General features: G+C 44.0%; 1 protein-coding gene across 1 annotated transcript; it reads left to right on the top strand.

Annotated features, from left to right (window-relative positions):
- Positions 1–27990: 27990 nt before the first annotated feature.
- SPMIP7 (sperm microtubule inner protein 7) lies at positions 27991–58401 on the top strand. The gene is made up of 7 exons (XM_075271922.1): positions 27991–28534; positions 44793–44872; positions 45570–45640; positions 47542–47680; positions 52595–52662; positions 58107–58214; positions 58344–58401. Exons 1-7 carry the CDS (start codon positions 28009–28011, stop codon positions 58399–58401), a joined length of 1050 nt encoding a protein of 349 aa, XP_075128023.1. The 5' UTR covers positions 27991–28008.
- Positions 58402–72089: the final 13688 nt, after the last annotated feature.

The raw sequence follows: 72089 nt of genomic DNA, 5'->3' as shown, positions 1-72089 counted from the left end.
GCAATTTTTGTACTTGTAGTCCTATCTACCCCTATCTAAATTATGTATTTATTGTTGTCAGTATGTCTTATGTGTTCTACTTTTTAGTAGTTACTAATAAAGATTGAGTATGTTTTATTAATACTTTTGTGGTAGTTTGTCATGCATGTTTACGGTTCTGTACCCACACATATGTCATTATATAGACCTCTTTGTGGTTTGTTACTAGTACGGTAGATGTGCACAGTGACATTCCTCATTTAAAGATGCACTTCACCGTATTATTTATTCAGATGGGCTTATATTAGCGGGATGAGGACTTTATATAGGTAAGGACAATGTGGGTCAGGTGCCTGGAAAAGAGAGGAGTTAAAGATGTCTGTACTGCAAACTTTACAGAGACAAGACACAGCTGGAAGAACTGATGATGGAAGAGATGGGAAATGTGAACAATTACAGTCAGAGATGCCAACTGTAAGTCACAACATTGTTCCTTTACTATATTTACTTAAAGAGGCCCTTTCATGTCCTCGGGCACATGTGGTTTTTATATACCGCTATAAAGTCAACAGTGCGCTGAATTCAGTATACTGTCAGCATTCCCGTTATGTGCCCCGGGGGAAGATATATCAGTGCAATTACCAATAGCTCTTCACTATCAGAATGGCGTTCCTGACAGTCTAACTGGGAACGCCCCTCCTGACAGTACAGTCCGTAGCGCTATACTTTGAGAGGGGGCGTTCCTTACCACCCAGCCATGACACTAAGCAGTGAGGATCACCCCCTCCTGACAGTACTCGTCCATAGACTATTACTAGACTAGTACTGGGGAGGCATGAGGTGTCAGGACCTTAGTCGTTTGTAAAAGTTTGTGTGCTTTCTTGTGGTGTTTGGTTGGGGATTCTAGCCGATGTCCTGCGGTCCTTTGATCGGTTTCTTGTAGAAACAGAGATACAGTCGTGGTCCTTTCTCTATGAAGTCAGGGTCCCACCCCAAGTTATAGACTGGATAGATAGACTTCACAATAAGTAGTGTTCACAATTCACCATTTATTTAGGTAGCGATGAGTGAAACGTTTTTCGGTCAGAGACCTTCCTCAGACTCTACGGTAAGATGTAAAGCCACAGTGTTAGGCAATTTTTCACACGCAGGTGATATACAAGTGAGCAAGCACAATATTTACAAAATTTACAATATATACACACAAGCCATGTAAAAATACCGGATACAGCAGATCTCCAGTAGTCATATACGTGAGTATTGTTAGGGAGCAATATCATAACGTATGCAGTTGTATGAAATATAGACTAAACAGTAATATAACCATATTGGAAGGCATGTTGAACACCTTGGCTAATACCAGTATGTAAACATAATGACTCAAAATTAAAGGTTAAATCACCTGTAGTCAGCAGTAGTTTAGGTAAGTCACAATAAGATGGCAGCAGCCCATCAGATGGTCCAAGTATAGCCTATAAGTAATGTGACAGATTTAGAATATAAACCAGTAAAGCTAAGATGTTCCCATCTCTGCTCGTTGCCCAGGGGTCCTTACCTCCAGTGTCGCCAACCAGGCCCGCAAAAAGAAGTTCACAAAAGAGTTAACTGGCTCAAAAACAAACAGAGCCGCTGTGCTAGAATGAGAATCGCCTCTGGCGTTAGGAAGTAGCATGCCGACCTCGCTTCCTGTTTGCTTTAAAAAGGCGCCGGGTCGTGCTCCTTAGATAATTATGCGCATAACTCGTTGTACGGAGAGGGTGACACTGCGCATCCGTCAGTCCGCGCATGCGCCGTAGGATCGTACGGAGATCCGTCTGAATCTGCCGTATAGTATTCTGCTACACATATGTAACCGGATATTATTTTAGAATCTAGTGTGGCTGCATATATTATGGGCAAGGAATATGAAAACACCGTTCTTAAATGTATCGAGCACAGGAAATAATAGGAGAATAATTATGGAAGTAAAAAGAAAATAAATATCTGAAAAAATATGTATGAAAAAGTATATAAAAAAAGGAAAAAAATAAAAAATAAAAAATTAATGTAAATAAATAAGGACCAAAAATTAAAAAATAAATAGTAAGATACAAAATGAAAAATAAAAAAAATAAAAAATAAAAATTTAAAATGAAATGAATAAAAATGTATGTAGAATGAAAAAAAATAAAATAAAAAAATAAATAAAAATAAAAAATAAGAAATCAAAAATAAAAAAATCAAGAAACAAACCAAAGTAGAAGGATATGGTTTGGTGCAGGCCCAGCAGGTTCAGCCGGAGGTGGTCCTAGCGAGCCAGTAGGAAAACAAAACAGGTGAGATATTGTAGCAATAATCAATAATCTATACTCTAAAGTGTGACACTATAAACAGATGGAGGGACACCTTAGATGAAAGATTGTATTTCATATTCTCTGTTGAGGCCTCTGGGCTCCAATGTCTGCAACTTATGTATCCAGTAGGCCTCACGTTTCTTCAGTAGCAAAATCCGATTGCCACTCCTTCGCGGCAAGTGTACCTGCTCTAGTACTTGAAATTTTAATTGTGAGACATTGTGTCCCGTTCTATCAAAATGTGCTGGGAATGGTAGTAGGAGGTTACAACATCTGATTTTCGATTTATGTTGTTTTATGCGGTCCCGGATACGCTGGGTGGTTTCCCCAACATATCCGAGACCGCACAGACACTTCCTGTCACACGTCCTGTCAATGGATGGTATACCTTATCGCCCTTTGACACATTCGAACATTCCAAACCGTGGACTACTCAAGAATAGTTGTCGTGGAATCTTGATCTCTGATCCCACATCAGCCCGTACTAATCTGTCCCTCAAATTTTGCGGACGTTTAAAACAAGGACGGAAGTTGTTGTGAAATTCAGGAACTTGTGGATAAGCTCTAGTCAGTAACGGCCAATGTCTCCTAATAATGTTATGGATCTTATATGTCAATGGATGGTAAGTATGTACAAACGTAAGTCTATTGGAATTGGATGGATTGTTACTCCTGTCTAGTGTTTGGTCGGGTGTTGTCTGTCTTGTTTCTTTTAGGGCTTCCCTCAAAACTCTGTCTGGGTAACCCCTTGTCCTGAACTTATCCTCCATTTCCCTAAATCTCAGATCCCTTGTGCTTTCATCCTGTACAATGCGTTTGATCCTGTAAAACTGAGATTTTGGTAGTGATTTCTTGGTTGTAGTTGGATGGCAACTAGAAAAATGTAACAGACTGTTTCTGTCCGTCTCTTTTCTAAAGAGATCAGAATGTAGCTTACCGTCAAGTGTCTTAGTGATGGACGTGTCAAGAAAATTAATTTTCTCTTCACTAAAGTGGAGGGTGAATTTAAGTTCAGGCCAAATCCCATTCATAAATTCTGTGAATTCCATAAGGGTTGAGACTGATCCACACCAGATGCAAAAGATGTCATCTATGTATCTCCTCCAGGTGATGACATTATCCTGGAAGAGTACATGAGTGTAAACAAAGGTCTCCTCAAAAAAACTCATATATGCGTTTGCATAAGGGGGTGCGACTTTGGAGCCCATCGCGGTCCCCCGTTGTTGACCGTAAAACGTATCTTGAAATAAGAAATAATTTTCTCGCAAAATGATGTTGAGGAGATCCATTGATAAATCAATGATACGTTGGTCTGTGTTACTGTTTTCTAGTATGGTCCTGGTGGCCAGTAGGCCCTTGTCATGTTGTATAGACGTGTACAGGCTTACTACATCCAGGGTGACTAATAATGAACCAGGTGGTAGTGTATCAGTTTCTTGTATGATTTGCAGAAAAGCTGAGGTGTCCAATAGGAATGACCGTGTGGTCTTGATGAGTGGAGTTAGTAACTTCTCCACAAAAATGGACAGGGGTGACAGTATGGATTCTGTAGAAGCTACGATTGGTCGACCCGGTGGGTCCACCAACCATTTGTGAATTTTCGGCAACACATAAATGACCGGGGTGATTGGATCTTGTTTGGTCAGAAAGGTTACTGTGTATGTGTCAATAGTACCATTGCTAAGGTGTTTGTCTAGAACTCCGTTAATTTTAGCCGCAATCCTATATACTGGATTATTAGGTAATGGAGTGTACACCTCGGTGTCTGCCAGTTGGCGTTTTATTTCCCTGATGTAAGTGGATTTATCTATTACTACTATCGCCCCACCCTTATCAGCTGGTTTGATAATTAAGTTGTTATTTTTAGTGAATTGTTCCTAATTTGTCATCCTGTGGCGGTAAAACCTTTGCATATCCAAATCTAATTGGAACAAATATCCATATGTGGGGCAAAACGACAGACCTCGTTGTAACAATTCAAGTTGAGCAGGGCTCAATATTTGTGATGAAATATTAACTATTAATGATTTATCAGTAGCAAGGGAATCATTCCCTACCTGAGATGTGACCGACATCGTCGATGTAGTAGACGCCGTATTTTGTCCACCCCGGCGTTTGTTAGTTCCTCTAGGGAACGGGTTGGTGGTGCGAGTTCTAAACGATCTTTCACTCGCCAAACTGGAGTCCGAGGAGTCTGGTCATGTATGCCTTAGGCGAGTATTGGCCTTTGGGTAGCCCGCCTTCCATTTGTATACCCTGTTGTTACGGTAGTCCTCTTGATCTCTCAAGAATTTTCGTCTCTTCTGGGATTGGACTTCCTTCTTATATTGTGCCAGGGTTGTTTCCATTTTTTCTTTGAGGTTGGAAAATTCGCCATTAGAACAGGCATTACGTAATTGGAGTTCCGCCGCTTCCACCTGTTTCTTTAGGATCACAATATTTTTCTGTAAGAAGGTGACGGTGAGAGTCATTATATCAAACGAACATTTGTTCAAAATACATTCAAATTGGTTACAGTATTCTTTATCTTCTTTGAATAGAGTCATTATTACTCCCATCCTAAGCCCCCTAGGGATACTTAGAGACTTTAAGTACTCAGCAAGAGTCACGCAATGAAGTTCCATGCTGATTAATCTCTTGGAATCACATTCCAGATCCCTTGACTTAGTCTTAGTTGGGGCTGATTCCAGGAAATCCCTGCTGTATGTAACTCCGGCAAGGATGTCAGCAGTCTCCTCCTGGTTGAAATAGAAGACTAGTTGTTCCATGGCTGGAGGATCAATCACTGTAAAGGGACTTGATAGTAGAAACAGAGATACAGTCGTGGTCCTTTCTCTATGAAGTCAGGGTCCCACCCCAAGTTATAGACTGGATAGATAGACTTCACAATAAGTAGTGTTCACAATTCACCATTTATTTAGGTAGCGATGAGTGAAACGTTTTTCGGTCAGAGACCTTCCTCAGACTCTACGGTAAGATGTAAAGCCACAGTGTTAGGCAATTTTTCACACGCAGGTGATATACAAGTGAGAAAGCACAATATTTACAAAATTTACAATATATACACACAAGCCATGTAAAAATACCGGATACAGCAGATCTCCAGTAGTCATATACGTGAGTATTGTTAGGGAGCAATATCATAACGTATGCAGTTGTATAAAATATAGACTAAACAGTAATATAACCATATTGATCGGTTTCTTGCTACTGTGCTATTCACTTGGGTGCTGGGTATCTGTCTTTGGTGTTCACTTGAGGTCTCTTGACGAGAACCTCAGGTGTTTGACATTCTCATTAGCCTATCGGATTATTCCGGGGCCTGTATTAGGCAGAGGGCTGGCTTCTGTCTTTGCCGGTTTTTGTTGTTTCTAACCAGAATCCTTGGCCCAGCTAGGAGGAGTAATTTGGAAGTGGTGTGAGATAATAATAATAATAATAATACATTTTATTTATATAGCGCCAACATATTCTGCAGCACTGTACAATTTGTAGGGTTCAAATACAGACAGATACATAACAAAAAACGTCATTTCACACAAGGGGACTGTGGGCCCTGCTCGTAAGAGCTTACAATCTATGAGGTACAGGGGGTGACACAAGAGGTAGCAGGGGCGGCATTGCTTATACAGTATTCAGACAATTTTGTAATAGAGGTTAGTCATTACACAAACAAAACTTTATGAGCCATCACTAGTGGTGTCCTGTAACATGTGGATGGAGCTTGGACAGATAAAGTTAGCCTGAAAAGACATCATATCATGTGGGGTAATGTGGGGGCGGGGACAGAGGAAGGTTAAATTTTGGGGATTCTAATTATAGTACGGAAGGGTTTACGTTAGAAATTGTGATAGGCCTGTCTGAAAAGATGTGTCTTTAGTTTGCATTTGAAACTGTAGAAATTGGGAGTTAATCTGATTGTCCGGGGTAGAGCATTCCAGAGAAGTGGTGCAGCTCGGGAGAAGTCTTGTATACGAGCGTGGGAGATTCTGATAATAGAGGATGTAAGTTTTAGGTCATTGAGTGAGCGGAGAGCACGGGTTGGGCGGTAGACAGAGATGAGGGAGGAAATGTAGGGAGGTGCGGCATTATGGAGAGCCTTGTGGATGAGGGTGATAACTTTATATTTTATTCTGTAATGAATAGGCAGCCAGTGTAGTGACTGGCACAGACCAGAGGCATCACTGTAGCGTCTAGCCTGATAGATGAGCCTGGCCGCTGCATTCAGAATAGATTGTAGAGGGGAGAGTTTAGTGAGGGGCAGACCGATTAGTGAGTTCATCTTGTGAGAGTCTGTTTTCCCTCTACTTTGCTACTCAACCCCTGTCCTACACTTTCTGGTTGCCTGACACGGTCTGGGTTTTAGTGAGGTTTTGTTTTGGGTTTCAGTTTATTTTGTCCCTGTTCTGTGTAACCCTTTTCTCACTACTCCACTATTCCTCTCCTCATACTCCTTTCGTGTGTCGATGTTGTGCTGCGTGTTTGTTTCCCAGCTTGTCCCATCCTGTTTGTTTCAGTTTGCAGCTGCACCTTTGTTTCGTTAGGGGTGCCCACCTTTAGTATCCCAGTCCCTAGCATCTTGCAGCTCTCTCCCTACCTATCCATTAGGTCTTCTTGTTTAGAGAGCCAGAAGTTGTCGGGGCCAGGCTTAGCTTGGGAACAGTCAACCAACACCCTCAGGCAGGGCCTAGTCAGCCGCTGTAGTGCCAGGGAGAGTTTCCTACCCCTATTTCCTTAGAGGTGCATGCTGCATTCCGTCTTCTGTGGTTTGGGCATAGACACTAATGTGACATGAGGACATGAAAGGTCTTCCTTTAAATGATCTTCACAGACATGTGTGCAGCTGCTATATACCACTATATGTTCACTGCATAGTAATGATATCAGTATATCTGAGCTGGAAGCACACTTGTAAGTAATTGCCCCTCCTGTGCTGAACCTCTAGCTATGCCTATGCTGAAGATGAGGCTGCGTGCAGGAGTGTTAAATGAATGCAGCCAGGTTCTCTCCGGTTCTGTCAATCCAGTCTCATGGATTTGTGGAAATCCTGTAACTAATTGGTCTTAGCAGTCGCAAGGTGCAGGACTCCCAGCAAGAAGATGCTGGCATAAGACAGAATGGATACTGGCAGCGGACAACACAGTGCTAGGGACAGGTGAGTATGCTTTATTTATTTATTTTTATCTTACACCTCCCACCCGAAACAGGGGCTGCTTCAATAACTGGACATCCATCTTTCTACACCTTCGGTGGTCCGACAACCAGTACCTCAGCAGATCAGCTTTACTAGGACAATGTGGCTACAAGTAATGGTAATAATTTTAGGAGCCACTCTGCTCGCTTGCCATATATACCTCCCTACAGTGGCTCACAAATCCCACTAGCGGAGGTACTTACTAACCAATGACAAGAACAGATACTATACCTGACCTTAGCCAAAATGCCAAGAAGTGTTTTTTTCACATTTTTGTTTTGAGAGCCTGAGATTGTGCAGTCTTTCACCCATGTGCCAAAAAAGTGGGGACATACCACACTATAAGCGCACAAGGATGTGATCTATCGCAACCGCAACCAACCTTCCAAGCCAAAAGGCCCCATACGGGTCAGTGCACAAATGGCAACTGCATCCCTCAATCCAAGTGATAAGAAAATGGTGAACATACAAAAACGAAATAAGTGGGAAGAGTGCCATGATTTGACCCGTTTTATCTGCAGGATCTATAAAAGTTCTAAATTTCTAAAGTCTTCAAATTACATAAGCTACCAATATAGTATAGATTCTTGAGATGGGACAACCTCTTTAATAAAATTTCATGATAGTTTGGTTTTTGTTGTTATTGTATGACCTACATCTTTGTGTGTGGTCTATTGGCCCACTTTTTTGTTCTATGAACTTATTCAGCTTGAAACAAATCTTTGGACCAGACACAAAAAGAACCATCATCTCTAATGGATAAACTGTTTGTTTTTATTCCTTTTTTGAGGGATTAGCCCCACTTATCCTGCACCCCCCATTTAGTTCCTCTGTGCATCTGTAACTTCTTGGTTACCTTACATTACCAGCCATTTTTTACTAAGGGGATTCACGTTTTATTAGTTATTATTAAAGGTTAAATTTTAGTAGGGGAATTTTTTGTGTTATTTGAATTAATAGTCTTTCCCTAGACCCTGTGTATTATATTTAGCACTTCAGTAGGGCAAACCGCTACAGGCATTTATTGTATTTCATTATGTCAGGCTTTCTCACGGGTGGGGTTAACCCACAGTTATGGCTTAATGAGGCACAAGCTGTTTTTTCAGAACAGGAGTTAGCACAACCCAATCTGAATGCGAATATTAGGGATGTGTTCAAAAATCTTACTAAATCTTATAGGGATTTCGTACGCTGTTGGTGGGAGGTCCAGGGGCTCACACAGTATATGGAAAATAAAATTGTGCACCGTGGTCTCCGCAACCCGATAAAACCTTGTAATCGTGTGAATAATACACAACTGTTAACGGCTTGGGTTAAGGAAATAAATGAATCCTCCCTGCATCTCATGGGCCTAATCTTGGAGGAAGAAAAGAAAAATCTTGAAAAATACTCCTCTACTCTAAACGAACTCATAGTTAAAGCAAAAGAATTCTCATCTGATCCTGAATTTTCTAAAAAAGAAAAAGATCTGCAGACTAACATTGAGAAATTTGTAAACTTTATCAAGGTTAGGAAACATCACCAATTTGCGAGGGACATGAGTGACTACAGAGAGAACAGAGCCTATGTTGACTTACATAAAGAGTCCACCATTGGTGAGATATCGTCATCAGAGTATGATACCCCTGATAGTGAAAGGACCACACGTAGTAGAGAGAGAAACAGGGGGAGAGGCCGTGGCAATACCATGAACAATAGATGTAAATGGAGAAGGGAAACACAATTACAAGGAGTTGATAAGATCCCTGGGCAGCCTGCAAATGGTGGTGGGGGAACCGTGGGGGGGGGTTTTAGGTCAAACCCCGACAATCACGAACTACCTACTCAGAACGAGAGCAGACCCAGTACCTCAATAAACGAATCCCGTGATTTACATTTATCCAAAGACTCGTTACAAATTATCAATTTATCAAATCGCACTTTGAGTAAAAGTGAAGAGAAGGTATTATCCAGGGGTCTGTCATTCGTCCCAAGTGTCAGCTTTAATAATTTCGACTGGGTCAAAGATACAATGTTGTTTACAAGGAAGCTTAGATGGTCAAAATACATGAATATAATGGAACGCGCCCAAGCCCGTGATCTTGGAGTCGAACCATCAGATCTGGCAGGCATTAGAACCCTAGAGAGTCTTCAACTTGAGGGCCAGGGCGAGTCTGAACCATTACAGTTAACCATTTTACGGTTAAAAAACAAAAAAAAATCCCCCTCCCTGCGATACAAAAATAATAGACGCCTTCGAAAAACTAGTATTGGATGGCTTGGAGAAATTGTCACAAAATTTGGGATTTAAACGAGATAATCTACCCAAAGACGAAATCCTAGCATTACAGACTCTGGAGGCAGACAAGTCTGTGATAATTAAAGCAGCAGACAAAGGGGGGAATTTGGTTGTTTTAGACAGAGAACACTATATTGACATCTGTACACATATTCTGGCTGACACCGACGCCTATACTGTACTTCCTGCTGATCCAACTGAGAATTTTTGTACCGAGTTAACTGACATTCTGAATCGGGCAAAGGCGAATGGACTGATTACCCATGGTGAATGGCAATACATGTTGCCCCCAGGTCCCTACTTTTTACATCCTACCCAAAATACATAAAGGGTACCCGTCGCTGAGGGGTCGCCCTATTGTCTCGAGCATAGGAGGGTTAACAGAAGGCGCGAGCGAATATGTTGACGAAGTTCTATGTCCATTCGTTCTAGCGCTTCCCTCCTATGTCCGGGACACGATGGATGTCCTCCGCCATCTGGAGGGCATCCAGGTACCATCTGGGGCGGCCCTGGCGACACTGGATGTGAAGGCGCTCTACAGCTCCATCCCCCATGATTTGGGGTGTGGGGCTGTGGAGCGCTTCCTAGGGACCCGGGGGTCATGATTTAGGGACCATGGAAATTTTATACTGGAATTATTGCGCTTCATTCTCTCCCACAACATCTTTTTGTTTAATGGCAAAGTATACTACCAGCAGCGGGGCACTGTGATGGGGTGCCCCGCCGCACCAACTTATGCGAACCTCTACTTGGGTTACTGGGAGGAGACTGTAGTTTTCAGTGATGACTGTGAGCAATGGGCGGAGCACATTGTATTATGGCTCTGTTATATTGATGACGTCATGATTATATGGTCCGGTACTCATGAACTGTTTTATCAGTTCGTTGAACATCTAAACATCAATAACCTGAATCTTCGCTTTACATCTATGATAAATGACAAACAAATACCATTCTTAGACGTCACTATCACAATTACGGATCAGGGCACGTTAGAGACCAGCCTATTCAGAAAAGACACCGCTACCAATTCGCTACTTGCCTGGAATAGTCATCATCCCATAGCGCTAAAAAGAGGCATTCCCAAAGGGCAATTTTTAAGGGTCCGAAGGAATTGCTCTTCAATGGAGGAATTTGAGAGACATAGCGAATCCCTAATGCAGAGATTTATAGCGAGGGGTTATCCAAAGGACTTATTAAATCAATCCAGAGAAGTGGCTAGATGTACCCCTAGGGAAACTTTATTGACTCCAAAAGCTAGAGTGGATGACAGGAAAGTGACACGCTTGATAGGAACGTATAACAAACATACCCATGAAATAAATCATATCTTTAACACCTACTGGGGAATTCTCCTACAAGATGAAGACACTAGAAAGATAATTACACCTTATCCTTCCATCACGTTCAGGAGAGGTCGCAATGTAGCGGATCTGGTTACTAGTAGTCATCTTCCCCCAAACCCTGTGGAGGGAACATGGTTGACAAGAATCCGTACATTGGGGACTTATAAGTGTGGATCTTGCAGGGCTTGTGCCTATGTAAAAAAGGGCACGAAAGTGTTAGCGCACTCCACAAGAAAAACTTTTAAGATTCGTCAATTTATTAATTGTCGTAGTGAAGGTATCATATATGCAACAACATGTTCATGCAACATCAACTACGTCGGCAAGATGAAGCGGGAATTCCGCCGACGTATATTAGATCATGTTGGAGATATTGTACATCGGCGTGATACCCCAGTGGCGAATCACGCTTGGATGTGCCACGCAGGTGATCCCTTCTCTATTAAGTTCCAGGGAATAGAAAGGGTGCCTAGATCTAACAGACGTGGCGATTGGGAGGGTCTAATTCTGAAAAAGGAGATACAATGGATTTTTTGTTTTAAATCCGTTAGACCCAGCGGCCTTAATGAATGCATTTCTTTTTTGCCCTTTTTGTGAATTGTTACATCACCACTGGGGGTTTCAAGGAGCAGTACGCGTGTGTAGTGATCATTGTTCCACGGTGCCTCTGAGATACCCGAGTGGTGTGGTTTTAAGTCTCCATGTGAGGTAGAATAGACGTATTCTATTTTCAATTGAGTTTTGGATTAATGAACACATTTCTGACTTTCAATTATCCATCACAAACTTTGCATAGTCCTATTTAATAATCAAAACCTACAAAATATAATTAACATTAACACTCTCTGTACCCGTTATATGGCGTCACTTCAAGATGGTGATGAGGAACATATTATCGGTGTTGCTCTAGTACTAGGGGTACGCTTTTCGGATTATATTCAAAATATAGAGGGTTCTGTCTAATATGTTTTCATGTGGTTTCCAGAATGGAAACCTTTCGTGGTTTACTCTTACTATCATCTCCATTGGATTTCCGGATAATGCAGATAGGCGTAGGTGGGGAGTTATTAGGTTCATGTCCATTTGGGCTATTAATGAAATCTAACCTAATCCTTGATATAGAAATAGGGATATTTTCTTGAATGGTTGCCCAATTGGCCTGATGGAACCATATTTAAATCGGCTATTATGGAGTCATATTTTATTAGCGGTCAAAGAACCTTATTCAGTCACTATGGAACTAGATTCATATTTGCCGTTATAGACCCATATTTAGATCAACCTTTATGCCGTTATTTAGATCCTTTTGCTGCATGACCATTGAATACTGGGGAATCCGCTGGATGTAGGGTTGATTTCTGGTTATTTCATTGTTCTTTTAGGACTGTGCATCCAATTACGTGCTATACACACTGCTCGCAACATACTTACCTTTGTACGGGATGAAGGAACAGCGAGTGTTTTATTAAGAACTCGCGCATGCGCGAGATCTGCATCCCGGCCAGCTCCGGACATCAGGCACGCCCCCAGTGTGGGTTCGTCTCCTTGCACTTAGAGATTGGAGAGCGAGGGGAGGGGGCAGAGCCAGGATAGGAGGACGTTCCAGACTCCATCTATTTAGAGCGGAATGGAAGCAGAGACCAGCGTCGATCCTTTAAGTAACGGGGCCAACCCTCATGGTCCCGTGAACTGCGTTTTTTACCGCACATCTACTTTACTCTATACTTACCTCCTGATGAACAATTTAGTGAAACGCGTAGAGGTTGAATGACTAGCTTAGAGGGCTTTATTTGGTGAGGGTATATCTGTCTGGCAGCCCTGTCCTTATGGATTGACGGGACAGGGTAACATTAGCTGAGGCTAGAGGACCTAACTCACCGGCCACGTATCTATGCATCCATATTGCATATATTTAAACATATGGTCTGTAAGGGCAGGAGTCATCATTGGAGCTGTTCTATATTAATACAGGGGTAGTGCGTTTGATATAGGGATAGTGGTGACTATAGAAAAGTTTTGAGGGATTAGCCCCACTTATCCTGCACCCCCCATTTAGCTCCTCTGTGCATCTGTAACTTCTTGGTTACCTTACATTACCAGCCATTTTTTACTAAGGGGATTCACGTTTTATTAGTTATTATTAAAGGTTAAATTTTAGTAGGGGAATTTTTTGTGTTATTTTTATTCCTTGCCGACAAAATAAAGTCAAAAATGTAACACTAGAATCTGCATACCCATAAAAAGGTAAAAATAGAAAGTACAACGTGTCTTGGAAAAAAACAAGGCCCTCAATCAATAATGCTCGCACAAAAATAAAAAAGGTTTACAATCCAGGATGACAGTGCCCCTAAATTGCATAAGCCCTTAGTTTGCCAATTACGAAGCAAAAAGCATTGAGGACGGAAGCAGTTAAGTAATTTAAATCTATAGATAAGTATTCAAAAAAGGAGCAAGCGTTAAACTGAAACCCCTATGTTGCGACAAATGTAACGTTTTCGCCGTGGCAAAAAAAGCTTTTACAGTACCTGCAAAGTGAATGGGATTCTGGCTTATTCCATCTACACAATGAAAAAAAAATCCACAGCAGAAAAGATGTGTTTTAAAAATGCATGAGTTTTTGAAAATCGCAGCATGTCAATTATACCTGTGGAAACAATGGACAGAATATCTGCAGAAGAAAACTCTGAAAACGCCATAAAAAATGCTTTGAAAAAAACGCAATGCGTTTCCACCACATTTTTTTCCACAGCTTTATTTTTTGTTGTTGCATTTCAGTACATGGGGCCTACGAGGGGAGGTACAATATAACACACTTCGCATAGCTTTCGCTAGATAATTTCCAAAACTTAAGAAAAAAAAACAAAAAACTTTTCCATGATGCATCATCTTTCTGTATACGCTTACACATTTAGTCTTGTGTATCAATTCATGAAAAATTATTTTCAAACTATGAAAAAATATTAACAAGATAAATATGCACACAGATGTGAAAGTAATTATACCGCAGTCAAAACTAGAATGATTGTTAATCAGATTGCCAAAAAATGCAAATGAAAACAATGAGTGCCAGATATTAAGGGTGCAGCTTCCAGCAGAAATACAGTGACTGACAGCTATGTCTCCTAGTTATTCCTCACTTGTCATTACTGTGGGCTCAATCATACAATTACATGAGCTATTCTTATTCCTATAGCAAATACCCAAGAAAGCTGTATTACAGCACACCAACCACGTCTTAATAATGCCGCTATTACACTTACAATCATTTAATTAATCAATTGGAGGTATTATATTGCAGTTTTTTGTTAAAGACCCAGAGAGAGAAAACAAGCTGTGCCTCCTCAGTAAATAGAGCAACTTGCTACGCTCAGTGTGATCACACTTCTAGAAAAGTGAGCATAGCAATGAGATATTTTTAATTACAATACAATTCAGCCCTGCAAGGAAAAGAAATTTCATGTGAGCTTGTTTTCCTCAGTCACTGTTTTATCCAGATTATATCTTCTACAACAAAGTGCTGCATTCAAGACAGTGCCATGGCGACACCTAGTGGAACTCTACCTCACTGCTCTTTAATAAGTGCTAACTCTCTTCTAAAACTATTTAGGCTGCATTTACACATTAAAGTTTTCGGATGCAGTTTCTAAAACCAATAGTAGAAATGGATTGAAAAAAGTGTTGTAATACCATCCATCCTTTATACTTGTATTCCCTTCTATGATCTACACCTTGTGTTAGCTTCTAAATATAGCATGCAAAAACATGAACGTGTTACCGCAGCCAGGGGCGTAACTAGCAAAGACTGGGCCCCCCAGCAAACTTTTGACTCCCCCCCCCCCCCTCATCCCAGAATAGCTTCCCTTTCCTGGAATCCACACAGTATAACGCCCAATTTACACGACACGACGCCCACACGCGATTATGTCCCAAAGTGGCCTCCAGACAGTATAATGTCCCATAGCGGCCCCTCCACATAGTAAATTGTCCCTTAGTTGGCCCTCCACACAGTATAATGTCCTACAGTGGTCCCTTCACACAGTAGTATAACTCACAATAGCCCCTGCACACAGTATCATGACCCACAGTGGCCCCTGCATATAGTGTAATGTCCCATAGCGACCCCTCCACATAGTATAATGTCCTATAGCTGGCCCTCCACATAGTATAATGTCCCATAGCAGCCCCTCCACACAGTATAATTGTCTCACAATGGCCCCTTCACATAGTATTATGACCCACAGTAGCCCCTACACACAGTATTATGATCCACGGTTGGCCCCTGCACACAACATTATGTCCCACAGTGGCCCCTGCACAGTATAATGTCCCGTAGCAGCTCCTCCACACAGTACAATGTCCCACAGTGGCCCCTTCGCACAGTATAATGTCCCATAGCGGCTCTTCCACACAGTATTATGTTCCATAATGGACTACTCACTAACTATTATTTTATTCTTTTAATTAAAAAAAAAGTCAGGGTCCCAGGTCTGAGGCAGCTGCTGCGGCTGCCACTGCAGTACTTTCGCCACTGAACACACCCTGAGGGTCCATTCACATGGAAGAAATGGTGAGGAATTTGGTGTGGAATTTCAGCACTAAAATAACCTCCCATTCACTTCAATGGGTTCCTTTTTCTGCTTCCTTTTTTTAAATTAATCTGTTTTGCAAAGAAGTAACAAAAAAAAATAAGAAAAGTGCTTTCTCTTTACTTTACTTTCCATTCCTTTTGAAGCCACTCCTCAGTTTGGCTCAAAAAACCACAGATCAATCTCCAACAAAAAATGCAGCATTTCTGCAATGTTGAGCCTTAGCCTTAAGGGGCAATCACATGAAGGAACGCGGTGCTGATTGCGTAAGAATCAGCGCTGCAAAACGGAATCCCATTGATTTCAATGTGTTACGCGTGTTAAACAGAACCCATTTACTTCAATGTGTTCCTTTTTCTGCTAGCAACTCTACAGGTATGACACTGATGGGGACCGTCCCCGGGGGCTATTGTTACACTTTGGGGGTGGGCTGTCTTTTAAGTATTATTGTCCACGCCCATTATTTGATGTAGGATATATATATATATTTAGACCAAGGTAGCTGATTATAAGATCTCTGCTGTAGTGGTTAAATTTGGATCCACAATGGGATATAGGGACCTCTAGGGTAGGGATATGTTTGGTAAATGGTTCCAACTGTCATTGGCTTGGTAGAATCATTCCGCATGAAATATTTGTGGAGTGGTTTTTTCCATCTTGGTTGTGATAAGTCAATCGATTTAGGAGGGGCAGAGAAATGCAGGGCTGCCCGTTATAGAGGTGGTATTTTAGATATGCATTGGTTTCCAAAGGGAATGGAGATAGGGAATTTTTGAGCAATCTATAATTATACATTATATAGTAGGACAATCTATTAAGAGGTACCCCGCATGAGTGGATCTTAATGTAACCTGTGGGATTGAATATGTATCAACTAGAGATTTCATTTAGGAGATGATATATTTGTGATGGATTCCCCTTAGATATGGAGGGGTGGCAAGCACCAATGTTTTTGCTGTATGTGGAGGTTGTTTGTATCTCTTACCTATAGAATGATTTCATGGATCGCGTTTTCCAACAGCTGAAGACTCCTCATTTGGGGATTTGATTGTGACTAAGGATCCATGTTATCATTTGAAGAAGGGAATGATGTACAGGTGTTGCTGAATATAGCGACTATACTTTATTGTCAATATAAAAAATAGAGGTGATGTGATGTGGGGTGATCCACAATGATTCGTGGTGATCATTGATGAACAGGGGTCATAAACCCTATAACCGATATAGCCATGCTCTGACTAGATGAATCCCATGTACAGTAACCTGTGAGCAAGGGATTAGATTAAGCCCGTGTATATCATTCTTTGACCAAGGGATGAAGGATCGGCAATTGAATCCTATTCTGAGATTTACGTGAACCAGATGATTGACAGCCTTCTGGGGGGGGTGTTTTGAGGTGTGTATGTGATCCATGATGGTCTGGGCGACCTGAACTGACGAGGATACTTTATTGAGTTCTTGAAAGTACGGAGATGTAATATTCCTCCATGTGTCTGCAAAGTACCGCCCACTTTGATCAGACAAACCAGTGGGCCTCCGGCAGTGGGGGGTGATTATTATACACACTCACAACCTGATTGGTGGAGACTTGGTCTGCGTCATATAAGGGGTGGAGTTAATGTTTATAAAAGATGGGTTGGCTGGCGGCGGCCTTGGGGCCACACCATAGCGCCAAGGAGGAGACGCCAGAACTTTGCTGTTGGACGGTAGCGGACTGGGCTCCCCAAAGTTAGGAATTCACTTGCCTATAGATTAGAAATATCCCCTGATGAAACCTCATGGTGGAGACGCCTAGGGAGGGAAAGTGAGAGTTGGACTGTATAGAGAAGTTGGGAGGTTTGAATTAAAGATTGATACAACTCGAAGTGACCTGCCTGAACTATCCGGCTAGATATGTTCTTGAAGAGTACCCCATTTTATTAGAATTGTTGAATGTTTAATAAATTCAATAAAAGTTCAGCTTTAGTCTTTACACACATATATTGTATGGTTACTGGATACATACTCCATAACATTGTCATGAAGCAGAAGAAGGAGGAAAGGCAGATGGAGATGATAATGACAATGACTATGGTCTAGGTCTGGATGTGGCCTGCCTGCCTACAAAGATGATCATTAAGAGAAGGAATAGAATGGTCTTGCTTATTTGGTGCCACTGCCAATTCCATTTTTACCAAATGAGCTGTTGATACCATTTCATGTGCATACGGAGAGACCTAGATCCTACACATGTACCTGCATGTCCGAGCTAATTATCTATTTGAAGATATTACACCTTGCCATCAATTTGTCATTTGGTAATTTACAAATAAATGATACAAGAGATGACCGGACATAGCTACAGCCGCCAAAACCCAGCAGCAGTGGAAATGTGTCTGCTAGTGCCACTACCACCCAAGCTTGGCTCAAATCTTCTCTACACAGGACTTTTGCATATTGGAGCTGCACAATGGGTGGAATTCTTACTATTGCGCCTGTCACCACCCTATTCTAGAATCATCATTGGGTTTAGTAATGCCATCACCTTCCCCACTTTTTTGTGACTCATCATTGAAATGGCATTCCACTTTTCCCTCATCAACAGATTTCTCCCTAGTGACCTTACCGGTATGACTACCGGTAGTGTATGTGAGAATGGAGTGTATGTGTTGTCAGTACAGAAAGACAGCATGGTAAATTACAACAGAGAAGGAACACACAGAACCCTGAATAAACATTTGTTTCATTGCTTTGAAAAGTATCTTTATTCTCAGGAAGTACGACAACATTGCAGCAACTGGCAATGCTGTCAAGACTAGAAGTAGTGTTGCTGTTGTCATCCACATTCTTATTGTTAGCACTTGAATGTGTGTTTCCTCCTCCTGTCCTCTTTTTTTCCAGTCATTTTACTGAACACGGCTCAATCATAAGTGCCCGGTAACAATTCTGTCACTATGGGTGTGTGTATATATATCCAATGAAAGGGTTAAGTGCCCTCTGTCTGTGTATTAGTGCAGGATGCTGCTGTCAGGAGCACAGAAATTCTCCCTTACTATCCCTAAAATTTATGATTTCTATCACTAATCTGCCTGTCATTGATCAAATCTGCCTAAACTGTCCTATTCCCAAGAATTTCTAGCTCTCTTGCTTGCAATTTGTAAGATTTTCAGTACTCAGAGCTCTGAATCATGCAGCAAGATGAGACACAGATCCATCTGTACATCCAACATCATTGCAGTACCTTGTGAGCTCCTTACATAGTGTATATGATGTCAACACTGTAAAGTGTCCATCGTCTCATCATATGACAACAAACAACCGAACAACAATGTGAATATCCCCTTATACTTACAGTATTTTTTTTTATCAGAAAACATTCAGGGGTTGATGTTGAAAGGACTTAGTGTTTTCATTGGTGTATTAGCATTGTTAGGGGGATTAGACAAAGTTGCTTGATGGCCATAAAGTAAAGAGCAAATCTAAGACCATATTTTCTACTGTATTCTCACTCTACACAGCCCCTGGTTGGATACAATGGGCACAAGCACTGAATACCAAACTGGGGACAAAGGAATATTTCAGGATTTTGTCTATTGCACAAGTTTCCAAAAGTAAAATGGATGGGTTCTTATGTTGTCAGACAAAATTAGACCTGATGAGTACCTGTTAGATCTGAGAAAAATGTATTTAAATTTATTAAACTTTTCATGGAAAAAAAGACCCAGGAAAAACTTCCAGAATAAAAAGAAGTATCAGTCTTATTAGCTTGCATCATGGGAGAAGCTCATAGTTAGGTTTCTTTAATTTCTTGCAATTCCACCCTGGCTCATGTCAGGTGACCGATGAGGTCAATCAGCAGAACTCCGGAAGAGACCCGGGAGAAGCCTTTGGAGCAGAAGAAAGTGCCAAGGGGGACACCAGAGCATCGGACACAGGTGAGTATGCATTTTATTTTTTCACGGCACCCGGCTCATTTCAAAGTTAAAGGGGTTGTCCAACTTTGCCTGGACAACTCCTTTAAGACAACACTTGATTTTAACTTATCCTTCAAACCATACATCCAAGCCCTCAACATCTCCTGTTGCTTCCAACTCAAGAACATTCATTGAATCTGTTTCATCCTTACCTCGGAAACTGCAAAAATGCTAGTACACGTCCTCATAATCTCCCACTTAGATTACTAAAACACCCTTCTCCACAGCTTCCCAGCAAATGCTTTCGCCCCCCTCCAGTACACCCTAAACTCAGACATTCACTTAATCTACCTCTCCACAATTTTTATCAGCTGCTCACTTCTGCCAATCCCTTCACTGGCTTCCCATCTCCTAACGAATAAAGATTAAAATGTTGACTCAGACATGCAAGGCCATTAACAACCTGTCCACTCCATACAGCTCTGACCTAATTTCCCATCACCTATACCCACATGTAACTTCCATACTTCTCAAGATTTCCTACTCCGCTCTGCTGTTATCCACTCTTCCCTCAACTGCCTCCAATCCTTCTCCCGTGCAAGCCCCATACACTACTACTGAATCTGAGAAAGTAGTAACAAAAATTGCTGATGTTGTGAAATCCCAGCAGGGAAATACAATGTGCTTAGCTGTAATCTCTGCTGAATGTGACCATATGTTAATAGAAAGTTTAGACACCACTGCAGAAATCTTCAGACACAACTGATTGAACTGTCTAAGTCTTTAATACCTTATTATTGACTGAAACTTGAGTCTCCACCGATTTCCCACTGGAATGAGAAAGTTTCACAAGTTGCACGTTATGAAGAGCTCCTGAGTTGGACCACCGGTACACATGATTCTTTCCTTAACCCCTTAGAGACACAGCCCAAAAGTGACTTAAGGACCAGGCCTCTTTTTTCAAATCTGACATGTGTCACTTTAAATGGCGATAACTTTGAGACACTTTAACTTACACAAGTGATTCTGAGACTGTTTTTTCGTAACACATTGTACTTCATGTCAGTAGTAAATTTTCATCGATATGTTTTGTCTTTAATTATGAAAAAATAGGAAATTTGGTGAAAATTTTGAAAAAAATGCAGTTTTCAAACTTTGAAATTGCAAGCCTTTCAAATAGAAAGTCATACTACCCGAATTTTTTCATAAATATAATTAACCATGTCTCTGATTTATGTAGCAATCAAATTTTAATCACCCTTTCATTTTTTTCAGATATTATAAGGCTTACAAGTCAAGCAGTAATTTTCCAAATTTTCAAGAAAATTTCCAAAACACATTTTTCAAGGGACCAGTTCAGTTCTGAACGGAACTTGAAAGGCCTCTCTAATAAACCCCCCCAAAAGTCACCCCATTCTAAAAACTGCACTCCTGAAAGAATCTAAAACAGCTGTTAGAAAGTTTCTTAACCCTTTCAGCATTTCACAACAATTAAAACAAAATGGAGGTCAAATTTACATTTTTCAATTTCTGTCACTAATATATTCATTTAGCCCTAGAATTTACACATTTACTAAGGGTTAAAGGAGAAACTGCACCCCACATTTTGTTACACAATTTCTCCCGAACACGACAATACCCCATATGTGCTGGTACCCTAATGTACGGGCACACGGTCGCTCTCAGAACAGATGGAGCGCTAATTGGATTTTGTAGGCCAGATTTTGCTAGAATATTTTTCAGGCGCCATGCCCCGATTGCAAAGCCCCCAAGGTGCCAAAACAGTGGAAAACCCCAAAATGTGACCCCATTTTGGAAACTAGACCCCTCAAGGAATTTATCAAGGGGTATAGTGAGCACTTGGACCCTACAGGTGTTTCACTGATTTTTTTACCATTGAGATGTGAAAATGAAAAATTACTTTTTTTATAATAAAATGTCACTGTAGCCCCAAATTTTTCATCTTCACAAAGGGTTAAAGGAGAAACTGCACCCCACATTTTGTTACACAATTTCTCCTGAACACGACAATACCCCATATGTGCTGGTACCCTAATGTACGGGCACACGGTCGCTCTCAGAACGGATAGAGCGCTAATTGGATTTTGTAGGCCAGATTTTGCTAGAATACTTTTCAGGCACCATGTCCCTTTTGCAGAGCCCCCAATGTGCCAAAACAGTGGAAACCCCCAAAATGTGACCCCATTTTGGAAACTATACCCCTCAAGGAATTTACCAAGGGGTTTAGTGAGCCCTTTGACCCTACAGGAGTGTAACAGAATTGGCCCAACAAAAGGAAAAGTGACATTTTTTGCTATAAAATGTAGCTTTAACCCCAAATTATGCATTTCCACAAGGGGTTAAAAGAGAAAATGCACCCCACAAATTGTCAAGCACTTTGCCCCAACTACAGAAATGCCCCACATGTGGATGTAAAGTGATGTATGGGCACACTGTAAAGTCCAGAGCTGAAGGATCGCTATTGGGATTTTGGAGGGCAAATTTAGCTGAAATCTGTTTCAGGCACCATGTTGCATTTGGAGAGCCCCTGAAGTGCTACAATAGTGGAACCCCCCCCCCCCCCCCAAAAAAAAAAAACGACCCCATTTTGAAAACTAGACCCCTCAAGGAATTTATCAAGGGGTTTAGTGAGCACTTGGACCCTACAGGTGTTTCACAGATTTTTTTTACCATTGAGATGTGAAAATGAAAAATTACTTTTTTTCCAATAAATTGTCCATTTGGCGCCATATTTTTAATTTTTGCAAGTAGTTAGAGAATTAAGAGCCCCCCACAGTTTGTTACACAATTTCCCCTGAACACGGCAATACCCCATATGTGATCATAATCTGCTGTATGGGTACATGTTGGGGCTCAGAATGGAAAGAGCGCTATTTGGATTTTGGAGGGCATATATTGCTGGAATAGTTTTGAGGTGCCATGTCGCATTTGCTGAGCCCCTAAAGTATCAATACAATAGAAACCCCTCAAAAGTGACCCCATTTTAGAAACTACACCTGTCAAGGAATGTATCAAGGGGTATTATGATTTTGAGACTAAAAATGCTTCCCAAAAATTGAAATTTTTAAAGAAATATGCCATTTTGGTGTCCAATACAATGCACCCACTTTGTGTTGTCAGAGACCAGCACTTCTAAAACTATTAAGTGGGCCATCCCGAGGGACAAAAAATTATATATGTGAGTATAAACTGCTGCTTGGGCACACAGCAGGGCTCAGAAGGGAAGGAGCACTGCGCTTTTTAGCTTTTGGGGTACAGATTTAGAGGGACTTTCTGGGTGCCATGTTGTTTTTGCAGAGCCCTGGAGGTGCCAGTAAACTGGAATTCCCCAAGAAGTGACCCCATTTTGTAGGGGAAATTTTAGAGTCTCTGCAAAAGTGCCATGGCATCCAAAAACCAAATAACCTTCTTCCCTTCTGTGTCCGGCTGGGCCCTAATATCAGTTTATACCCACATATGACATTACCCTGGTTACACCAGTGTCATACATGTGTCATACATGTGGCATAAACTGCAGTTTGGGCACACAGCAGGGGGCAGAAGGGAAGGAGCGCGATGCGGCTTTTGGAGCACAGATTCTGATGTTTGGTATCTAGACGCCATGTCATGTTTGTAGAGCCTGTAAGGTACAAGAAAAGTGGATTCCCCAAAGGAGTGACCCTATTTTGAAAACTGCACCCCTCAAAGAATTTATCAGGGGGTGTAGTGAGTATTAGTATCTCAGACGTGACTGCACAGCGGATGGCGAAGAGGGAATGTGTAAACTTTGCGGAGTACATTGCAAACTCCAGATTCCCTACTATGTCCCAGTAGCTCCTATGATTGGGGGAGTCACACTGGGGTCACTTTGGGGGTCACTTCTGGTATATTTTCCCTCGTAAGCTCTAAATCTGGGGTGTCCCCTGATATTCGCTCGCACAGCTTATATATTCCCTTCCTGCCGCAGCCAGTTGTGTTCTAATAATTTGGCGATTTGGCGGTATTTTGTCTTCACATTGCTAGATGCTATATTTTCTTTATTTTTCTGCTGACGCGGCCATATAAGGGCTTGTTGTTTGCGGGATACGATGTATTTTGTAATGACACCATCTTGGGTGCCTACAACTTACTGATTACATTTAATTAACTCTTTTTTTGCTGGATTTAAAAGAGAAAAAAATCAATTCTGGTATTGAGTTTTACCTTTTACATTTTTCGCCATGCAGCGTACAGTATAAGTAACATGTTCCCTTTATTCTGTGGGTCGGTATGGTTACGGCGAAACCTCATTTATGTTATTTTTTTATGCGATACTAATTCTGCAGAACAAAAACACATTTGGGGACATAAATCAGTGATTTTTGCATCGCCATCTTCTGAGAGGCGTAACATTTTTATTTTTCGCTTGACAGTGTTGGTTGAGGGCTTATTTTTTTGCGGGACAACCTGTGCATTTTGTTGTTACTATTTTGGGGTGCATATGACTTTTTGATCACTTTTTATAGCACATTTTGTAAGGTGAGATGGCGAAAAATCACTACTTCCGGCTGGTTTTTTCCGTTATTTTTTCCCGCCGTTCACTGTGTACATTAAATATTGTTTCAGTTTTGTTGTACAGGTTGTTACGGACACGACAATACCAAATATGTATTGTTTTTATTAATTTTTTGTGGTTTTTACATAATTCATTTTTTATAGAAAAAAGGGATTTTGGGGACTTTATAACTTTATTAATTGTTTTCAAATACTTTATTTTTTTTTTTACACTTTTTTTTTTACTTGTTCTTGTGTCTCTATGGGACACTTGGATCAGTGATGATTGCATCACTAATCCTCTACTATAGACTGAGACACAGGCTGCAGTGACAGCCTGCACGTGTCTCACTCTAGAAACAGGAAGTGAGCTGTGCGGACGGCACAGACTCACTTCTAGAAGACGCCGGGAGCATCACCAAGTAAGTGGGGGCTCAGGGCTGCCTGGGGTCACTAACCAGACCCCAGACTACATATTACAGATACCGGCACCCCCCGATCTCGCCGCGGGGGGTGCCGGCGGGGGGGGGGGGGAGAGATCGCGGCACCCTTTGTTTGCGGTGGTCATGTTTGACCATCGCAATCAAAGGGTTAAAACCTCCGATCGGTAAAAGTATCGACCGGAGGTTATGGAAAAGGGTGATAGCTGTCAGTAACAGCTATCACCCAGTTCCGATTCCGCCCGCTCAGCTAGTGAGCGGGCGGAATCACCATGACGTACTATTACTTCATGGTGCGCGAAGTACCTTGCGTCCATGACGTAATAGTAAGTCAAAGGTCGCTAAGGGGTTAAGACCTGGAAGCCATGGTTTCAAGACCAACATACGTCCATCAATACTGACTAGATTGCTTAATTATGAGGTCCCACCTAACGTACTTAACTTTTATTTCCACCTGCACACCTGCCCCCCCTTCCCCCCGCCCCCCCCCCCCCCCTTCCTTTTCATTTTTATCTGTTAATTCCCATTATTCGTTTGTGACTACATTATTCAGCAGCTACTTTCCTTCAAAAAGTACTGAGGCTCTAGGGCTACCCAGACGAATGGCTCCTCCACGTCTGATACGTGGATCTAAAATAGCTGTTTTATTATGATATGCTGTATGTAATATTTTCTCATCTTTGAGCATATCTCAACTTGTATTGTGTGTTTGATGACACCTGTTATACCAATAAAATAAGAATTTAAAACAAAACAAAACAAAAAAAAATAGAAAGGTCCTTATAAGAAAAGAATACAAATTAAGGCTAAGGCCCCACATTGAGGAAGCGCAATTTTTTTTGTTGTAGATTTTGCTGTGGTTTTTTAAGCTAAAGTCAGGAGTGGATTGAGCACAAGGGAGAAGTATAAGAACGTCATAGATATTTTACATTCCTTTTATAGCCATTTTTGGCTTTGGCTCAAAAAACGCAACTAAAAAAGCTGTGTTTCTGCAACGTGGGGCCTCAGTCTAAGGCCGGGACCCCACTGGCCAAAAACGCCACAGTAAAAATCGCGGCGTTTTACAGTACTTACAAAGTGGATGGGATTAATGCGAATCCCATGCACACTTTGCGGAAAAAAAATCGCAGCAAGGACACGCTGCAATTTCCAAAACTGTCAGTTTTGAAAATCGCAGCATGTCAATTATATCTACGGAAACGCCGGCGGCTTTCCTATAGATATAATTGTAATAGAAAGTCCGCGGAGGAAAACTCTGTGAACTTTCTGCTGAAAGCGCTGCGTCAAGAACCACAATGCATTCATACCGCGGTTCTTCCTGCAGAGCTTTAGCGCTGCATTTCCACCCAATGGGGCCTTAGCCTAAGGGGGTTTTCTGTGACATTTTAACTGATGAGCTTTCTTCAGCTGAAGATCACCAGGGGTCCAACACCTGGGACTTCCCGCCAGGAGCTGACAGGGAGCTGAAAGTGGCCCCATTTTATAGGTGGACTTGGTGCAAGTAGGTGGAGTCAGCACAAGTAAGCTGGGACAACATAAGTAGGTAGGGTCAGCAAAATGTTAGCTATTAGGCTTGGTTCACAATACGGTTCTTGTCTGCTGCTCATCTTTTTTTTCCCAAGATGGCGCCGCATGAGTGGCTGCCTCGATACAGAGCTCCAAGCTGAAAGCAACCTTCATCTTTCCTTTTCACTTTTTTGTCTGTATCTTCAAGAATCCTCTACTCAAGCAAACTAGCACTATGAATTAGCAATTATAAATCGAATGGAAGACACTGTGGAGTATTTTTTTTTCCTTTTGTTTGTATTGTTAAAGCATTGAGAAGACTCAAGACCTGAAATTTCTTGTGTGCACATGTGCCTGTTACCATCCCCCACGAGCTAAGGACCGCATGGTCACCATGAGGCAGAGAAAGCTGGAGGGGAAACCTGCATGGAAGTGTGGACTTCTTCTTCAAGGAGATGATTTTTGGCGTCTATTGCTGATGTGTGAGGATGCCTACAGCTGACTGGTATTTCTTTCTATTACTGTGTACACGTGGGACTCTGTTACAGACTGGGAACCTACCATCACCCACCTACCCCAGGAGTTATGGAAGCTTGGCAAGAGAGCAGCACCCTGTCTACCTGGATGGCTTCAGACTTCTTTGGGCAGTAGAACATAGTGGTAAGAAAGGAGGAGGGCTTGTGATGAAGGATATTTGGGGCATTTTTTGTGGTGAAGGAACAATAGCGCTGATGCAAGATACCGAACAGCTGTGAGCAGGAGATCTCACTACCTACCAAAGGAACTGTCACATGTTATCGTGATAGCTGCATATGTCCCCCACCTCTGCAGAAAAAAAAAAAAAAGTTTCTGCCTGTTATATTTACATGTGTGACCCCCCCCCCCCCTCCTCATGTCCTCCAACCACGGTCAGGCTGTATTATTAACATCACTTCACACAGAGAACTAAATGATCCTGCAGTGTGTCTGTGTTTCTTTCTTTTTAGTTGCTCTGATTCCTAGGATTTCTCTATCTGCCATGAGCTGTATGTGTTTTCTCTCCAGTTATATACTACTGTACCATCAATGAAACTGTATCACTTAAATTTCCCCATTGTGGGACTATTAAAGGATTATCTTATCTTATCGATCAACAGATATTAAACAACAGCCATGAGCATTGATAGTGTCTGAAAACCCAACGCAATGTGTCTTTGACCACTGTCATACAAGGATATATTTTTTCTTTTACACTGTCATACAGACAGTATCTTACAGTTTTTGTAGCAAGACCCAGAAGTGGAATGTATATGAAGAAAAGCTATTTGTATGAGATTTGTATCTCCTGTATTTTGGAGCCAGTTCTGCCTTATGCTTAGAATTACTGAGAGCAGGGGTCTTTTTGTTTTCATCTTGTCTGCTAAGAGTCTGCCATAAGATCCCTATGGAAGCAGAGGTTTAGTAGGGGGCTCAGGGAACCTCCACAACCCTATAATGAAGTCTTGCTACTTTCTTGGGCCTGGGCCAAGTGAAAGAGACGGGGCCGGGGTTAAGGGGCCGACTTGTGCAGCGCCAGACTGTCTCCGTGACTTTACCAACTACTAGACTATCATTAGAAATTCGGCTCTCCAGATAAAACATATATGTAATGGTGTGTGAACAAGGTCTGACGCCGGACCTAGCACACAAGTAACGTCCAACAGCCTAATGTGACACACACAGAAGTTCTCGCCGGCGATACTACGTCATTTCCGGAACTTTCTCCGCCCTCCCATCCACTGCACCTCATTCTGTGCCATACGGGGGCGTGTCTTGTTCGTCACCGTCTCCTAGCAACCAAGGACGCTTTCGCCTCAGCTGACTACGGAGCGCGCAGTCCTAGAGTGAAGAATCGGTCGGTTCTGCGGCCATAGATATCCGGACACATCGCACACCGATACAATGCACAATAACAGACATGCAGAACACCGCTGCAGATCACAACCTCCTCAAGCAAACGCTATGGCCGACACACGTAGAGCTGCCAGCAGGGGCAGTATCCAGAGCTGTGTGACTTCACCTGCCGGGACATTTGTCAGATTTAATCCCTTGTCATCTTCCCCTGATATGCCAGGGTACAGCTTGCACCCTCTGCGGGATGACATGACAATTGTGGATCCCTGCTCAGGGTTTATCAGTCCGGGGGCAGAAGCCGAGCTGAGACCAGTCAAAGCCCCATCAGCTCTGGTGGATCTTTCTAACCTAAAACCTCAGCAAGTTGGATCCTGGAAGCAAAGCACCAACTCTTACCTAAGATGTAAGACTGCGCCACCTGTTGGAAGAGTAAATTCTCATACAATCCTCAGGTCTTCGCCCCTGAATGCTCTGGCACATGAAGAAAGTCCAGAAAGTGAACTCATCCATAAAGCTGGCACTCGGTGGAATTCTGTGTCAAGGTCAGATGTGGCACTTAGAGCAACACTTGGAGGTACAGCGCACACCAGTGTAACACTCATTGTACAGCGCTCACCAGTGTAACACTCATAAATTCCTGCCCCTACAATGTTTGTCTATACATAGAGAGAGAGAAGGATGAATATTTTCATAAACAGTACAAATAGAGAAAAGTTGTTTTGTACCTAGTCTGATATCACTGCAGTGTGGCTGTAGAAATAATAATGCAATATGGGCAGAATATCTAAGCATGCTGCCTCCGTCATGATCAAGGGATTTTCTAAGGATATGACCAACAATGGCTGTACAGTTCGAGTCCATAAAGAAATCCCACCAATTAGCTCTGAATGTAAAAAGCTGCATTCTCAACAATATGGGGACCCGGCCTTAGGCTAAAGCCCCACATAGTGGGCCACAGCAAAAAAAAGTCATTCTGCGAGAAGCATTGTGGGGAAATACTGTGATGGGTTGCCGCCATGCTACTTTCTGCTTCCATTATACCAGTAGGGATACCACCATGCTGCGATTTCCAAAACCAATCGTTTTGGAAATCATAGCGTGTCCACTGTGCATAATTTTTGGCAATGTGCAGCCAAACCGTGGTGTTTATGCCACGTGGGAACCCAGCCTTAAGAGGACTTTTTACCTCCACCATTTTTTGCATCCTTTGATAGGCTCAGCTCTACTGATTTCCAGTGCAGTTGTAATTTTTTTCTTTAGTGTCACTTATGGACCATCCTAGCACGTGACTTGGGTACAGCTGTCAAGGATCAAATACTCAAATTATTCATTCCTGCACTTACCCTTCACTCAGGGTGCAAACTAAGCATAAATTACACCCTAAGGAGCCTTCACACGGAGTTACGCTGCGCTGATTCTGATCGTAAACACTTTCAGAATGAGCGCGTAAAAACCAGCTCCCATTGATTTGAATGGGTGCCGGCATACGAGCGCCACCCATTTAAATCAATGGGAGGCTTTTTTATCTATTGCTTTCAATGTGATACACGCGTATCACATTGAAAGCAATAGGGAAAAAGCCTCCCATTGATTTCAATGGGTAGCGCTCATATGCCAGCACCCATTAAAGTCAATGGGAGCTGGTTTTTACGTGCTCATTCTGAACGAGTTTTACATTCAGAATGAGCGGAGTGTATACTCTATGTGAAGGCTTCCTAAGGGTGCATTCACACGGAGGAAAATGGTGCTGAATTTGGTGTGGAATCCGCGTCAGACTTCAATGGGTTCCTTTTTCTGTGTAGTGACAGACACATTAAACCTGCAGACACTCTTCAGAGTCACTACAGAATGACAGCATGTCAGCCTCTTCTCTGGTGCATGGCCATATGTGGCCGATGTCCCACTGCCTGTTAAATAGCTCCGGACATGCCCATCTGACCAAGATAGGAATATCAGTCAGCCAATCGGTGTATCCAGCGTGACAATCACGCCCACCATCTATCAGCCTATCAGATAATGTGTTTGGCCAGTGGGGAGTGGCTAGGACATCATAGCATCCATGTTATTAGGGAAATCCTGAAGCCGCAGCTATGATTAAACCTGGCCTGAACTGTATTACTTCAAAGAGCATGATACTGCGATCACAGTAAAAGAAATGTCTCATTCTTGATCAATCCAAGGCATAACACACGTATCAATGTAATTTAATGTTGACACATGCATTAACACTGTATTCAATAATAATAGATAATGTTACATACACAAGTGGGCTTCCTTCATCACATCTAGCTCCAATCTGAGCAATCTGTGGAGTTATTTTCGGTGTCTGTCAAGTGGATTGTCTTTGGGGGTAACAGGCAAGTGGGCATGATATTGTACTTACCTGCGGACACCATCGAACCCTTTGACTATAATGGTGTCTGATTAGAGATGAGCGAACAGTGTTCTATCGAACTCATGTTCGATCGGATATTAGGCTGTTCGGCATGTTCGAATCGAATCGAACACCGCGTGGTAAAGTGCGCCATTACTCGATTCCCCTCCCACCTTCCCTGGCGCCTTTTTTGCTCCAATAACAGCACAGGGTAGGTGGGACAGGAACTACGACACCGGTGACGTTGAAAAAAGTAGGCAAAACCCATTGGCTGCCGAAAACATGTGACCTCTAATTTAAAAGAACAGCGACGCCCAGCTTCGCGTCATTCTGAGCTTGCAATTCACCGGGGACGGAGGTTTCCGTCCAGTTAGCTAGGGGTTAGATTCTGGGTAGGCAGGGACAGGCTAGGATAGGAAGGAGAAGACAACCAACAGCTCTTATAAGAGCTAAATTCCAGGGAGAAGCTTGTCAGTGTAACGTGGCACTGACGGGCTCAATCGCCGCAACCCAGCTTTCCCAGGATCCTGAATGGAATAAACTGTCAGTGTATTCCCGTATACCCGATATATACCCCCGATACCCGTTCCAACGGTGTGCCCCCCCACCTTCACCCCAGAAATACCCTGCAAGTCCCCTAGCAATAGGATTGGGGCTATATACACCCACTATTTTTGCTACTGCCATATAGTGCCATTGTCTCACTGGGAATTCAAAGAATATATTGGGCTTACATATAACTTCAATTCCAGGGAGAAGCTTGTCAGTGTAACGTGGCACTGACGGGCTCAATCGCCGCAACCCAGCTTTCCCAGGATCCTGAATGGAACACACTGACAGTGTATTCCCGTATACCCCATATATACACCCCAAATCCCCGTTCCAACGGTGTGCCCCCCCACCTTCACCTCAGAAATACCCTGCAAGTCCCCTAGCAATAGAATTGGGGCTATATACACCCACAATTTTTGCTACTGGTATATAGTGCCATTGTCTGACTGGGAATTCAAAGAATATATTGGGGTGACGTGCACCCACAATTTTTGCTACTGCTATACAGTGCCATTGTCTCACTGGGAATTCAAAGAATATATGGGGGTTATGTGCACCCACAATTTTTAATACTGGTATACAGTGCCATTGTCTGACTGGGAATTCAAAGAATATATGGGGGTTACGTGCACCCACAATTTTTAATACTGCTATACAGTGCCATTGTCTGACTGGGAATTCAAAGAATATATGGGGGTTACGTGCACCCACAATTTTTAATACTGCTATACAGTTCCTTTGTCTCACTGGGAATTCAAAGAATATATGGGGGTTATGTGCACCCACAATTTTTAATACTGGTATACAGTGCCATTGTCTGACTGGGAATTCAAAGAATATATGGGGGTTACGTGCACCCACAATTTTTACTACTGGTATACAGTGCCATTGTCTCACTGGGAATTCAAAGAATATATGGGGGTTATGTGCACCCACAATTTTTACTACTGGTATACAGTGCCATTGTCTGACTGGGAATTCAAAGAATATATGGGGGTTATGTGCACCCACAATTTTTAATACTGGTATATAGTGCCATTGTCTGACTGGGAATTCAAAGAATATATGGGGGTTACGTGCACCCACAATTTTTACTACTGGTATACAGTGCCATTGTCTGACTGGGAATTCAAAGAATATATGGGGGTTACGTGCACCCACAATTTTTAATACTGCTATACAGTTCCATTGTCTCACTGGGAATTCAAAGAATATATGGGGGTTATGTGCACCCACAATTTTTAATACTGGTATACAGTGCCATTGTCTGACTGGGAATTCAAAGAATATATGGGGGTTACGTGCACCCACAATTTTTAATACTGCTATACAGTTCCATTGTCTCACTGGGAATTCAAAGAATATATGGGGGTTATGTGCACCCACAATTTTTAATACTGGTATATAGTGCCATTGTCTGACTGGGAATTCAAAGAATATATGGGGGTTACGTGCACCCACAATTTTTGCTACTGCTATACAGTTCCATTGTCTCACTGGGAATTCAAAGAATATATGGGGGTTATGTGCACCCACAATTTTTAATACTGGTATACAGTGCCATTGTCTGACTGGGAATTCAAAGAATATATGGGGGTTATGTGCACCCACAATTTTTAATACTGGTATACAGTGCCATTGTCTGACTGGGAATTCAAAGAATATATGGGGGTTATGTGCACCCACAATTTTTAATACTGGTATACAGTGCCATTGTCTGACTGGGAATTCAAAGAATATATTGGGGTTATGTGCACCCACAATTTTTACTACTGGTATATAGTGCCATTGTCTGACTGGGAATTCAAAGAATATATGGGGGTTATGTGCACCCACAATTTTTAATACTGGTATACAGTGCCATTGTCTGACTGGGAATTCAAAGAATATATTGGGGTTATGTGCACCCACAATTTTTACTACTGGTATATAGTGCCATTGTCTGACTGGGAATTCAAAGAATATATGGGGGTTATGTGCACCCACAATTTTTAATACTGGTATACAGTGCCATTGTCTGACTGGGAATTCAAAGAATATATTGGGGTTATGTGCACCCACAATTTTTACTACTGGTATACAGTGCCATTGTCTGACTGGGAATTCAAAGAATATATGGGGGTTACGTGCACCCACAATTTTTAATACTGCTATACAGTTCCTTTGTCTCACTGGGAATTCAAAGAATATATGGGGGTTATGTGCACCCACAATTTTTACTACTGGTATACAGTGCCATTGTCTGACTGGGAATTCAAAGAATATATGGGGGTTACGTGCACCCACAATTTTTAATACTGGTATATAGTGCCATTGTCTGACTGGGAATTCAAAGAATATATGGGGGTTACGTGCACCCACAATTTTTACTACTGGTATACAGTGCCATTGTCTGACTGGGAATTCAAAGAATATATGGGGGTTATGTGCACCCACAATTTTTAATACTGGTATATAGTGCCATTGTCTGACTGGGAATTCAAAGAATATATGGGGGTTACGTGCACCCACAATTTTTACTACTGGTATACAGTGCCATTGTCTGACTGGGAATTCAAAGAATATATGGGGGTTACGTGCACCCACAATTTTTAATACTGCTATACAGTTCCATTGTCTCACTGGGAATTCAAAGAATATATGGGGGTTATGTGCACCCACAATTTTTAATACTGGTATACAGTGCCATTGTCTGACTGGGAATTCAAAGAATATATGGGGGTTACGTGCACCCACAATTTTTAATACTGCTATACAGTTCCATTGTCTCACTGGGAATTCAAAGAATATGTGGGGGTTATGTGCACCCACAATTTTTAATACTGGTATATAGTGCCATTGTCTGACTGGGAATTCAAAGAATATATGGGGGTTACGTGCACCCACAATTTTTGCTACTGCTATACAGTTCCATTGTCTCACTGGGAATTCAAAGAATATATGGGGGTTATGTGCACCCACAATTTTTAATACTGGTATACAGTGCCATTGTCTGACTGGGAATTCAAAGAATATATGGGGGTTACGTGCACCCACAATTTTTAATACTGCTATACAGTTCCTTTGTCTCACTGGGAATTCAAAGAATATATGGGGGTTATGTGCACCCACAATTTTTAATACTGGTATACAGTGCCATTGTCTGACTGGGAATTCAAAGAATATATGGGGGTTATGTGCACCCACAATTTTTAATACTGGTATACAGTGCCATTGTCTGACTGGGAATTCAAAGAATATATGGGGGTTATGTGCACCCACAATTTTTAATACTGGTATACAGTGCCATTGTCTGACTGGGAATTCAAAGAATATATTGGGGTTATGTGCACCCACAATTTTTACTACTGGTATATAGTGCCATTGTCTGACTGGGAATTCAAAGAATATATGGGGGTTATGTGCACCCACAATTTTTACTACTGGTATACAGTGCCATTGTCTGACTGGGAATTCAAAGAATATATGGGGGTTACGTGCACCCACAATTTTTAATACTGCTATACAGTTCCTTTGTCTCACTGGGAATTCAAAGAATATATGGGGGTTATGTGCACCCACAATTTTTAATACTGGTATACAGTGCCATTGTCTGACTGGGAATTCAAAGAATATATGGGGGTTATGTGCACCCACAATTTTTAATACTGGTATACAGTGCCATTGTCTGACTGGGAATTCAAAGAATATATTGGGGTTATGTGCACCCACAATTTTTACTACTGGTATATAGTGCCATTGTCTGACTGGGAATTCAAAGAATATATGGGGGTTATGTGCACCCACAATTTTTAATACTGGTATACAGTGCCATTGTCTGACTGGGAATTCAAAGAATATATGGGGGTTATGTGCACCCACAATTTTTAATACTGGTATACAGTGCCATTGTCTCACTGGGAATTCAAAGAATATATTGGGGTTATGTGCACCCACAATTTTTACTACTGGTATATAGTGCCATTGTCTGACTGGGAATTCAAAGAATATATGGGGGTTATGTGCACCCACAATTTTTAATACTGGTATACAGTGCCATTGTCTGACTGGGAATTCAAAGAATATATTGGGGTTATGTGCACCCACAATTTTTACTACTGGTATATAGTGCCATTGTCTGACTGGGAATTCAAAGAATATATGGGGGTTATGTGCACCCACAATTTTTAATACTGGTATACAGTGCCATTGTCTGACTGGGAATTCAAAGAATATATGGGGGTTATGTGCACCCACAATTTTTAATACTGGTATACAGTGCCATTGTCTCACTGGGAATTCAAAGAATATATTGGGGTTATGTGCACCCACAATTTTTACTACTGGTATATAGTGCCATTGTCTGACTGGGAATTCAAAGAATATATGGGGGTTATGTGCACCCACAATTTTTAATACTGGTATACAGTGCCATTGTCTGACTGGGAATTCAAAGAATATATTGGGGTTATGTGCACCCACAATTTTTACTACTGGTATATAGTGCCATTGTCTGACTGGGAATTCAAAGAATATATGGGGGTTATGTGCACCCACAATTTTTAATACTGGTATACAGTGCCATTGTCTGACTGGGAATTCAAAGAATATATGGGGGTTATGTGCACCCACAATTTTTAATACTGGTATACAGTGCCATTGTCTCACTGGGAATTCAAAGAATATATTGGGGTTATGTGCACCCACAATTTTTACTACTGGTATATAGTGCCATTGTCTGACTGGGAATTCAAAGAATATATGGGGGTTATGTGCACCCACAATTTTTAATACTGGTATACAGTGCCATTGTCTGACTGGGAATTCAAAGAATATATTGGGGTTATGTGCACCCACAATTTTTACTACTGGTATACAGTGCCATTGTCTGACTGGGAATTCAAAGAATATATGGGGGTTACGTGCACCCACAATTTTTAATACTGCTATACAGTTCCTTTGTCTCACTGGGAATTCAAAGAATATATGGGGGTTATGTGCACCCACAATTTTTACTACTGGTATACAGTGCCATTGTCTGACTGGGAATTCAAAGAATATATTGGGGTTATGTGCACCCACAATTTTTACTACTGGTATATAGTGCCATTGTCTGACTGGGAATTCAAAGAATATATGGGGGTTATGTGCACCCACAATTTTTAATACTGGTATACAGTGCCATTGTCTGACTGGGAATTCAAAGAATATATTGGGGTTATGTGCACCCACAATTTTTACTACTGGTATATAGTGCCATTGTCTGACTGGGAATTCAAAGAATATATGGGGGTTATGTGCACCCACAATTTTTAATACTGGTATACAGTGCCATTGTCTGACTGGGAATTCAAAGAATATATGGGGGTTATGTGCACCCACAATTTTTAATACTGGTATACAGTGCCATTGTCTCACTGGGAATTCCACAAATAATTTGGGGATTCATTCACCCTACATCTCAGGCTCTTGCCATATTCACCCAGGTTGTCAGTGCTGCACCAGCTCGTTCCCAGACAGCTCGGCCCGAAAAACACGTTACCTATATAGAGGATTTGGACAATGAAGACAACATGTTCTAAATCTAATGTCTGCACCTTCTCCAGAATTAAAATAAAGGCAGCGTTTAACTTTCAAATAGCACTGCACAAAGGAAGAGCTTATCAGCTTGTCTCATGACATGCTACTGAAAAGTTTCATTTGTGTATCTTAATGTAAATATAGTTGTATAAGCTTTTTGGGTTTTAGGCACTGCCAAGTTATTTATTACCACCCGCTCCCTTATAATGATGATGACGCCAAAGTCACTGTGGGTGTTCAGAGCTCACAGCTTCGGGTGACATTTGTCTTGCTCTCTGTCGGTACCAGCTGTCTTTTTGGATACCGTAAAGTTATGTTGACTTTATTAACAGCTATAGAAGCTTTAGCCAGGTTGTGACGGTGTGTAACCCTAACAACACTAAGTGGGATACACATTAATAGTCAGTCTATGTACGCTAAACGTATCACTGAAGTAATTTTTTTTCCCTCTCCCCTAATATAAGAAAGGAACAGACATTAGACCTAGACCGGGGTTCGAGGCTTGAAAAAATCCAGTATTATTTGTTCTTCATGATGTGAAATATGTGTTGAAAAGCAACCCAAGATGAAGTCAGCCATGTGTGCCAGTGTGTTACTTGGCATGCCTTTGCTGGCCCCAACTGTAAGGGTCACTCTCCATTTCCTCCATTTTCCACTCCCCTTCACACCATTTGTGGTGAAGCAATGGGATGCACTGAAGTGCACCCTCTAGCCTCGTGTGGGATAGGGACATCAGATGCCACTCCAACCCCCTCGTCTTCCTCCGCCAGCCAACGGTGCGAAGATGAGAGGAGTGTGCTCTGAATGTTTTCTGCCTAGCAGAGGCTAGTTCTCACTTACGAAAATGGCCCCACTTTGACCTGTATATCAGGCACAATGGTGTAGGTTTCAAAGAAACATGGCACCAACAAGTTGGAAAACGTGGGCCATGCGTGGACCGTGTTTGAGTCTGGCAAGCTCCAGATCTGCTACCAGGTTCCAGCCATTATCACAGGCGCAAAAATGCCAGGCCCCAGGTGTAGCAGGGAAAAAAAAATGCCATCTCAGCCAGGATGGCATCCCTGACCTCGGAGGCACTGTGCTGTCTGTCCCCCAAGCTGATCAGTTTCAGCACGGCCTACTGACATCTCCCCATGCCAGTGTTACAGTGTTTTCCGCTAGTAGCTGGGGTGGAGGTTGCAGCTTCGTAGGGTTTCAGTCTACTCCTGCCATGAATTTTGGCCTGGGAGAGGAGATAGGCCACCCCAGTTTGCACCCGGGGAACAGACTCCACCACATTCACCCTGCCTGTCATTAAAGATAAGCACTGCAGCATCCCTGACCACAGGCGCTTGTCCATGTGTCGGTGGTCAAGTGGACCTTGCAGCAAAGCGCAGAGCTCTGGGCCCGACTGATGTTATGGGACACATGCAGGCGCAAGGCAGAGACAGCACACCAAGAGAAGTAGTAACGGCTAGGCCCAGCATAGGGAGGTGCCCCAGCTGCCATCTGCTGACGGAAGGCCTGGGTCTCCAGAAGCATAAACAAACACCAACATCTCCAGGGCCAGCAGTTTATCGATGAGGCTGTTACAGGCTTGGGCATGGGGGTGGGTTGTATTGTACTTCTGCCTGCAATGAAAAGCTTGGGAAATGTGGAGTGGCTGGGAAGAGGCGCATGATGGTGCAGGCCAAAAGGGCGCATGAGGGTGAACTCCCCAATGTGTCAGAGATAGGTGTGTAGGTGTCCTTGCATCATATACTTGCACCATATTTGGCTTTGGAAGTTAATTTTGTGCCAAAAAGTGGTTAAGACAGCGATCCCTCAGCTACTCCCGTTACACTGTCTATTGAAGTTACCATCTGTGGAAGTGGACCACCATTTCTAAGATCCCAAAGGAAGCAGGCAAGAGATGTGCAGTTCAGAAAAAAAGATGAGAAAATAAGTTTAGGCTGTAGAGCACAGAGGGATCGGAGAGGACAGAGCTGGTGTCGGCCAGGTATTCCCACAACATGCGCCTATACTTGTCCCTCCTGGTGACACTAGGCCCCTGAGTGGCAGTAATTTGTCCAGGGGGGCCATTAACGTGTTCCAGACCTAGGAATAAGTCTTCCAACAGGGTAGAGTTTTGCATGCCTTTGCTTCTACCCACTGTTTTTGCTGCTTAGCTTCCCTCCACATCTACTCTGCTTTCACCCCTAAACATCACCCCAGTTTATGCCTTTGCTTCTACCCAGGTTTTTTGTTGATTTAGCTTCCCTCTACATCTACACTGCTTTAGCCCCTAGACATCACCCCTGTCCATGTGGGGTCGGTGGCCTCGTCATCCACCAACTCCTCTTCCAATTGCGCACTGCCCCCTTACTGCAAACCGCACATGACCACAGCTTGCCTTGATGGCAACTGTGTCTCATGATCCCCACTTAGGTCCAGACAAGTCGGTGGCGGGTCCAAAACCCCAAAATTGGAAGGAAATGGCAGATGCTGCAGTATTTCTAACACCTGTTCCTGGTGCTCGGGCCTGGTCTGTGTTGTACCCTGCACCCTGCTTAACGCATCTGCCATATCCGAAGTTGTGCTGAGCGCATGCTAATGTTTCGTGTCCAGTGCAATGGATGGGATGGGATTTCACATAAGTCTGCCACCCATGGCCACTCATGGTTGAGCAACTGAGGGAGTTGACTTTGACGAACCCGAGGGTTTTGGAGTTGGAACTACATCAAAGGTCTGTGCTGCTCACACACTCTGCTCAACACATGATATGTTTAGTGCCAGCAGTGTGGAGACGTCGCACAACAGCCGTTGTTCCAGCAGGTACAGGCGTTGTAGGAGTGCATAGAGGCTAGCAGCGGCAACTATACACTTTAAAAACTATCCGCACAAGCGCCACACTTTCACCAGTAGCTCAGGAACATTGGGGTACCTTTTTCAAAAGATTAGCAGCAATGAGTTAAAAACGTGGCCCAGGCATGGAATATGTTGCAGGCTGCCAAGCTACAGAGCCAATCCCAGGTTACGGCCATTATCACACATGACAACATGCCTGGGCCCAGGTGCAGTGGCAAAAACCACATTGCCGTCTCATCGAGGATGGCATGACTCACTTTGTAGGCAGTGTGCTGTCTGGCCCCCAAGCTGATGAGCTTCAGCACGGCCCGCTGACGTCTCCCCACACCAGTGTTGCAGCGTTTCCAGCTCGTAGCTGGGGTCAATTTAACAGCGGAGGAGGGTGGTGTTTCAGCCCTCCTCCCAGGAATGTTGTGTGGGGAGACAAGTCAGGCCACCACATTTTGCGACCCGGTCCACGCCTCAACTACATTCAACCACTGTGCCCAAATTGAAAGGTAGCGTCCCTGTCCGCATGCACTTGTCCATTCGTAACTGGTCACATGGAACTTTAGGGCTAAGCGCTGAATTTAGGGACCGCCTCATGTTTGGGGGAAAGTGCTGGTGTGGACGGCACAGTGCGGTGGCGCAGTAGACACTCTGCCCAAAAAGGGCAGAGTGTCCCCCAGCCGGGATTCCAACATCTCCTGGGCCAGATTTCTTGAGATGAGGCCGTTGAAGCCTTGGGCATGTGGGTGGGTTGCGCTGTACTTTAGCATGAAATGAAAGGCTTGGGAGATGGGGAGTTGCTGGGAAGAGGCGCATGATGGCGCGGGCAAAAGGAGAAATGGCAGGAAAAGGTGAGGATAAGGGTGAACTCCCCAAAGTGTCAGAGGCAGATGTGGAGGTGTCCTGGCTCCTGGTCTGGACTGCAGCGCCAGCCCTGTCAACAGTGGAAGAGGCAGTGGCAGCCAGGCCAAACGACGATTATCCTGCGCTTGCTCTCACCCACTGAGCCCAGGGCTTGCCTTCCAAATGATGGCACCCGCAAGAGGTGGTGAGATTCCTCTCCGCAGATCTCCAAACCATCTTGGACTTGCAAATTGCACTAAATTTGTCATGTAACTGACATGTATATGATGAGTCTATCCATTGTCTGTTCATTTTGGTGAAAGTCAGCCTGTCAGCTGACAGACAGCTGTGCTTGTCAGTGATGATGTCACCGGCTGCTTGTACCCCCAGTTTTTGCTGCTTAGCTTGCCTCCACATCCACACTGCTTTTGCCCCTACACATCACCCCTATCCATGCCTGTGCCTCTAGCCATAAGTCTGCCACCCATGGAAACTCATGGTGCAGAAAGTGAGGGAGCTGACTCTGAGGAACCCTTGGGTTTTGTAGCTGGTACTCCATCAAAGGTCTCTGCTGCTCACACACCCTGCTGAACATACGGTATCTAGGGTTAGAGCGTGTGGTGACCTCGCACAACAGTAGGTGCTTCAGGCAGATGTAGGCCTTGCTGGAGTGTATTGCGGCTAGCTCCAGGTACTGTAGACTTGGGAAAGTGGGTGTCCAAGTGCCGCACTTTCACCCTTAGCTCAGCTAATTTGGGGTATGTTTTTAAAAATCATTGCACCACTACATTGAACATGTGGGCCAGGCATGGAACGTGTTGGAGGCTGGCAAGCTCCAGAGCCCTCCAACAAGCTAAAAAACCTGGCCCCAGGGGCAGCGGGGATAAACAAATTGCCATCTCATCCAGGATGGCATCCCTGACCTCAGAGGCAGTGTGCTGTCCGTCTCCCAAGCTGATGAGCTTCAGCCCAGCCTGCTGACGTCTCCCCACACCAGTGTTGCAGCGTTTTCAGCTCGTAGCTGGGGTAAATCTAACAGCGGAGGAGGAGGAGGGTGGTGTTTCAGCCCTCCTCCCAGGAATGTTTTGTGGGGAAACAAGTCAGGAAAATTCTTGAAATGGGAGAGTTTTGCATCTTTGCCCTTGCTGCCTATGGACATCCCTTTGCCTCTAGCCACCATTTTCCCTGCTTTGCTTGCCTCCACATCCACACTGCTTTTGCCCCTAGACATCACCCCAGTCCATGCCTTAGCTTGTACCCCCAGTTTTTCCTGCTTAGCTTGCCTCCACATCCACACTGCTTTTGCCCCTAGACATCACCCCAGTCCATGCCTTAGCTTGTACCCCCAGTTTTTCCTGCTTAGCTTGCCTCCACATCCACACTGCTTTTGCCCCTAGACATCATCCCTATCCATGCCTCTTCCCCTAGCCATAACTCTGCCACCCCTGGAAACTCATGGTGCAGAAACTTTGGTTGCTGACTTTGAGGAACCCTTGGGTTTTGTAGATGGAACTCCATCAAAGGTCTGTGCAGCTCACACACCCTGCTCAAGATATGGTATTGTAGGGTTTCAGCGTGTGTGAATGACGGACAACAGCCTGTGTTTGGACAGATGTAGGCCTTGCTAGAGTGTTTTTAGGCTAGCAGCGACTCCTGTGCACTTGCAAAAGTGGGCGCACAAGCGCCGCATTTTCAACAGTAGCTTCGGTACATTTGGGTATGTTTTTAAAAAACTTTGCACCACTAGGTTAGACGTGGGCCAAACATGGAACGTGTTGGAGGCTGGCAAGCTCCAGAGCCGCTACCAGGTTCCAGCCATTATCACAGGCGTAAAAATGCCAGGCCCCAGGTGTAGCAGGGAAAACAAAATGCCATCTCAGCCAGGATGGCATCCCTGACCTCGGAGGCACTGTGCTGTCTGTCCCCCAAGCTGATGAGCTTCAGCACCGCCTGCTGACGTCTCCCCACACCAGTGTTTTAGCGTTTGCCGCTAGTAGCTGTGGTGGAGGTTGCAGCGTCGTAGGGTTTCAGTCTACTCCTGCCATGAATTTTGGCCTGGGAGAGGAGATAGGCCACCCCAGTTTGCACCCGGGGAACAGACTCCACCACATTCACCCTGCCTGTCATTAAAGATAAGCACTGCAGCATCCCTGACCACAGGCGCTTGTCCAAGTGTCGGTGGTCAAGTGGACCTTGCAGCAAAGCGCGGAACTAAGGGCCCACCTGATGTTGAGTGACACGTGCTGGTGCAAGGCGGGGACGCCACACCGGGAGAAGTTGAGACGGCTAGGGACGGCATAGTGAGGTGCCACAGTTGCCATCAGGTCCGGGAAGGCGGGAGTTTCAACAAGCCGGAACGCCAACCTCTCCTGGGCCAGCAGTTTAGCGATGTTGGCGTTCTAGGCTTGCGTGGGTGGGTGGTTAGCGGTGTATTTCTGCCGGCGCTCCAATGTCTGAGAGATGGTGGGTTGTTGTAAAGAAGCGCCTGATGGTGCCTTTGATGGTGCAGGAGAAGGAGATAAGACAGAAACAGGGGAGGATGAGGGAGAAGTCAACAAAGTGGCGGAGGCAGATGAAGTGATGTCCTGGCTCGTCCTCTGGAGTGCATCGCCAGCACTGTGAGCAGAGGCAGTGGCATGAACGGCGGGCGACGTTTGTCCTGCCGTTGCTGCCTGCCACTGATTCCATTGCTTGGATTCCAAATGACGGTGCATTGAAGTGGTGGACAGGTTGCTCTTCTCAGGGCCCCTACTCGATTTCGAGAGGCAAATTGTGTAGACGACACTATATCTGTCCTCGGCGCATTCCTTGAAAAAACTCTACACCTTCAAGAAACATGCCCTCGATGGGGGAGTTTTTCTGGGCTGGGTACAAAAGGGAACATCTTCGGACATTCCGGGTCTGGCCTGGCTTCGGCAAAGCAGCTGACCTCTGCCTCTGGACATGTCTCTGCCTCTAGCTACCCTTTTTGGTGCTGCACCTGCCTCAACATCCACACTACTTTCCCAGCTTGACATCTGCCTTGTCCAGGTGGGGTCGGTGTCCTCGTCGTCCACCACCTCCTCTTCCAACTCCTGTCTCGCCTCCTCCTCCTGCACAATGCGCATGTCAACTGGCTGCCCTGACAGCAACTGCGTCTCATCGTCGTCGATGAGGGTGGGTTGCTGGTCATCCGCCACCAAATCGACCGGAGATGGAATGGAGGAGACTCTAGTGTTTGAGCATCTGGACACAGATACTCGTCTGTTAGGTCCGTGGAATCGCGAAATGGAGGGGCAGGTTGCGGTACAGTCAAAGGAAGGGAGAACAGCTCTGGGGAGCAGGGACAGTTGGGGTTATTGTTCTGAGAAGATTGGGAATTTTGGGTGGAAGGAGGACAAGACTGTTGGGTAAGAGGAGGTAGAGGCTGACTGGCTGGTGGACAATGTGCTTTAAGCGTTATCCGACAGCCATTGCAAGACCTGTTCCTGGTTCTCGGGCCTACTAATCTTTGTACCATTCAGCCTAGTTAATGTGGAACTTTTGTGCAAAGCGCAGAACTTAGGGCCCGCCTGATGTTAAGGGACACACGCTGGTACAAGGCTCAACTCACCCTAAGTGCCAAAAACACTGCTGGTGCAAGGCTCTACTCATGCCAAGGGCCTCAATCTCTGCTGGTAGCTCAGCTTAAGGTCATGTAACTTTGTTTGGAAGGGCTCATGTTAAGGGCTAGAAAAGTGAATTTTGGAAGGTCTTACCACATCACACACACACACTCAAAATGACAGTTAAGGGTGAGGGCTTTTGGAATTCCCATTGCCTATTCCATTTGTGGTTGTCATGGGGAACGTGATTTAAAGGGGTGGTTGTTACTGTTTGTTGAGCTTAAATTGGGGTTTGTGTCCATCCATTTGGGGAGTAAAGAAGGTTTCCAGGTATTTTCCCACTTTGATAGAGGTTTTTTTGAATGTGGAAAGTGTGTAGTTGTTAGGCAGTGATGTTGGGGTAATAGAGGGTCTTTGGTGTGTTAGATGCCCCCAGGCATGCTTCCCCTGCTGTCCCAGTGTCATTCCAGAGGTGTTGGCATCATTTCCTGGGGTGTCATAGTGGACTTGGTGACCCTCCAGACACGGATTTGGGTTTCCCCCTTAACAAGTATCTGTTCCCCATAGACTATAATGGGGTTCGAAACCCGTTCGAACACACGAACATTGAGCGGCTGTTCGAATCGAATTTCGAACCTCGAACATTTTAGTGTTCGCTCATCTCTATGTCTGATCGTTTTCATACTGAAAGCAGTGGAGAGAAAAGTCCTTCAGCCTAACACTATCCAGTCGGAGGTACATATAGATTGTGTCATAGCTTTTAGTGTCCCCTAGGATGCACTAGCCAGAGACCACCCACTTGACAATAGAGAGTCTAAATAACCAATCGGGTACCAAAAATAACTGCACAGATTGACCAGGAACAGTGGGGACTACAGAAAAAACTCCAATGCAATGGAATCAGTGGAGTAATAGCTATTAAAGCTGCAAAAACTGGAAGTGGTGGAGGTTGTTACAAGCCCTCTTTAAATTACTTTCCCCTATCCATCTATATTCCATGTATATTTCTTATGCATACTATTAAGAAATAATAGATGCTGGTTGTTCATAGCTTCCTTATTCTCCTCTAATCAATTCTTTTCATATATTATGGCTTTTCTCTGCAGGTTGGACTAGCAAGGTAAAGGCAATTCCTCAACTGACCCATGGACCTGGTACATCATTAACACAAACATTCACGCTCCAGGTAGCCCCTCTGTATGGTCTGATGATTAAAAATCATGCTTAAATGGTTATAAGTAGAATAATATTTAGATGGTGCTTGCCTACTTGCAGCTTCTGACAAAACCTCACTGATTGTCGAAACAAAGGCACAGGAGCTCGAATGAGAGCTTAAAGGGGTTGTCCAGGCTGAGGGAGGTTAAAAAAATGTAAAATAAAACTCATATTCACCTTTCCCTGTTGTTCCAGTGACTCCCCGCGCGGTTTGTCTAGTGCAGTGGTTCTTAACCAGGATTCGATCGAACCCTAGGACATATCTGACCCACATTTAGGAGTGGATTCCATCCGAAATCCATGGCAGATTCTGTCCGGAAACTGTCCCCCATTGCTTTCAATAAGAGGCAGAGATTGTAGTAGGATACGGAAAAAATCAGCGTCCTGCTCAAACTTGTGAAAGATTCAGTGGCTGATCAGCTTGGGAGTCCCTTCTAATAACGCTCATTTATCTGGACCTAAATAACAGATGAAAGCCGCACTGGCAGCCCCGTCTCGGAAAATGAAGAGTAATTTCTCTTTTTTTCCCTCTATGTTAACATATCCTAAGTATGTAAAGTCATAATTCTTAACAAAGAAAGTTGTAACAAGGTTAGTGGTATGTTTGAGGAATTAGGGGTAGCTTTTACAATTCTGAATGTTTGTTTTTGCTTAATTGTTTTGGGCAGCAGAAATGTGATGCTTCATGCTCAAGAGACAACATGGTCAGAAAATTTATGTATACTTCATCTACGCAAAGGTGAGAAAATCTTTTTTTTGGAAACATCTTTTAGCTAACTTATATTGTATTGTTAGGGTCTGGGGTTGCTAGGTTGGGTGGCATAGACACACAAGTCCAGATTTTTAGTCCAAAAAGGTAGAGTTTTATTTTCACTCAAAAAAAACAGCGCAGCATAAAAGAAAATAATACAAAAAATAAATACCTGCCCGGCTAGGCTCTAACTCAACATAGGTTACCTCACCTTTAATAGCAGACTCAACAGTAGGTTGCATCAACCAAGACAGCTCCAACAGTCTGACCTTCCTGCTGGATCTCCAGCCAAGCTGTGCCCAAAGTCTTGCTGCTGGAGCTGACCTTTTAAACCTCACTAATGAGGACAATTCACAGCAGCTGACACGCTGCAGAAACATCCACAATGTGTGGACTGGAGGGGGTTGGAATGACATGCCCCACTACCAACCTACCTGGCATTCCTAAAAATCCAGCCCAATAGAGAGAACTTGAAATAACGCCCAGCAGACAATAGTTATCTGCTGAGAACCAATCTTTCTGGAGTTTTGCATCTCACCCACCTGAGTAGTCTGGGTGAGATGTACACCCCCTCCATTATCTGACCAGCCATCGGCTTACAGTATGCTATGTTGAAAACAAAATCTATATTATTAAATTAAATTGTATATTAGAGACTTATTTCTATAGATTCTAATTTAGTACCACTATACCGCCATGTGCTTCATAAAATAGAAAGCCTTATTTAAGGCACATTGGGTTTATATTAGTCTCACAGAGGGATCACTATTTTATGAGACACGTGGAGCTACAAAACTGAATAAGTACCTCCTCCATGTCTCCCAAATTATAATTATGTGGTCCCAGATAGATAGATAGATAGATAGATAGATAGATAGATAGATAGATAGATTTATTTTTTATTTTTTTAAGGGAGTCTATCATTGGTATGTTCCATTTTTAGCCGACTGTAGCTGTATTCCTAGCTGCACACATGCTTTTCTACTTTTGCCACTCTCCTCTAACAATTGGTCAGTGTGTTACTAGAGGAAACACAAATGATATGTGGTGGTTTTCAGGAATGGGCAATTCAGAAAGTGCACGCTGTGGCTTCTGATGTAAGGCTATTACACACATTAAGCGGCAGCTGCGGCCAAGGGGTCGGGTCGCAGCCCGTTCCTCTGTTGTGGCGCCGTAACACACTGTCATTCCCTCCTTGTTTCTGGTAGTCCAGCATAGCAGAGGTTAATTCCTTTGCAGCCTACGGCCGTGGTCAGTCTTCTGACTGACTGTGGTGTCAGCGTATGAGCACCTGGCCTGGGCACCTGGGCATGCTGATCAGGCCCGCCTTCCCTCCATTTAAGGAGGCAGGTTTGGCAGCTTGGTGCTCTAGCCTCAATTCCAAATTGTGCATGTCTGTGCAAGACATTAGTTTGGCAGCAAGCTACCTTAGTCAGGTAGGGTTCCTAATGATCCTGTACAAGGGTACAGATGTATTTAGAGCAGTTAGCTGCCTTCTGTTTAGATGGTAGGAATTTTATATTCCTGGGGGAACTCCTACCTCCTACCTACCTAGTGGGTGCGGCCCAGAAAGCTACTGGGAGCACACGGTCTTAGTTTATGTGAGTCTAGCATTGAAGCAACTACTAGACTCTGTATTCATTTGCAGCTGCTCTGTGCTGCAGAGGCAGGTTCCTTGTAAGGTAACAGGGAGCACTCAGTTGGTGGTGTAACCCGGCAGTGAAGTTAACTATTGGGCCTCATTCACACCAGGGTGCCCTGCGTTTCAGAGCCCAGTTGGGCTCCACAGGCTATTGCTTATTTATTATTATTATTTATTAAGTTAGCCTGCTGACCTCAACAGTCAGGGACTACATATTTTGATATATTAACATAAAACTTTTCCACAGAGCATATGAAGATATTCCATGGGACAATAAACTACCAGCAAAGGTACAACCACCGGAGACAACAATAGAAAAAATGCCTGACCCCATCTCACAGTGTTTTACATTGAAGAGATATGAGCTTCATCCTGAAATTTGGCAAGTATGTATAGTGTTAACAAGGAATTTTCAAACAGAATTTGCAGCTTCTATATCTGATTGTCCCCACACAGTATCTTTCATAGAATGCAACTCTATTCCTTTTGTGTCTTATTCTTTCTTTCTCCTGAATGAGGAGATTGACACAAGAGGAGAGTCGAGACATGAAAGTATATTTAGATAGTAACATAGTACATAAGGTTGGATAAAGAGAGAAGTTCATCAAGTACAACATGTAAACCTTCCAAGTTGATCCAGGGGAAGGCAAAAACTCCATAAGGCTGTTGCCAATTTACCCTTCGGAAGAAAAAAAAATCCTTTCCAACTCCAAATATGGCAAGAAGGCTTAAGTCCTTGGATCAAAATCCTATCCCAAAATTTTGTAGCTCCCATATCCTATGACATTTTTACTTTCAAGAAAGGTAACCATGCCCATCTTCAATTTATGTAAGTTATCTGACATCACCACATCACCAGTTTTCTGACGTCGCTTGTGTGCAAGTGAGTTCCATTGTCCATTTTAAAGAGATCATTGGAAAGTTCCCTGTACAGTCTATTCATATATTTGCACATCATAATTAGGTCGCCCCCTAAACCATCTCTTTTCCAAACTAAACAAACCCAAGTTTGACAATCTGTATTTATCCTCCATTATATTGCCCTTCTCTGTACCTGCTCCACTTCAGTGATATCCTTCTGATACACTGGTGCAAAAATTGTGCACAGTATTGTGCATATGGTCTAACTGGTGATTTGTATAGAGATTTGTCGTAAGCATAATTTTCTTTCTTAATGCAGCCCATGAATTTATTTTCTTTGGCAACAGCCATCTGGCACTGGTTGCGAAAATTAATCTTACTGTCCACCAATATGCCCAAGTTCCCCAGTAGTCTTACCCAGTCTTTTATTTTTTAACTCAGTACCGACATCTGCTGTAACAGCACAGCGGAGGTCATGTATTTAAATATGACGACCACTCAGGAGCTGAGTGGCCACCATAGCCGCAGAGACTTGGTGCTAATGCCTGTGATCAGGGTTCATCTGCAAAACACCTAGGACACATATGCCTGAGGCGCCATTTTTGTAGTACCTCCTTGGAGTCGAAATTTTGCCTTGGATTACTGGCTCCCGAAGGAGATCTGCAACTGGCAATTCATTTCCATGACGGCTGGGAGTCCAAGCTCCTGGGTTTGTCTAGCATTATCTTCTATTACAGGCTGCATGGAGCATAGAAGTGCCAGTACTTTGTAATGTATTAGCACTGTAATGCATGGCATTAGTGTTCAGAATCCCTTGGGTTCAAAGCCCCTAGGGGGTATAATAATGAGAAATCCTCCTTTCCCTAGAACACATCTAAAAGATAGAAAAATAATGTGAAGCACATACAGTACACATTAGATATCAATGTGTCTGAAAACAACTGGTCTACAGACCTTGAACTGCCATTTTTTTGCTTTTTTGCTTCTCATAAAAATATGAATGAAAAGCAATCAAAGCAATAGATATTCTCAATAACGGTATAAGTACAAAGTACATCTGGCCCCACAAAAAAAAACACACCTTATTTCTGTGTGCTATCTTTTGTACTGTATTATAGGGCTGACACCCTAACCTATTCAACCCTAACATGTATTAATAATATATGTGATCTATGGCAGACTTCATAGCAGCTACGGGGAACTGAAAATTAGAGCTCACTGAAGGAAAAATGACAAAAATGTAGACCATAAATAGTTATTCCTCAGGTATAGACACTGCACTATTGGCTTATGACAAGTTTGTTGAAAGGTTAGGTAAACTTTAATGTCAGGATTTGCTTTTTTTAGTAAAAAATTCCAAGCAGGACAGTGAAAAGAAATAGACTCCGCTACAAGTTAAAAATGCAAAATACTGGTGATATTTTAATACATTTCTCTTTGTGCCGTTCACTCAGCCGGGAATAAGTACATGTTTTCATGGATCCCTTATAGACTTGAGTCTATTGAAGCATCCGTGAAAACAGCCTTGGAAATGGCATGAGCTATGTGATTCATTAAAAAATGATTATCTGAATAGATCCAATAATGGCTAATGGGCTGTGTGCAGGCGATTAATACAATGGCTAGCACAAGACCAGATAACTCTATAGTGTGAATAAGCACTTAGGCTCTGTCTATATCTGCATTACGTCTGGTTCACATCTGAGTTTGGCCATTCCATTCGTAATTAGTATTTGACATCTTCAAAAACTGATTTCAAACAGTCCGGATAAAAACCCATTCATTTCAATGGGTTTTACAAGTAAGGGCGGGTTCACATCTGCGCCCTGGTCTCCACTCTCAAGTTTTGGCTTCCTGTTTGAGAAACTGAGAATAGAGAGATACCGAGCACACTTATAGTGTAGATGGTCTATTATAAATATATAGATGAATTATCTGGTGTTTATGAAAAGAACTCAGGACCTGGTGGCCTCTCACCTGATCGGGTTGTGACTCCGTTCACAACTCCGTTTTCAGCAATATTAGGCTTCGTCAGAGTGAGAGTGGCAGCACGTCTCTATAACACTGGTCAAAAACCAGGAGGATGCACCAATGGAAGAACAAAAGGACGGCGCTCTCAGGTCCAAAGGAATTTATTCAAAAAGAAGATTGCACATTGTTTGAGAAACTGGACAGAAGACGGAAACTGGCAATCACTTTTCAAACCCATTCATTTTAATTGGTTTGCAAAGTGTCCGGCCGTGAGCGCCTGTGAGCGCTTTGTGGTCTCCACAGCGAAACTGGGTTTTCTTTTAACCAGACACATTCGGACATGCAGGACTTTGTGTCCGGTTAAAAAAAAAATCGGTTTCACCACAACGCTCACAGGTGCTCACGGGCCGACACTGTCTGCCGGGTTTCCGTCTCCTGTCAGCAGAAGACGGAAACCTGAAAGCGGAGACCGGGGCGCAGATGTGAACCCACCCTAATAAGTATGTAATCAGTTTGTTCCATTCTGTCTGCTTTTTTTTGTGCAGACAGGAAAATAGAACTTGTAGAACTTTGTCTCCGTACTGAAAATAGAGATTCCAGACGGACAGCAAGCAATCAGTTTTAATACTGAGGTCTATGGAAAACAGATTACATACTACTGACAGCAATCAGTTTGTCTGCTTTGCACATGCTTACATCTGCGTTTGTATTCCTTTCGGGGGAGTCTGCATGCACCCCCCCCCCCCCCGAACGGAATACCAAACGCATTTGCAAGCAGTGTGCAGTGAAACCACACGGATCCCCAAAAACTATAATGGGGTCCATGTGCTTGCCGCCAGATCTCCGCAGGGAAGATGCGGACAGGAAAGTAGTTCACATAGACAGCGCACAGCAAGCACACGGACCCCATTATAGTCTATGAGGATCCGTGTGCGTTCACTGCATACCGCTTGCAAATGCGTATGGTCCCCATGCAGGCTCCCCTGAATAGAATACAAATGCAGATGTGAATGAGGGGTCAGATTGAAGGGGGGATGAAAAGAAAAACTGATTAATCAAAAACTGATTGCATACTGATTAGGGCAGGTTCACATCTGTGCCCGTGCCCACGGAAACCCGGCAGTCAGTTTTCAAACCCATTCACTTGAATGGATTTGCAAAGTGACCACCCGTGAGCATTTTGTGCCTGTCCATGGCGAAACCATTTTTTCTAAAGCAGACACAAAGTAGATCATGCAGGACTTTGTGTCCGGTTAGAAAAAAAACAAAAAAAAACTGTTTTACCGCAGAGAGGTACAAAATGCTTAGGGGCGGCCACTTTGCAAACCCATTCAAGTGAATGGGTTTGAAAACTGACTGCCGGGTTTCCATCTCTTGTCCAGTTTCTCAGGGCAGAAGATGTAAACCCAGTAGGATTGCCTAAGGGTCCATTCACACGGATTAAAATGGTACGGAATTTGGTGTGGAATTTCAGCACTGAAAAAAAGCCTCCCACTGAAGTCAATTGGAGGCTTTTTTTTTCAGTGCTAAAATTCCACACCAAATTCCTCACCATTTTCCTCCATGTGAATGGACCCTAAAGCGGACACAGGAGCATGTGTGAACCCTCTCTGACATACTGACTACATATTGACACAGTTTTCATCCGGACAGTTTGAAATCAGCTTTTGAAGATGTTAAATACTGATTTCAAACAGAGTTGCCAAACGCAGATGTGAACCAGGCCTTAGAGTCAGTGCACAAAGAGTTTTTTGGCGCTGATTTTGAGGCTGAACCCGCCTCAAAATCAGCCTCCAAAAAAGCCTCCCAATAGAATTCTATTGGGAGGCTTTTTTGCAGGCTGATTTTGAGGCGGATTCAGCGTCAAAAGCGTCAAAATCCTCACCAAAAACCTCAGTGTGAACTGACCCTAAGGGCTAGTTCACACGGAGTTAACGCACGTGCATTCTGGCACGTATACACGTGTCAGAATGTGAGCGCTCAAAACAGATCCCATTCATTTCAATGTGTCGGCTTACGGGCGCTACACATTGAAATCAATGAGAGGCTTTTAGCCTTCACACGGAGTAACGCTCCACATTTTGCCACAAATTACATGTGTAAAAATACACTTGTAAAATGTGGTACGCCACTTTTTTTTTTCGTATAACGCGCGTAAGCCGACACATTGAAATAAATGTGATCTGTTTTGAGCGCTCACATTCTGACACGTGTATACGTGCCAGAATGCGCGTGCGTTAACTCCATGTGAACTAGCCCTAAGATTACAGTTGACAAGTCTTGTCTGCCAGACTCCATAATAAATACCCAACTGATGCCAATATAATCAACAGGGTCTATTTGGATCGATGAATGAATCCATCATTAGATGTTTCTGGTTTTGATTGTTCTGATTTTCCTATGACGAACCATGCAAATCTGAACTTAACCTTATTCAAGTCTTGAAGTCTTTTTTCTAAATATTTCAGATAACCAGTGGAATGTGGGACCGATTTCAAACCAGGCTGCTCCATGAACGTGAAAGGCCTCTTTCTTTGTAAGCATTAATGATTGGTATTGGATAAACAATGTAATAATTTATTTAGTATTCATTAGGTTGTCATTATTTTTTCAGAACACATGGTGTTGCTTTATGTTGGTGTATTATGATCTTACTGTATCACTTATATTGCATAACATTATGTGGACAAAGGTATTGTGATTTAATTCTTTAAATGAGCCTGTCACCGGAACTCAGCATATCAACCTGGCTCAAGGTGTGTTTTCCTATTGTGAATTGGTGGATCTATTGCGGAGGGACCACTGTGTATGTCAACATGCAAATGAACTCTTTGGAATGACTAGGGTGTTACTGCTTACCTAGAGAAATTCCTATTTGTCTATCCTGTGCACCAATCAAGGTCCATAACAGCATGGTTGAGTGAATTTAGTATAAAAGAACTTGAGTCCTGACTTCATCCCCATGGATTTAAATAGGATCTCATAAAAGCTCCTCTATGTACAGTCCTATGAAAAAGTTTGGGCACCCCTATTAATCTTAATCATTTTTAGTTCTAAATATTTTGGTGTTTGCAACAGCCATTTCAGTTTGATATATCTAATAACTGATGGACACAGTAATATTTCAGGATTGAAATGAGGTTTATTGTACTAACAGAAAATGCGCAATATGCATTAAACCAAAATTTGACCGGTGCAAAAGTATGGGCACCTCAACAGAAAAGTGACATTAATACTTAGTACATCCTCCTTTTGCAAAGATAACAGCCTCTAGTCGCTTCCTGTAGCTTTTAATCAGTTCCTGGGTCCTGGATGAAGGTATTTTGGACCATTTCTTTCTACAAAACAATTCAAGTTCAGTTAAGTTAGATGGTCGCCGAACATGGACAGCCCGCTCTCAAATGATCTGAAAACAAAGATTGTTCAACATAGTTGTTCAGGGGAAGGATACAAAACGTTGTCTCAGAGATTTAACCTGTCAGTTTCCACTGTGAGGAACATAGTAAGGAAATGGAAGACCACAGGGACAGTTCTTGTTAAGCCCAGAAGTGGCAGGCCAAGAAAAATATCAGAAAGGCAGAGAAGAAGAATGGTGAGAACAGTCAAGGACAATCCACAGACCACCTCCAAAGAGCTGCAGCATCATCTTGCTGCAGATGGTGTCACTGTGCATCAGTCAGCAATACAGCGCACTTTGCACAAGGAGAAGCTGTATGGGAGAGTGATGAGAAAGAAGCCGTTTCTGCACGTACGCCACAAATAGAGTTGCCTGAGGTATGCAAAAGCACATTTGGAGAAGCCAACTTCATTTTGGAAACAAAGATTGAGTTGTTTGGTTATAAAAAAAGGCGTTATGCATGGCGTCCAAAAAGAAACAGCATTCCAAGAAAAACACTTGCTACCCACTGTAAAATTTGGTGGAGGTTCCATCATGCTTTGGGGCTGTGTGGCCAATGCCGGCACCGGGAATCTTGTTAAAGTTGAGGGTCGCATGGATTCCACTCAGTATCAGCAGATTCTTGAGAATAATGTTCAAGAATCAGTGACGAAGTTGAAGTTATGCCGGGGATGGATATTTCAGCAAGACAATGATCCAAAACACTGCTCCAAATCAACTCAGGCATTCATGCAGAGGAACAATTACAATGTTCTGGAATGGCCATCCCAGTCCCCAGACCTGAATATCATTGAACATCTGTGGGATGATTTGAAGCGGGCTGTCCATGCTCGGCGACCATCTAACTTAACTGAACTTGAATTGTTTGTCCAAAATACCTTTATCCAGGATCCAGGAACTGATTAAAAGCTACAGGAAGCGACTAGAGGCTGTTATCTTTGCAAAAGGAGGATCTACTAAATATTAATGTCACTTTTCTGTTGAGGTGCCCATACTTTTGCACCGGTCAAGTTTTGGTTTAATGCATATTGCACATTTTCTGTTAGTACAATAAACCTCATTTCAATCCTGAAATATTACTGTGTCCATCAGTTATTGGATATATCAAACTGAAATGGCTGCTGCAAACACTAAAATATTTAGAACTAAAAATGATTAAGATTAATAGGGGTGCCCAAACTTTTTCATAGGACTGTACAATGTGCAGGCATCCCTAAAAATGTATTCATATATAATATATTGGTATATGGTCTAGTACATTACCACACAACTTTACAAATGTAAGAAGAACTTGAGTCCTGATTACAACCCTATCCAATACCTTTGATATAAACTAGAATGTAAATACCAAGTGAAAGGGGGGGGGGCAGCTCCATAGTAATGCCTATGAAGTTACCGGTAAATAGGGTGTCATAAAAGCTCCTACATGTGCAACATGCAGGTATCCCTAGGAATGTATCTACTGTATATAGCATATATTGGTATATGGTCTAGTATAGTACCTCACTTTATCAATGTACAATGCCTTGTAGTGGGTTAAAATAAAGTTCACAATTAGAGATGAGCAAACCAAATAGTTATGAATTGTCAGTCTGAGTGTTTTCCAAATAAGCTTGCTTATTTTACATTCATACTGAAATTGAGTGGTCAATCCGTATTGAAGCAAGCCACCTGGGTAAGAGACAAGGTAATAGACCTAAAAGGTAAAATGCAGGAACTAGTGACATGACATTAGTATGCTATATAAAACATAGCAATCCTATATATTATTAGCAATCAAGTGGTATATACAGGTATGTGCACAATCCAGAGCCGACCACAATAGGTCATGTTCCCAGTGTGGCATAATTATGTAGCATATAATACATAGGAGGTCTAGAATAATACACAAGAGTAGTTATAAAGCAATATATATATGTTCTAAAGGAAAGGTCATAAAGCAAGATAAACCAAGAATAGTATAGTTGCCGCAACCCAGTAGAGGAGACCGGCTGTGTCACCTGCAAGGCCGAGCACACTCCACATGCACCCTAATCCCACTCCAGGGCAGGACCCAGTCGAGGGGGGTCCTCCAGCACTACCAGATGGCGGTGGTAGTAGAAGTAGTATTTCCCCGCGGCACTTCTAGTTGGAGAGGAGACCTCTCTATTCTGAGCCGGTGTGATGGTGTTCAGAAGGGCCCTGATAGTGATGCAGGCAACGACTCAGGAATTCAGGTATGCAGTGAAAACCAGGCAACTATTTATTACCTGGAACAATCAGAACAACCAGCAACTTGTAGATGGGGGTAGTAGTACTCAGTTCAATCCACTGCCTTGGTTATAGGAGGCTGCCCGGATATGTAACAGGCTCTATGATGCAAAGTCTACAACTACTCCTCTCGTGTCAATTTAGGATGATGTGGGTTATAGTAGGGCAAGGATTCCTGACAGGTATCTGGTTACATGGAGACTAGGCCTGAATGAGTTTCCTTGTCAGTTCCTCTGTTGCTCCTTCTGGCTCCTCCAGAGACACAGAAATGAGCTCCCTGTCTCTGGATGAGCCTGGGGTGATAAGTAGTCCCCCAAGGGCTGTAATGGCCGACCATTGGCCCAGAATCCAGCTAGGTTGCAGGTAAGTTCTGCACACCTGACCAGGGATCACCATGGAGACAGGTCTCCTACAACTCTGTCCAGGGCTGAACCAAGGCACTGGTTTGAACTGCAGAGGGGGAACATAACAGGGAAAGCTGCAATAACATGACACATAACATAAAAGACAGGACATGTCAACAGAGCCTGGAAGCACAATAGACAAACATAAAAATAGCAGATCCTTCTGAGATGCTGCATAGTCTCAGAGAAGATGCATAGGACTCCTAATAAATAAATACTGTGTGTATATATATATATATATATATATATATATATATATATATATATATATATATATATATAGTACTAGAGTAAAAGAGAGAATTCAATGGAGAAAAAGACGTTTGAGTATACAGGTAAACGGAGGGAGCAGATCAGAAGGGTATAGGAAAAGCCTGAAGGAATAGGAGGCCCCAGAATCAAACAAAAACTCCCAAATACTATTAATTTTAGTAATCCTAATTGACCTAAAGCAAAGGTTTATTCTGATTTCTTTTCAGATAGTGAGAAAAACATGCATGTATGTCTTTTTATATAGTTTATGTAAACTTCTAGTTTCAACTGTACATCTAAAATGAGCCCCTTAGGGCTAGTTCACACGTGAACTGCCCGCGCGGGTTTTGACACCGAGAGAGACGCGGCGAGCCGCGTCTCTCTCTGGTCAAAACCCGCCTGCCGCGACCATCGCGGTCGCGGCTTTCCCCGCCGCTGTCGGCTCAAATGAATGAGCCGACATAGGAGGGTGCTGCCGGGGGCGGAAGCCGCGCGGCTGAGCTCGCGCGGCTTCCGCCTGAAGATAGGGCAGGTCGCTTCTTTTCTCCACTAGCAGCAGCCTGCCGCTAGCGGAGAAAAGAAGCCTTGCGGTCTGCATAGACCACCATTGTAAAGGGGCGGATTTTGAAGCGAAATCCGCTGTCAAAATCCGCCCCTTTGCCCACGTGTGAACTAGCCCTTAGCCTCCATGCCCTACTACTTACCCAGCAGGATCTCACTGTGAAGAGTTTCATATGTGGACAGCCTGTAAAAGAATGGCATAGCTTGGAGCTACATTGTTTCCATAACTCCCATAGAATATGAGCTGTAGAAATAATGTATATCACTGTTCAGCACTGTTTATGTAACTCCCATTCACTTTTATGGGAGACTTGAAAACAGACTAGCTTACAGCTACACGGTTTCCATACAGTAAAAAAGTATATTACAAAATATATCAACCCTTTTCAGATATTGAATAGTTCCATTACAAAGTACAATTTTTCCCGCAAACAATAAACCATCATGTGACTCTGTACTGAAAAATTTTAAAAAAATATGGCTATTGGAATGGGGAGAGGGAAAAATGGAAATGCAAAAACATAAATTGGCGTGAAATGTTAAAGGGGCTCTATCATTGGGAAAAGTCATTTTTAACTAAGCACATACTTGCATAGGCTTTAGAACACACCTACCTTTTGTATGTAAATTGCCTCAGTAGTTTTTGAATGAGACAGTTTTTATTCATATGCTAATTAGGCTTCAGCAAGCACAGGAAGTGTCTGTGAGCACACTCTCTCTCTGCTGTGTATGAGAGCAGGGAGATGATTCATCAGCAGTAGCACTACCCTGTGCTCGCTGAGACCTCCGGTGCTCGCTGGAGGCTAATTAGCATGTGAATAAATACGGGCTCATTCAAAAACTACTGTGGCGATTTGCATACAAAAGGTATGTGTAGAATAGCCTTTCTAAAGGTTAAGCAAGTATGTGTTTAGCTAAAAATGACTTATCCCAAAGATAGAGCCCCTTTAATGAGACAAATGCTGCCAGGAAATCGAAAGTTGTTAAATTTTTAATTTCTATTTAAGTCCATGTTTGTAAGAAAGGGTTAAAGAAAGTATTTACATTAAAATGAATACTGCAAAGTCTGAAATACAGAATGAATACATTCCATATTGTTTTCTTTTATCTATACAGTGGCTTTTCTGGATCTGCCAACTCAGAAGACATATATAATCCTTATGTAAAGGTCATACCCTTTACGAAAACACAAACTGAGAAACCACAGTACACAAACACAGCACAGTATGTAATCTCAGTTTTCTGTCTGATTTTGAATTTACAATCAATATTTAAGCATGCAAGATGAGAAAGAGCACAACATATGTAATATATTTTTTATAATGTAATTCATTAACTTCTCATATTCTGTAGTTGTATTGCGGCACAACACTCTGTATCACGTGTTCAGCAGTTAACCAAACACTGCTAGCTACCACCAGTATACACTACGTAAATAATACAGACCGGTGTATATTCACCTAAGAGAACAAGATTGCTCTACTCTCTGGGAAAGCTGGGTATGTTCAGTTGTCAATGGTTTATAGTTCTGGACTGCCGTATTGATTGCAGATACTTTATTCGGGAACTATGCATTTCATTTTTTTCCCACAAAAATCTGTTTTGAGTCAAATCACCCTGCAATTCTGTCAGATAATACTCAGTTTCTTCCAGAAAATGATTGCAAGCACAAACTCTTTGGTATTAATATCTTCAGTTATTTTGCTTGCAATGAAAAAAACACAAAAGAGAATGGAAAAAAGTCAGATCATTAATCATTTTACACAAAACTCCAAAAATGGACCGGACAAAAGTATTGGCACCCTCAGCCTAATACTCAGTAGCACAACCTTTAGACAAAATAACTGTGAACAACTTCCGGTAACCATCAATGAGTTTCTTACAATGCTCTGCTGGAATTTTAGACCATTCTTCTTTGGCAAACTGCTCCAGGTCCCTGAGATTTGAAGGGTGCCTTCTCCAAACTGCCATTTAGAGATCTCTCCACAGGTGTTCTATGGGATTCAGGTCTGGACTCATTGCTGGCCACTTTACAAGTCTCCAGTGCTTTCTCTCAAACCATTTTCTAGTGCTTTATGAAGTGTGTTTTGGGTCATTGTCCTGCTGGAAGACCCATGACCTCTGAGGGAGACCCAGCTTTCTCACACTGGACCCTACATTATGCTGCAAAATTTGTTGGTAGTCTTAAGACTTCCTAATGCCATGCACACGGTCAAGCAGTCCAGTGCCAGAGGCAGCAAAGCAACCCCAAAACATCAGGGAATCTCCATCATGTTTGACTGTAGGGACTGTGTTCTTTTCTTTGAAGGCCGCTTTTTTTTTTCCCTGTAAACTCTATGTTGATGCCTTTTCCCAAAAAGCTCTAATTTTGTCTCCTCTAACCAGAGAACATTCTTCCAAAACGTTTTTGGCTTTCTCAGGTAAGTTTTGGCAAACTCCAGCCTGGCTTTTTTATGTCTCTGGGTAAGAAGTGGGGTCTTCCTGGGTATCCTACCATATAGTCCCTTTTCATTCAGACGCTAACGGATAGTACGGGTTGACACCGTTGTACCCTCGGACTGCAGGGCAACTTGAACTTGTTTGGATGTTAGTCGAGGTTCTTTATCCACCATTCGCACAATCTTGTGTTGAAATCTCTTGTCCACATCTAGGGAGGTTAGCCACAGTGCCATGGGCTAAGACTTCTGGATGATTCTGCGCAAGGTAGACAAAGGAACATTCAGGTCTTTGGAGATGGACTTGTAGCCTTGAGATTGCTCAAGCTTCCTCATAATTTTGCTTCTCAAGTCCTCAGACAGTTCTTTGGTCTTCTTTCTTTTCTCCATGCTCAATGTGGTACACACAAGGACACAGGACAGAGGTTGAGTCAACTTTAATCCATTTCAACTGGCTGCAAATGTGATTTAGTTATTGCCACCACCTGTTAGGTGCCTCAGGTAAGTAACAGGTGCTGTTAATTACACAAATTCGAGAAGCATCACATGATTTTTCAAACCGTGTCAATACTTTTGTCCACCCCCTTTTTTATGTTTGGTGTGGAATTTGGCTTTTTGACAATTCTTTTTGGGGTTTTCCATAGAAGACAAATTAAATGAAGATAATACCAAAGAATTTGTGATTGCAATCATTTTCTGGAAGAAAATTAGTATTATCTGACAGAATTGCAGGGGTGCCAATACTTTTGGCCAACACTGTATGTGGGAGCTATGTCAATTTCTTGACATCCATTTTAACATGTGCATCATTATATAGCCAGGCTCTAGTCATATCTCCATTTTTTTAGGATGTCAGAATGTGTGTTGGGAGCACACCTCATGATAAAAGCAAATATGCAGTGCTTTGAACAATTAGTGTAGGTATGCTAAATTAATGGCATAGCAGACACATCTGTTAATCTAATGTATGCTACATCTGCATATACACTGAATAGCAATAAGTATTTGGACACCTGTGGTAGAATAGAAAAACAACATTTATTCCTATTCAATAGTTGGTAGCAGGGCCGCCATCAGGAATTTTGGGGCCCCATACAGCCTAAGTGTCTGGGCCCCCCTCGCCATTTTAAAACTACCTTATTTTGCGTCATACCAATTATGTATTACATTTCCCTTTATTTAGCAGCATTACAAGGCTTAAAGGGGTATTCCCATATACATAATTATTTTTAAATCTGTAGATAAATAAAAGTTAAACATTTTTGCAAATATAAGTAATTAAATATGTTGCAGAGTTTTAAAGATTTTCTCTAAATATCTTGTGGTCACAGTCTTGTTGTCTTGATCGGTTGCCAGTGGATACGACCAGGAATGCAGAACCCTTCTAAAGCCAGAAAATCAGCTATGATTTCCTTATTGTGGCCAGGATATCTTCTTATACATGTAGTGTCCCTGTTTGATAACCCGGCTACAATAAGAAAATCATGGCAGGGTTTTTGATTAGTCCCAGACCATAGAAAGTTTCTGCATTGGTGGTCGTATCCATTGGCAACCGATCAAGACAACAGACTTTCACTACTAAGATGGTTAAAGGAAATCTTTAAAACACTGAAGAATTTTTAATTGCCTATATTTGCAAAAATGTTTAACTTTTAATTATCTACAAATTTAGATATGATTATGTAGATGGGAATACCCCTTTAATCAGATTCTATTTGCAGGTAAAATCTGCTACGTGTGACAGCGCCTATAGAAAGCCAACACCATTTATAAGAGCCCTCCTAATTAGAGATGAGCGAACACTAAAATGTTCGAGGTTCGAAATTCGATTCGAACAGCCGCTCACTGTTCGTGTGTTCGAACGGGTTTCGAACCCCATTATAGTCTATGGGGAACAGATACTCGTTAAGGGGGAAACCCAAATCCGTGTCTGGAGGGTCACCAAGTCCACTATGACACCCCAGGAAATGATGCCAACACCTCTGGAATGACACTGGGACAGCAGGGGAAGCATGTCTGGGGGCATCTAACACACCAAAGACCATCTATTACCCCAACATCACAGCCTAACAACTACACACTTTACACAGTCAATACCACCTCTCTGACAGTAGGAAAACACCTTGAAACGTGTATTTGGCACTTGCAGTGAGGAGAGCTTGTCACCAGCAGTGAATTTGGCCCTTGTAGTAAGTTGAGGTTGGCACCAACATTTGTTTTGTAAATCAGGGTGGATTCAGCCTCTAACCAGCAGAGTTTGGGCAAATTCATGGTGGAGGGAGCCTCTAAAAACCCCAGTTTGGGCAAATTCATGGTGGAGGGAGCCTCTAAAAACCCCAGTTTGGACCAATTCATGGTGGAGGGAGCCTCTAAAAACCCCAGTTTGGACCAATTCATGGTGGAGGGAGCCTCTAAAAACCCCAGTTTGGACCAATTCATGGTGGAGGGAGCCTCTAAAAACCCCATTTAGGCCAAATTCATGGTGGAGGGAGCCTCTAAACAGCCCAGTTTGGACCAATTCATGGTAGAGGGAGCCTCTAACCAGCAGAGTTGTGGGAAATCAGGGTGGAGGGAGCCTCTAACCAGCAGAGTTGTGGGAAAGCAGGGTGGAGGGAGCCTCTAACCAGCAGATTTGGTAGAAATCAGGGTGGAGGGAGCCTCTAACCAGCAGAGTTGGGGGAAATCAGGGTGGAGGGAGCCTAGTATTAGCAGAATTGTGCAACGCTTATGGTGGATGAGTATGAGGATGCGGAGGAATTGGAGAGGTTGAGCACAGACATGGAGTTTCATATTGGGGTGCTTTACACAGGTGGGCACAAAAATGAAGGCTCTATCCAGTGGTGGTTCATTTTTATCAAAGTGAGCCGGTCGGCACTCTCAGCTGACAGACGGGTGCGCTTGTCAGTGATGATGCCACCGGCTGCACTGAACACTCTCTCAGATAGGATGCTGGCGGCAGGACAGGACAGCACCTCCAAGGCATATAGGGCAAGTTCAAGCCACAGGTCCAACTTCGACACCCAATACGTGTAGGGCGCAGAGGGGTCGGAGAGGACAGGGCTGTGGTCGGAAAGGTATTCCCGCAACATGCGCCTATACTTCTCACGCCTGGTGACACTAGGACCCTCCGTGGCGGCACTTTGGCGAGGGGGTGCCATCAAGGTGTCCCAGACCTTAGACAGTGTGCCCCTCGTTTGTGTGGACCGGTGAGAACTTGGTTGCCTACTGGAGGAACTGCCCTCCCTGCCGCCAACGTCACATGCTGGAAACATCTCCATCATATTCTGCACCAATTGCCTGTGGCAAGCATTGATGCGATTGGCCCTCCCCTCTACCGGAATAAAAGACGAGATGTTGTTTTTATACCGGGGGTCAAGGATAGCAAAGATCCAGTATTGGTTGTCCTCCATGATTTTGACAATACGCTTGTCGGTTGTAAAGCACCCCAACATGAACTCAGCCATGTCTGCCACAGTGTTAGTTGGCATGACTCCTCTGGCCCCACCAGAAAGTTCAATCTCCATTTCCTCCTCATCGTCCATGTCTACCCATCCGCGCTGCAACAATGGGACGATTCGAAGTTGCCCGGAAGCCTCCTGTATCACCATCACATCATCGGACAACTCTTCTTCCTCCTCCTCCTCCTCCTCCTCCTCCATTAAACGCGATGAAGCAGACAGATGTGTGGACCTACTCTCCAGCTGTGACGGATCGGATGCTATCCCTGACTCCTCTGTGTGATCTGAGTTATCCCTGATGTCAATCAGGGATTCTCTCAGAACACACAAGAGCGGGATTGTAAGGCTCACCATCGCATCCTCAGAGCTCACCCTCCTTGTGGACTCCTCAAACACCCGTAGGATGTCACAAAGGTCTCTCATCCATGGCCACTCATGGATGAGAAACTGAGGCAGCTGACTTTGTGGCACCCTAGGGTTTTGTAGCTGGTATTCCATCAAAGGTCTCTGCTGCTCAACCACTCTATTCAACATCTGAAACGTTGAGTTCCAGCGTGTGGGGACGTCGCACAAAAGCCGGTGTTGTGGCACATGCAGGCGTTGCTGGAGAGATTTTAAGCTAGCAGCGGCTACTGTCGACTTGCGAAAGTGGGCGCACATGCGCCGCACTTTCACCAGTAGCTCTGGAACATTTGGGTAGCTCTTTAGGAAACGTTGCACCACTAGGTTGAAGACGTGGGCCAGGCATGGAACATGTTGGAGTCCGGCAAGCTCCAGAGCTGCTACCAGGTTCCGGCCGTTATCACAAACGACCATGCCTGGGCCCAGGTGCAGCGGCTCAAACCATATTGCCGTCTCATCGAGGAGGGCATCCCTCACCTCGGAGGCAGTGTGCTGTCTGTCCCCCAAGCTGATCAGCTTCAGCACGGCCTGCTGACGTCTACCAACGCCAGTGCTGCAACGTTTCCAACTCGTAGCTGGGGTCAATCTAACAGCGGAGGAGGAGGTGGTGGCGGAGGAGGAGACAGTGGCGGAGGAGGAGGCGGTGGAGGAGGAGGAGGAGGGGGGTGTTCTTCTCGTGTCCCTGCCAGGAATGTTAGGTGGGGAGACGAGGTACACCGGGCCAGTTTGGGAAGCAGTCCCAGCCTCAACTACATTCACCCAGTGTGCCATCAGTGAAATGTAGCGTCCCTGTCCGCATGCACTTGTCCACGCGTCGGTGGTCAAGTGGACCTTTGTGCAAAGCGCGGAACTAAGGGCCCGCCTGATGTTGAGTGACACGTGCTGGTGCAAGGCGGGGACGGCACACCGGGAGAAGTAGTGACGGCTAGGGACGGCATAGCGAGGTGCCGCAGTTGCCATCAGGTCCAGGAAGGCGGGAGTTTCAACAAGCCGGAACGCCAACATCTCCTGGGCCAGCAGTTTAGCGATGTTGGCGTTCAAGGCTTGCGCGTGTGGGTGGTTAGCAGTGTATTTCTGCCGCCGCTCCAATGTCTGAGAGATGGTGGGTTGTTGTAAAGAAGCGCCTGATGGTGCCTTTGATGGTGCAGGAGAAGGAGATAAGACAGGAACAGGGGAGGATGAGGAAGAAGTCAACAAAGTGGCGGAGGCAGATGAAGTGGTGTCCTGGCTCGTCCTCTGGAGTGCATCGCCAGCACAGTCAGCAGTGGCAGTGGCAGTGGTGTGAACGGCAGGCGGCCTTTGTCCTGCCGTTGCTGCCTGCCACTGATTCCAGTGCTTGGATTCCAAATGACGGCGCATTGAAGTGGTGGACAGGTTGCTCTTCTCAGAGCCCCTAATCAATTTCGAGAGGCAAATTGTGCAGACAACACTATATCTGTCCTCGGCGCATTCCTTGAAAAAACTCTACACCTTCGAGAAACGTGCCCTCGAGGTGGGAGTTTTTCGGGGCTGGGTACGAACTGGAACATCTTGGGAGATTCCGGGTGTGGCCTGGCTTCGCCTAAGCTGCTGACCTCTGCCTCTAGCTACCCTTTTTGGTGCTGCACCTGCCTCAACATCCACACTACTTTCCCCGCTTGACATCCCCCCTGTCCAGGTCGGGTCAGTGTCCTCATCATCCACCACTTCCTCTTCCAACTCCTGTCTCATCTCCTCCTCCCGCACAATGCGCAGGTCAACTGGATGCCCTGACGGCAACTGCGTCACATCGTCGTCGATGAGGGTGGGTTGCTGGTCATCCACCACCAAATCGAACGGAGATGGAGGAGACTCTAGTGTTTGAGCATCTGGACACAGATGCTCCTCTGTTACGTTCGTGGAATCTCGACGTGGAGGGGCAGGTTGAGGAACAATGAAAGGAGCGGAGAACAGCTCTGGGGAGCAGGGACAGTTGGGGTTATTGTTCTGTGAAGCTTGGGAATTTTGGGAGGAAGGAGGACAAGACTGTTGGGTAATAGGAGGAGAGGAGGCAGAGTCTGACTGGCTGCTGGACAATGTGCTGTAAGCGTTATCCGACAGCCATTGCAAGACCTGTTCCTGGTTCTCGGGCCTACTAAGGTTTGTACCCTGCAGTTTAGTTAATGTGGCAAGCAACCCTGGCACTGTGGAGTGGCGCAATGCTTGCTGCCCCACAGGAGTAGGCACGGGACGCCCTGTGGCTTCACTGCTACCTTGCTCCCCAGAACCATTCCCCCGACCTCGCCCACGGCCTCGTCCACGTCCCTTTCCGGGAGCCTTGCGCATTTTGAATTCCCAGTCAGAAACTGGCACTATATAGCAGTAGCAAGAAATGAGGGTATTTGTAACCCCAATATATTCTTTGAATTCCCAGTCAGACAAAGGCACTATATAGCAGTAGCAAGAAATGAGGGTATTTGTAAACCCAATATATTATTGGAATTCCCAGTCAGACAAAGGCACTATATAGCAGTAGCAAGAAATGAGGGTATTTGTAAACCCAATATATTCTTTGAATTCCCAGTCAGACAATGGCACTATATGGCAGTAGCAAGAAATGAGGGTATTTATAAACCCAATATATTATTGGAATTCCCAGTCAGACAAAGGCACTATATAGCAGTAGCAAGAAATGAGGGTATTTGGGGGTTTTTTTAAACTCGTTTTATTGAAGATTACATAACAAAGCAAGTAATACAATCAAAACAAAAGAAAAACACAGGTACAGTATAAGCACAAGAAACATACAGTTAACCAGAAACAAGCCACAGCACTGGTCCATCCCGACCCCAACCCAACCACCCCGACCACAACACAGTTCTGAACACAATATCACATGACACAACAACAAAGTTACAACAGTCACATATATTCCCCACACGAGGAGTCACAAACCTATCTGGCAGTAGCTCCTATTTATGGAGCAAAGGTGTCTAGGGCCAAACACATCATGGGAGCAGAGTATTGGGTCACGGGAGAATCACACCACGCACCCCATACCGTAGTAAATTTCTGGGGACAGCCCCTCCCTTTATATATAATCTGATTAAATGGGAGAACCGAGTTAAGACAAGCAGACAAGCCAGGATTGTCCCACAAGGGGGTCTCTGCAGGGGTGTCCGAATAAGAAGATACTTTCCGGGCCTGCGCCCAAACCTGCGCCGCCAGAGTATGAATGGGCAAAAGCCTACCCCTGAACAACCGAGACTGGTCCAGCACAGGCCACAAGATATTCAGGTCCAGATGGTGAGCCAAATGCCTCTCCGGCCCCGGGAGCCGATCCGAGGAAAGCCAGGGCTTTATAAAGCGGAGTTGACCCGCAAGATAATAAAGAAACAGATCAGGGAGTGACGCCCCCCCGAGCTGTTTCGGCCTCTGGAGAGCAGTCAATCTCAATTTGGATCTAGAATGACCCCACACAAAAGAGATCATCAAGGAGTCCATCTGTCTAAAAAATCGGAGGGGCACAGGCACGGCCGAATTACTCAAAGAATATAGACATTTGGGTAATACAATCATTTTAATCAGGTTTATCCTGCCCGCTACGGACAGGGGCAATGCAGCCCAGGTCAGGAATTTAGAGCGGAAGTGCGAGAGAAGGGGGAAAACATTAAGGTCCAGATAACTCTTATAGTCTCTGGGAATGACGATCCCAAGATACTTAAAAGCAGAGACCACCGGCAATCCACATACTACCTCCCCCTCCGCTGCCGCCGGCACCCCACCTATATGCATATAAGAGGACTTAGACCAGTTAGTGCGTAGGCCCGAATAATTGCCAAAAACATTTACCACTTCCATGGCTCGGGGCAAGGATATAGAGGGGTCAGACATAAATAGAAGGAGGTCGTCAGCATAAAGCGCAACCCTCTCCTCACTAGGGCCAATGGAGATACCTTTATAGAGAGGGTCATGCCTCAGGAGTATGGCCAAGGGTTCTATAGCTAAAGCAAATAGCAGCGGAGAGAGAGGGCAACCCTGCCGCGTGCCCCTACCCAAAGTAAAATACGGAGACAGCGAACCATTAATGGACAACGCCGCCCTAGGGGAACAGTACAGAATGGAGATCCAAGTAATAAATCCATCCCCAAACCCATATTTACGCAAAGATTGTAAAAGAAAAGGCCACTCGACAGAGTCGAATGCCTTTGTAGCATCTAACGAGGCTATTGCCCAGTCCGCCGAAGTGGCTGAGCCAATCTGGGTCACCACCTGGACACGTCTAAGATTATCAGACGTAGATTTGCCTGGCATAAAACCAGCTTGATCCGAATGAACCAGATCAAGAACCACAGTGTTAAGTCTCCTTGCCAACATTTTAGTCAGTAATTTATAATCGATATTCAACAAAGAAATAGGCCTGTAAGAACCACATTCCAGCGGATCCTTATCTGGTTTGAGAAGAACAACAATTGTGGCATCATAAAAGGACGCCGGAAGACTGCGGTCCCGAAAGGCACGTTCATAACATTTTAGCAGCACTGGCAGGAGCACATCCCCATACTGAGCATACACCTCTATCGGAATACCGTCAGGACCTGGAGATTTCCCCCTCGCCATGTCCGCCAGCGCCTCCGTCAACTCCTCCAAGGTAAAGGGGGAGTCCAAAAAAGCACGCTGGTCCTCAGACAGAACGGGGAAGGGAATGGAATCTAAGTAAAGAGCCAGATCCTGATCACCAACTCCTAATTTAGAACTATATAAGTCACTGTAATACTGGTGGAAACGGGTTCTAATATCATTACTATTGGTGAGGATATCGCCGGTCTCCGAGCGTACTCGGAAAATAGCTGGAGAGGCCGTGTTTTGGTGTACCAGGTGGGCCAATAGGCTGCTAGACTGATTCCCGAGTTCATAAAATTTCTGTTTGCTAAAAAACAGAGACCTGCGGGCCTTCTCATGGAGTGCATGCAAATACTGTCTGCCTGCATGCAACCATTGGGATCTAGACTCATCCGTGGGGTTCGCAACATACGCAGCCTCCAGGGAGGTACACCGGGCCGCTAGGGAAGTCTCCAGTAACGAGGATTCCCTTTTAATAAAAGAAATGGAGGACCTAATACACCCACGTAGGTATGCCTTCGTGGTTTCCCAAAGGAGGGAGGGGCATGTATCCGGGGAGTTAACGGTCAGAAATACTTGAAGCTGGTCAGGGATCCTATCATTGGGTGTAAATAATTTGAGCCAAAAGGGGTGTATACGGCAGCTCAAACTCGATCTAATCGTGTCCCCATGATTCAAGATGACCAAGAGAGGGGAGTGATCAGAAACCGTCCTAGGCAAGTAAGATACAGATTGTAGAATGGAACAGGTCTTAACATTCCCAAAGGCATAATCAATGCGGGACAGAGCATGTCTATGAGCAGAATGACAGGAAAAAACTCGGGAATCAGGGAACACCACCCTCCACAAGTCCTGCCAACCCAACTCCTGGACCAATTTGGCCATAGAGGTGGGACGAGAAGACAGCGGAGGATCCACACCAGGATGAAATCGGTCTGCAGCTTCATTCATCACCCGATTAAAATCACCCAGGCATAACACCACCGCCCCAGGAAACCTGACCACAAACTGAGTCGCACCCTGGAGTACAGACATATCGGAGGCAGGCGGTAAATATACACCTAAAATCACATACAGGGTAGAGTCTATCCATGCTTGGACAAATATGTAGCGCCCCTCGGGATCCCGCTCAATTACCCCCGGTTCCCACCTAATACTGCGATGCACCAGGATAGACACCCCCCTAGAGAAGGAGGTATGCATAGAATGAGCGGCCCACTGAACCCACGGCTTCTGAAGCCGGCTAACAGTCTCCGCCACCATATGTGTCTCCTGGAGGCAAACAATATGAGGATGGACCTGCCTAATTTGAGACATTAGACAGTAGATCTCTTACGCGGACTACCTAGACCCCTCACATTCCATGAAAAAACATTAAGTGACGCCATAACAATACAATCTCTTATATCTGTAAAGCGTGAGCCACGGGCAGGAGGCACAGGGCAGTGAGCGGGGTCTCAGGAGAAAAAGACAATTCAGTATGTGGCATAACAAAAGCAAAAAAAACGTGAAAACACAGACAAAATAGAACAACACACCCATGGAGGGCGCAAACAGTCTCGAACACATTAACCAAATACGGAGTAGTACAGTCTCGTAGCTACTATCAACGGGGGAGAAAGTGCACCCAATACAGATGGATTGTTGGGCACTCTCTCGAAAAAATTTGCGCAAAATAAGCAAAGTACGTTCATGTAATAAAGCCGAAGGTGCAGAACCAAAGCAGTGAACACACCTTAGGCCACCGGGTCAATTAAACACTGTAACGACAAAAGCCATAAGGCCGGGCCTCCGGTCTAACAGGACCTCTCACCACCAGGATATGATGTCAGCGCCGAGGAGATCGGGGCAACAGGGACAACCAGTCCTCCGCATCCTTGGGAGAATTGAAGAAAAGGGAACGGTCACCATGGATGACACGAAGTCGGGCTGGATAAATCATAGAATACTGTATAGCCTTTTCTCGGAGACGTCTCTTGACCGCCACAAAGGATGCTCGGGTTTTCTGGAGGGCAGCCGAGAAGTCAGGAAACATCGCCACTGTAGCTCCATTGAACTTGATCTCCCCAACTTGACGCGCAGCCCGCAGCGCGGTGTCACGATCCGTACTATTAATCAACCGGGCCAGTAAGGGACGCGGGGGGGCCCCCGGAGGAGGAGGTCTGGCAGGAACTCTGTGGGCTCTTTCAACAGCAAATATGGGAGAAAAATGAGCTTCCGGCAGAATATCACGTAGCCATTTTTCCATGAAGGATCGGGGGTCAGCACCCTCTGCTTTTTCTGGAAGGCCCAATATGCGCAAATTGTTGCGTCGCAGCCGATTCTCCAGATCATCCGCCCTCTGAGTCCACAAAGCTGCCGCCCGTTCCAGCTCTTGAATTTTGGCAGGGATGGGTTGAACAGAATCTTCCACCCGAGAAACACGATCCTCCACTTCACCCACTCTATCCCGCAGAGACTGAAAGTCCTGTCGAAGCAGGCCAAGATCAATTTTAACCTCTTCAATTTTACCAGTCAAGGAAGAGGTGCCAGCCTGTATCGCTTCCAGCAACTGTGCAGTCACCTGTTTCAAGGTGGGTTCAGCAGTATCCATAGGCTCAGCCGATGAGGAAGCCGCAGGAGAAGTGGTAGGCGGGGGAGTGGAGGATCTGGTAAAGCTACGTAGGCGATCCGACGTGGAGCTCGACAGCGGGCGACTCATTTTGGAAAGTCCGCCGCCGCCCTTCTTGCGTGCCGTAGAAGTAGGTATGATGGCGGATGGAGAAGGCCCAATCCACAAGGAGCAGCCACAGCAATCACAGGTATGGAGGACAAATATGCAGGGCAACACAGTCCGTAAATATATGATGGAGAGAAAGCTGAGGCAGGATATAACAATTCCTAGGCTGAAGCTGCCAGAAGAATAACTAGGATGTGTTCAGCGCTCACCACACACCACAGGACCACCACAAGAAGCCAGCTGAGGGAGACCAGACATCCAGGCTGGGGACACAGCTCAATCATACAGAAGAGGAGGCAGGAAATGGCTGCAGTTCAGGCAGAGGGGGGGGTAGGAAGGGATCCCAGGCAATCCAGGCCCACACCAGATCTCCACTCACCAGCGTCCAGACCCACAGCAGCAAAGGAGGCACCCAGGATGTATATGGGTCGACTGGGAAAGGTCCGGAGCCCCAATTCCACCATCACCTGGGGCCACAGGCCGGGAGAGTATGCCGCGCTGCCGCTCCACAGACAGGAAGATGGCGGCCGGCTCCACACTGCAGGAGTAGGCCGCAACTACTCTCGGCTCCTCACCGCCTTCAAAACGCCACTACGCGGAAGCCAGCTGCGAGAGGACCCACTCCAGGACCCGGCCCAGTATCACAGGTACCCGGGGCTTCAGATGTGCAGGCTGGGAGTCAGGATTAATAATGATTCGGCCCGGAGCTCCAGCTACATGCGGCCGACCGCTTCACGCGCAAGCCACGCCCCCCGAGGGTATTTGTAAACCCAATATATTCTTTGAATTCCCAGTCAGAAACTGGCACTATATGGCAGTAGCAAGAAATGAGGGTATTTGTAAACCCAATATATTATTGGAATTCCCAGTCAGACAAAGGCACTATATAGCAGTAGCAAGAAATGAGGGTATTTGTAAACCCAATATATTCTTTGAATTCCCAGTCAGAAACTGGCACTATATGGCAGTAGCAAGAAATGAGGGTATTTGTAAACCCAATATATTATTGGAATTCCCAGTCAGACAAAGGCACTATATAGCAGTAGCAAGAAATGAGGGTATTTGTAAACCCAATATATTCTTTGAATTCCCAATCAGAAACTGGCACTATATGGCAGTAGCAAGAAATGAGGGTATTTGTAAACCCAATATATTATTGGAATTCCCAGTCAGACAATGGCACTATATGGCAGTAGCAAGAAATGAGGGTATTTGTAAACCCTATATATTATTGGAATTCCCAGTCAGACAAAGGCACTATATAGCAGTAGCAAGAAATGAGGGTATTTGTAAACCCAATATATTATTGGAATTCCCAGTCAGACAATGGCACTATATAGCAGTAGCAAGAAATGAGGGTATTTGTAAACCCAATATATTCTTTGAATTCCCAGTCAGACAATGGCACTATATGGCAGTAGCAAGAAATGAGGGTATTTGTAAACCCAATCTAATATTGGAATTCCCAGTCAGAAAATGGCACTATATAGCAGTAGCAAGAAAT

Source organism: Leptodactylus fuscus, chromosome 4, assembly GCF_031893055.1.
Source record: "Leptodactylus fuscus isolate aLepFus1 chromosome 4, aLepFus1.hap2, whole genome shotgun sequence".
Taxonomy (NCBI): domain Eukaryota; kingdom Metazoa; phylum Chordata; class Amphibia; order Anura; family Leptodactylidae; genus Leptodactylus; species Leptodactylus fuscus.
Note: the sequence above shows the minus strand (reverse complement) of the source record. Positions and strands in the feature narration are given on the sequence as shown.

Coding starts and splice junctions, on each gene's coding strand:
- SPMIP7 (XM_075271922.1), top strand. CDS start 28,009: ATGCACAATAACAGACATGCAGAACACCGCTGCAGATCACAACCTCCT. Junction 45,641..47,541: donor TATACTTCATCTACGCAAAG/GTGAGAAAATCT, acceptor ACTTTTCCACAG/AGCATATGAAGATATTCCAT. Junction 52,663..58,106: donor CGTGAAAGGCCTCTTTCTTT/GTAAGCATTAAT, acceptor TTATCTATACAG/TGGCTTTTCTGGATCTGCCA.